A 72,089-nucleotide genomic window follows, 5' to 3' on the forward strand; every position below is an offset into this window, starting at 1 on the left:
GTGGTTTTAATTTCTTCACCTGAAAATTGTCTTTTCATATCCTTTGACAATTTATCAATTGGGGAATGACTCATATTCTTATAAATTCTTTATATATCAGTTCTCCATATATTTTAGAAATGAGACCTTTATCAGAAATGCTGGCTATAAAAATTGTTTCCTAGCTTTCTCCTTCCCTTCTAATCTCTGCTAATTGGTTTTGTTTATACAAAATCTTTTTAGTTTAATGTAATCAAAATTATCAATTTGCATTTCATAATGTTCTCTAGTTCTTCTTTGATCATAAACTCCTCTATTTTCCACAGATCTGATAAGTAGATTATCCCTTGCTCTCTTAATTTGCTTAATTTATTACCCTTTATGTCTAAATCATGAACCCATTTTAACTTTATCTTGGTATAGAGTATTAGATGTTGATCAGTGCCTAGTTTCTACCATATTATTTTCCAGTTTTCCCAAAAATTCTTCTCAAATAGTGAGTTCTTATCCTAGAAGCTGGAGTCTGGGTTTAGCAAATAGTAGATTACTATGATTGACTATTGTGTCTTGTGTAACCAGTCTATTCCATTGATCCTCCTCTTTCTTAGTTAGTACCAAATGGTTTTGATGATTGCTCTCCTTCCAACTTGCTCAAAAGGCTTTTTTAATTCCACTTCACTTTCTGCCATCAGAGTGCTTTCATCTGCATATCTGAGATTGTTGCAATTTCTCCCTGAGATCTTAATTCCTCTAGTATTTGATTCATCAGTTTGGCATTTCTTATGATGTATTTTGAATGTTACATAAGTAAGGTGAAAATACATGGACTTATCATATTCCTTTTTCATTGATAAACCAATCAGTTGTTCCATGTTTGGTTTGAACTGCTGCTTCTTGGCACACATCCAGATTCCTCAACAGACAAATAAGATTGTGATACTCTCTTTTCTTTGCCACATTTTTTTTTTTGGTAATTTATATATTCAAAGGCATTATTGTAGTCAGTGAAACCTTGATATCTCTAATGTTCTTGAAGAGATGTATGATTTTTCCCATTCTTTTTCTTTGTATTGTTCAACTAAGAAAACCATCTTCTCTCTTGTTCTTTTCTGGAATTACATATTCACTTAGGTATATCTTTCCCTTTTTCCTTTCCCTTTTATTTACCTTCATTCCTCAGCTATTTGTAAAATCTCATCAGACTATCATTTTACTTTCTTCTTCTTTTTCTTTGAAAATTTTTTGTTTCTGCCTCCTTATACAATATTACAAATCTCAGCCCATAGTTCTTCAAGCACTCTATTTCCCAGATCTAATTCTTGAAATTTATTCATTACTTCCATTCGATATTCATAAAGGATGTTAATTAGGTCATATTCATATGGTCTGATAGTTTTTCCTATTTTCTTCCATTTAAGTTTGAATATTGCAATACGGATTTCATGTTCTGAGTCTTCTTTTAACTAATTGTATAGAGTTTCTCCCAATTTGTCTACAAAGTATATAATAAATTTCATTTCAATATTGCTCACCTGGTGATCCCTCTCTGTCTCTGAATGTGTATATGTATGTGACTCATTCTGTGTGTGTGTGTGTGTGTGTGTGTGTGTAAGTATTCCTTTTGAGTAGTTGTAAAAAAGTGTTTGTTATAATAACTGAGTTATCTTTATAAAATACATTAGCTTCTGTTTTGTTCATTTTCTACTCCAAGGCCAAAATTACCTGTTATTCCAATTATTTTTTGATTTCCTACTTTAGTATTCTATTGTAAGATGAATGTGATATTGTGTGCATGTGTTTGTGTGTGTGTGTGTATGTATGTGTGTGTGTGTAGTTTTAGAAGATATTGTAGGTCTTTGTAAAACTGATCTATTTTGGCCTTGTGATCAGAGCAGATGAGATATGTATAAACATATGTTTAAGTAGCATTTTGAAAGGTTTATTTGCTATTGATATTATCTTATTATCTATGTGACTGGGATTTAGAGAAACAATCACTGTCTTCCACTATCCTTACACCACTAACATCTCTGGGGCATTCATTCATCTCATATGTAGGAAAAGAGCCAGGATTTTCTAGTGAAACTTGAAGTTTCTGGAGCTTATTTGATGCTATTCTGACTTCATACTGAGCTTCAGTTACTTATTTTCTGTGCAACATTGGGCAAGTATCTTAATTTCTTTATCGAATTATTCCCATTTATAAAATGGGTATAATAATAACAGCTACCTTCCAGAATTGTTGTGAGAATCAAATGAGATGTTTATAAAGTTCTTAACACAGTGCCTAGCATATAAGCACTATATAAATGTTAGTTATTTTTATTGTTATTCTAACCAACAACTACCTGTGAGTTAAACATCCTTTGAAAATCCTAGAGCTAATATGAAGTTGGGAAAGTTAGTTTCTTTTATTCTTCCAGCTACCAAAGAGTACTAATTAAATTCAATATGATTTGAGTTCATCACAGTTGAGACCATCATCTCCTTCCACACAATTCATTTGTAACCTAATCTGGAAAGAACTCTGCATAAGAAATGAGGAGAAAATAATTTAAGCATTGGCTTATTTATTCAGTAGGTGGTTTGATTTAGAGCAAGGTATTTAAATTATGTAAACTTCTGTCTCTTATTCAAAGGAAGACAGGGAAAATATTCTACTTAAATAAAGGTTGATAGTATGTCTTGATGTGTTCATAGTATTGGAGTAAGTTGGAGTAAACAATTGAGGGATTAGTCTTCACTAATGGAAATAAAACAAAAAAGCAAGTAAAACTTAACTCAGTTCAATGAGTCATGGACTGCTTGATTTGAGAGGAATTAACTAAAAGGATTTGGTTCCATGTTTTCTTCTTATGCCTTTAAAAGGAAAGAAAATGCCCAAGGCTGTACTTATGCAGGCCTGTCATAAAATCTCAAAATAAAATCTCAAAATTAGATAGGACCTTAGAAATGATCTAATCTGACCTATATCTGAGCAGCAACTTTCTTTAATATTCTATAGCAAGCTATAGAACAGTCCTTAACAGTCCTAGTAATGGGAAATTCATTACACTAATAGTCTATTCCCTTTTTGGATGGCTTTAATTGTTATGAAAGTTCATTTTTTACATCAATTTTAAGTCCAGATCAGATAGGTGAGATGCAGTGGATATAATACTGAGCCTGAATTTATGAAAATTCATCTTCCTGAGTTCAAATCTGACCTTAAACACTAACTCAATGTGTATTTGGGGAGGTCACTTCACCTTGTTTGCCTCAGTTCTTCTTCTGTAAAATGAGTTGGAGAAGAAAAGTGAGAAAGCACTCCAGTATCTTTGCCAAGAAAACCCCAAATGGGATCAGGAAAAGTTGAGCACAATTGAAACTATTCATCAACAAATCTTAAGTTTATTTCTCTGCAATTCCTACCTTTCACACCCTGACCCACCATTGCTCTTAGTTCTGACTTATGGGTTTAAATAGAATAAAGCCAATTCTTCCCTAGCTTGTAGGCCCTTTAAATACTTGAAGACTAATATCTTAATCTTCTTAAGTTATTTCTTATCCAGAATAATTGAACAAGTGGATCATATAAATAATCAAATGTCTTATTTACCTCAAACTCCTACATTTTTAACCAATAACTTTTTAAACAAAGATTCAAACATCCAGATAATTCTTTCAACTTTCCACTTTATTTTATAGGCTCAAGCATAGACATTGTCTCCAGTATTAATTTGAAACCCTGGAACTTTGCTCTGAGAAACTGTTACTTCTGGAAAAGTTTGAAATGCATTATATATAAACATAAGATGAGCTTTTTAGTGCCTGCATTTGGTAAATATTTTTATTATCAGAACCTCATGAATTTTTTAGGCATATAACAAATAATATAAGTACATGACACTTGAAAAGAACTTTACAATTCATTGAAATCATAATGTGCTATAATTGACAAATCATAATGTTCTCTGTAACCCTCCTTTCCAAATGTAATTATCTCAGAGGGGAATTTAATGAAAAAGCTATAGGTTAGAGACTCTGACTGGATCAGCTTCTCACATAGAAGAGCTGGGCATGTACCTAGAATTCCACCAGATTTCCTACTAGGAAATCCTTCTCTGACTCTATTTTAGAAACATAACAATGGCTCCATCTTTTGTCCTTGTCCTTGGAAATAAATCATTTAGAATAGCAGAAATAGTGAGTATCTTTGGGTAATATCAGGGATTCCTGGGACCTCATTTAGCATATGGGTTAATATAACAGAGGGTGTAGAGGGGTAATGAGAGAGGAAAGGCTCCAATAAAAATGAAATGAGAGGTTCTAGGCAAACCAAGTTTCATCTTAAAAGCACCTTAAAATTATAGGCAAATATGAAAAGATGCTCCAAGTCATTATTAATCAGAGAAATGCAAATTAAAACAATTCTGAGATACCACTACACACCTGTCAGATTGGCTAGAATGACTGGGAAAGATAATGCAGAATGTGGGAGGGGATGTGGGAAAACAGGGACACTAATACATTGTTGGTGGAACTGTGAATACATCCAACCATTCTGGAGAGCAATTTGGAACTATACTCAAAAAGTTATCAAACTGTGCATACCCTTTGATCCAGCTGTGTTACTACTGGGCTTATATCCCAAAGAGATTTTAAAGAAGGAAAAGGGGCCCGTATGTGCAAAAATGTGGCAGCCCTCTTTGTGGTGGCCAGAAACTGGAAAGTGAGTGGATGCCCATCAATTGGAGAATGGCTGAATAAACTGTGGTATATGAATATTATGGAATATTATTGTTCTGTAAGAAATAACCAGCAGGATGATTTCAGAAAGACCTGGAGAGACTTACACGAACTGATGCTGAGTGAAAAGAGCAGGACCAGGGAGATCATTATATACTTCAATAACAATACTATATGATGATCAATTCTGATGGACCTGGCCATCTTCAGCAATGAGATGAACCAAATGGAGCAGTAATGAACTGAACCAGCTACACCCAGCGAAAGAACTCTGGGAGATGACTAAGAACCATTGCATTGAATTCCCAATCCCTATAATTTTGCCCACCTGTATTTTTGATTTTTGTCACAGGCTAATTGTACAATATTTCAGAGTCCTATTCTTTTTGTACAGCAAAATAATGGTTTGGATATGTATACTTATTTTATATTTAATTTATACTTTAACATATTTAACATGTATTGGTCAACCTGACATTTAGGGGAGGGAGTGGGAGGAAGAAGGGGAAAAATTGGAACAAAAGGTTTGGCAATTGTCAATGCTGTAAAATTACCCATGCATATAACTTGTAAATAAAAAGCTATTAAAAAAAAAGAAAAGAAAATTTCCAGTTGTGCACTTAGAACAATGCCTGGCACAAGTAGTGCTTTGAAAATATTTAGTGTTTAAATGATTGAATAAGTCCAAATCTGTCCTAGAAATAAAGGCCTATCTTTTAATAATTAAAAAAAATTATAGGCAACACAACTTTGGCAATAAGAGAAGAAAAAGAAATTAAAGAAAGTAGAGTAGGTCATAAGGAAACCAAATTATCACTCTTTGCAGATGATATGATGGTATACTTAGAGAACTCTAGAGAATCAACTAAAAAAACTATTAGAAATAATCCACAACTTTCCACCTTTGTGCTGGCTGGAGACATTTGGAGGGAGCTAGAGACAGAAGCTGGCAGAGGCAAAGGACTAGTGGCAAGAGCTCAGAACCAAGGAGAGAGATAGGCCTCTAAGAAAGCTAACTGGGCCCAAGGAAGGAGACAATACTTGAAAGAGAAAATAAAGGATTTGGACTTTAACTCCTTCTTGCATTTGGGGTGATCACTCTGAAATGAAATGAAGGCTGCCTCCAGAAGCCCCTCAAGAAACCTGCTCTCAGAGAATATTACAGAGAAGAGAATACTACAATGACTAATATAGGACTATGATTTTTCATGATTGCACATATACTATATATATATATATATATAATTGCTTGCTTTTTAAAATTGGGAATAGAAAAAGGGAAGCAATGACTGTGGAACTCAAAACTAAAAAAAAAGTTAAAATTATTATTATATATATTTGTAAAAAAAATAAAATAAATATTTTCAAACAAAATAAATGCAAGAAGAATAATTTAGTTTCTATTGAAAGAATACCAAAAATACTTTAACAGAGGAACTAGCAGCATTATAACTAAATAACAATGTTGTTCTTACTCATTCTTAAGTGTTAAAATTTGTCATTTTGTAGGGTTTTTTTTGTCTCTTATGTATCAATAATATTATCTCCACATTATAGTTCCCCAAATCTAGAAAAGGTAAAGGTAGATTAGAAAAGGTAAAGTGACTAAAGTGAGTCAGTTACCACCAACCCAGTGGATAAAATGCTAGGCTCAGAAATCAGAAATGGAACAGACTTATCTTGAGTTTAAATTTGACCTCTGACACTTAATAGCTTTGTGATCCTGAAGACATCACTTAACCCTGTTTTTTTTGTTTTGTTTTTTTTTTGTTTGTTTTGTTTTTTCAGTTTGCTCATCTGTAAATGAGTTGGAAAAGGAAATGACAAACCATTCCAGCATCTTTGCCAAGAAAAATCCCATTGGAATCATAAAGTCAGATGTGACTGAAAGTGATTAAACTACAACAAATACTGACTTGGTGTTAAACAGGGAATATTATAGAAACTATACTTCTGATTGAAAATAAATGTAAGACTGCTTAAAGAAGCTCTGAGATGATAGGAAATTTGCTCTTACTCAAAAGACTTTCTGTTGATATTAGATTTCTTTCTATTACTTCCCTAGATAGTATAAAATTATCTGTTAATTATATTTTGGGAAACATATGTGTGTATGTATACATACATACATATGTATGTATGTATGTGTATTTCTCAAACTGTTAACAGATAAATGAGTATGCTCATGTGTATGTGTGCCTACATACACACACACACACACACACACTACACATACCAGGACACACATTTAAAAGCAAAAAAATCTCACATGATAACCAGTCCCATAATCCTTTGTGTCTTAAACTAATTAGATTTGAGAATATCAACTACATATTAGGTGACAATTTCTGCTTAGAATATTAGCTAATAACTTATTTGGAATATGCATAATTCCACTTGGAATAGTAGATATTCTAAACAATCGACTTCTATTGCTAAAGACAAAGTTAAAATTTAATAGAAATAAAACAATCTTATTTTTTCAATGTGCTTCTAGCATAATAAAATTTGTAAGAGACACTATCCACATTTTAGAATCATACTTTAGAATCCTTGAGCTGAAGGATCTCATCTAACTCTCATTTTAAAAATGAGGAAAATAAGGCCAAGGTTAATTGACTTAAATGGCAATTCTGAGAATTTAACCCATGTTCTCTGACATAAATCCAATGTCCTTAAGATTGCATTAAAATTTTTATGATTTTGGACTTGTACTGAACCAGAAATACAAATGAATTAGCATGTGTATTATATTGAATAGTCTTAAATGAATAATTCTTCTTAAAGATTAAAAAAATAGCAACAACAAATTTTGATCCAAAATTTATATTATTTAATATGGCTAAAGCACAAAAATAAATGCATTTTCCTGGTGGCAGAAATAAATAAGGAGATTAGAGATCTGGGTTTGTTTGCCTGCTGAGTTTCACATCAAATCATAATGCTTAGACTTTGTCAAAAGCTCTTTATGTTTTATATGTGTGCTTGATTGTTTATTTTTCTTATGCTATTTCCAAGGCTCCTTAGATTTCCCCAGTCTTATAATATTTGATTGCATTTGAAAAGATGCTACAACTAATTCTTTTTCAATTATACTTATGCATTTGCTAATAACTATTTGTTAAATGTTATTAAAAGGTAAACATCCTATATAGATGTAATTTATAATAGGAAACAGGAAAAGGGCCAAAGGGAATTTTTGGTAGGAAATTTAGTGACTCTTGTGTATTTCTTAGATCCCAAATGTTATTTATTTGCTAGAAGATGATTATCTTATAAAGGTTTGTGGGGGTAAGTGCTAGAGATTCCATTGGATTTCCCATTTCAATCTGTTACTCAGGCGTTGAGAAATCATATATGTGAACTAAGCCCTCTGTTACAGATATCTTCTGCTTATTCCACACAGCTGTGTGACCATGGGCAAGTTATGGGATCTTTGTGTGTGCCTTAGTTACCTTGTTTAATATATAAAGGGGTTGAAGTAGATTTGTACTTCTCAATACTTTTTTCCTCCACCAGAATCAATGTATAGAGTTATAAACATTGACTCTAAAGATTAAAAACTAAATAGGTAATGTCTATTATTAAAATCTGTGGTGCATATGATAAACTTTCTGGTGATTAATCAGCCAATTTGAAAGCATTTATTCTGCTCTTACTAGATGCCAGACACTGAAAGATGCTGAGATGCTAAGACAAAATTGGCACCCTTGACCTCAAAGAGTTTATGATGAATATGGTCTCCTAGCAGTTCTGTGTAGCTACAGGCAAAATCACTCTACTCTAAAGTTCACTCAATCACTCAATAGAACTTATTTTGAAAATGGCTGATGTATGAGATAATTAATGAAGTTTGTTATTAGTTCAACTTCTTTCTAGGATTCATATTTTTGGATTCATAATTTGAGACTTTTATTCTATACAAAAGCAAAGCAAAACAAAATAAAGGACCTTGAACTGGAATTTTCTTCTCAGTTAATGGGATTCAAAGTTATTCTAATGTAACTCACTATCACTTTAGGGGATTATTGAAGAGATATTGTTCACCACTATCACTATTTCAGACATAAAAATTTCACATAGTAATCAACCTGATGAGGCTTCAATCTATCTTACAAATCTGTGCTATTTTTTTTTTTTTGCCTTAGTCATCCTGAACATACACTTTGTCTTCATTGAGACACAAGTTCAAATGTGACCCTAGATACTTAATTAGCAAGTCATTTAACTTCTATTTGCCTCAATTATCCCATCTATAAAATAAAGATAATAATAGTACCTACTTCTCAGGGTTGTTGTGAAAATAAAGTAACATCTTAACTATAAAGCATTATATGAAACTTCCAATCTATTGCATATGACTTGCTATTCCTTTCAATTTTATGCCATTACCCAGCACTGGAAATCAATCAACAGAATTGCCCCAGGGCAAATTAAAGCAGCTGTCTCTCCCTTGCATTGAACGGCCCTCACACCTTAAAAAATGAATAAAAAAAAAACAAAAAAGAACTCTCATCATAGACAGTTTTTATGGAAAGAGAGAACAGACCTCAAATCCTGAGTTTCCTAAAAACAAAGCAACTCCAGATGAAGCCCCAAAGGGAGACATGAGCTGGTCCCCATTTCACAAGGCTTTCTTGGAAGATTGAATAAAGGATATTAAAAGAGAGTTAGAAGAAAAATGGGGAAATCACATGAGATCATTGTAAGAAGGAATGAAAAAAAGCATATAATACCCTAAAAAAGGGATATTAAAAAGATATCAATTAATTGAAAAACAAAATTTGTGAAATGGAAAAAGAATGCAATGAACAAAAAAATTCAATTGACCAATTACAAAAGGAGCTTTAAAAGGTAACTGAAGAAAATAATACACTAAAAATTAGAATTGAACGAAATGAATGGCTCAATAAAAGAGCCAGTCCAAAAAAAGCCACAAAATGAAAATATAGAATAAAATATGAAATACCTCCTAGGAAAAACAACTGACCTGGAAAATATATCTAGGAGAGACAATCTAAGGATTATTGGGCTTCCTGAAAGTCATGATGAAAAAAAAAAAAGGATCGAGCCATTATCTTATAGAAAATCATAAAGAAAAACTGATTTAATGTCTAAGAATCATAAGGTAAAATAGCCATCAAAAGAATACACCAGTCACCTCCTGAAAGAGACCCCAAAATTAAATCCACAAGTAATATTGTGGCTAAATTTCAGAAGTATTGCACCAAGGAAAAGATATTGCAAGCAGGCAGAAAGAAACAATTTAAATATCAAGAGGCACAATAAGGATTACCCAGGGCCTAGCAGCTTCAACCTTAAAAGATCTAAGAGCCTGGAATCTGATATTATGAAAGGCAAACAAACTTGAATTACAGTCAAGAATAAGCTATCCAGTTAAAATGAGCATTATTTTTCAGGGTAAAAGATGGATATTCAATGATATAGGTGAATTTCATTTATTTCTAATGAAAAAACCAGAGCTGAACAAAAAATTTGATCTCCAAGCATAATCCTGATTTCAGATCAAATAAAAGCAAAGACAGATCTAATTAAAAGAGATAAGGAAGAAAACTAATTTTTACTAAAGGATATCATAGACAATGAAGCAATATCAATACTAAACATATACACACCAAATGGTATAGCATCCAAATTCCTAAAGGAGAAATTAAGAGAGATGCAAGAAGAAATAGACAGCAAAACTATACTAGTGAAGAATCTCAAACTTGCTCTCTCAGAATTAGATAAATCAAACCACAAATTAAATAGGAAAGAAGTTAAGGAGGTAAGCAAAATGTTAGGAAAGTTAGGTATGATAGATCTTTGGAGAAAATTGAATGGAGACAGAAAAAAGCTAACTTCTTTTCTTGGTTGTTAATTGGAATTTAAACAAAAATTGACCATGTGTTAGGGTATAAAAACCTAAAAATCAAATGCAGAAAGGCAGATCGTAATGCGATAAAAATTACATGCAATAAAAGGTCAGGAGAAAATAGACCAAGTGTTAATTGGAAATTAAATAATCTTAATCTAAAGAACTAATGGGTAAAACAGCAAATCATAGACTCAATCAATAATTTCATCCAAAAGAATGACAATAATGAGACAACATACCAAAATCTGTGGAATACAGCCATAGCAATAATAAGGGGAAATTTTATATCTCTAAAGGCTTATTTGAATAAAATAGAGAAAGAAAAGATCAATAAATTGGGCTTACAATAAAAAAAAAAACTAGGGAAAAGAACAAATTTAAAACCCTCAATTAAATACCAAATTTGAAATTCTGAAAACAAAAGGGGAGATTAATAAAATTGAAAATAAGAAAATTATTGAATTAATAAATAAAACTAAGAATTGGTTTTATAAAAAAACCCAACAAAATAGATAAAACTTTAGTTAATTTGATTAGAAAAAGAAAAGAAGAAAAGCAAATTGTTAGTCTAAAAAATGAAGATGGAGAACTTTCCACCAATGAAGAGGAAATCAGAGCAATAATTAGGAGTTATTTTGCCCAACTGTATGCCAATAAATTTGATCATCTAAATGAAATGAAGGAATATCTACAAAAATATAGATTGCACAGATTAACAGAAGAGGAAATAAATTATTTGAATAGTCTCATTTTAGAAAAAGAAATAAAATAAACTATTAATCAACTTCCTAAGAAAAAAATCTTCAGAGCCAGATAGATTTACATGTGAAATCTACCAAACATTCAAAGAACAATTAATTCCAAGATTATATAAACTATCTGAAAAAAGAGGTAAGGAGTGCTACCAAGTTCCTTTTATAACACAGATATGGTGCTGATAACTAAACCAGGTAGGGTGAAATCAGAGAAATAAAATTATAAACCAATTTCCCTAATGAATATTGATGCAAAAATCTCAAATAAAATATTGGCAATGAGATTATGGAAAGTCATGCCCAGGATAATACACTATGACCAAGTAGGATTTATACTAGGAATGCAGGTCTGGTTCAATATTAGGAAAACTATCAGCATAGTCAACTATATCAATAACCAAACTAATAAAAATCATATGATTATTTCAATAGATGCAAAAAAAAGCATTTGATAAAATGCAACACCCATTCCTATTAAAAACACTGGAGAGTATAAGAATAAATGGACTTTTCCTTAAAATGATCACTTGCATCTATTTAAAACCATCAGCAAGCATCATATGTAAAGGTGACAAACTAGAACCATTCCCAATAAGATCAGGAGTGAAACAGGCTGCCCACTATCACCATTACTATTCAATATTGTGTTACAAGTATTAGCTTTGGCAATAAGAGAAAGAGATTAAAGGAATGAGAGTAGGTCACAAAGAAATCAAATTATTATTCTTTGCAGATGATATGTTGGTATACTTAGAAAACCCCAGAGAATCAACTAAAAAACTACTAGAAACAATTTACAAGTTTAACAAAGTTGCAGGATACAAAATAAATCCATATAAATCATCAGCATTTTTATATATTATCAACAAAGTCTGGCAGCAAGAGATACAAAAAGAAATTCTATTAAAAAAAACCATGGGAAACCATGGTCCTCCCTTCCCAAGGCAGATATCCCAAAGTTCCAACTGCAACCTTTCCTAAACTCATGACTGACCACAACTTATAAGAGAGCAGTTTGAGAGTATTCTGGACAGGTCAAATAATATTTTTAGAGATGAAAAAATCATCATAAATGATTAATATATTGACAGAGTCCAAAAATATTTGTAGTATATATTACTTATGGATTTTCCATCTCTCCTCCCAAAATCAGTTGGATCTTCTTACATATCTTAAACATGATAAATAGAGCTCATCAAAATCAAAGAGCAAATATTGTCTGTATTGAAGAAAAAGAGGATTTTCTGTTAAGATGGTGGGTAAATACAGGATGGCCCTTATCACTAATAAAACTTAACTAAGTTGTGGAAATGCTAGTTATAACAATTAGAGCAGAAAAAAGAAACTAAAAAAAAGGAGGAAACAAAATTATCAAATTTTGGAGGTACATGAAAAGAAGAAAAGTTTAGAAAATCAACTAACTGCTTAGGGTAATAACTTCAGAAAATTTGCAGGATATAAAATAAATACATATTAAATATAACATTCTAATAAACAATGAAAAAACCCTGCAAGAAAAGTTAGAATGAAAAAAAATATTCAAAATTATTAAAGGAATTGTAAAATGCTTGAGAATGTATCTTCCATTATTCAAAGAGTATATAAACATCTTCTTAAAACTCTCTATATAATATACCATATATTATATAACTATCTATAAAATGTTTTTACCAAAAATATAAACAGAATCAAATGTTGAAAAAATATTCATGGTTACTTCACAGTTCAACTAATAAAAATGAAAATAATACCTAAATTAATTTACCTATTCAATGATCCACTATTAATTAAATCCCCAAATAATATTTTATAAAAAATAGAGAAAAATAAAATTGATGTGGTAGAATGAAAGCTCAAGAGTAATAATGAAAAAAAAAAATAAGAAGTCTCAGAGGGCAATCAGTATCAGATCTCAAACTAAACTACAAAGCAATAATCATTAAGACAATTTGGAGATAAAACAGATATTATAGAACTGCACAGATTGCTGGAGAAGCTATACTTACAATCTATTTTAAAATATATTCTTATTTGCATTCCACATGGGGCTATTACAAAACCTGGCAATATTTTAGGCACAAAAATATTGCAAACAAATTTAAAAGGCAGAAATAATTAATACATCATTACAAGTCATAATTTCAATAAAAATGATAATTTGTTAAGGGACTACAAACCAAAAATACAGACTCAGATGGCGATGTAACAATGAAATTACAGTAATTGGTGGGTCAAGAAACAAATCATAAGAACAATAATTATTTGAAAGAAAATTATACACACAGACACACGTGCACAAACACAATATACCAAAGTTTTGAGGAAACAGCTAACATAGTTCTTAAAGGGAAAATCATTTCTCTAAACACCTACGTTAACCTTTAAAATTATAAAATACTAAAGCTATGAGAAGTCCAAAGAATGATTTTAACACATTTAGAAGAAATAAATCTGCCTGTAAAATAACTACCAAAGACAAAAACAAATGTAATTTTTGATACTGATGGAAATGCAGGAATATTCTATTTCTCATTTGCTTTTTGAAGTCTTTTTGACCACTATAAATTCTTTCTGGAAGGTAACTATTAACATTACACTTTGGGGTAGAAGAGGCTTTAAAAAAAAAGTTTTCCAAATATCTCCTCTAAAGATGAACCCCAGTTTTCACTTTTCTCATGGAAAGTTTCTGTGGTTGGGTCTTTATTTTGTGCCTCTTTAATTTTTTTAAATGAAAATTACTAGCATAATCATGTCTGACCCTGGGATGCAAGGATGGTGTCTCTAGCTTCACTTCAGCTGTCCCCGCTGATCTGGAATTCCAAACTAAAAGCTTCACTCTTCTTCAAATGCCCACAGTCAGCAGCTTCCTTGCTCCACTACTTCTGTACTTATCATGTGTGCTGGTCCTTTCTTGTCTAGGGCAGCACAGCTGGGCCTTTCCTAATCAGCAGAGGTTCTCTGTCTTCTCAGACTCAGATTCCTGACTCCCCAAACTGTCTGGGAGATGAAAGTTCCTGTGATTTGAACTGAAACTCTTTCTATCCCATCCTCTCTCATCATTTCACATATGTGGCCTCTATTTCTATATACTCCTTTTAACTATCCTAATAATAGGAAAGTTTTTATAAGTTATGAGTATCATCTTGCCATGTAGGAATGCAAACAGTTTAACTTCATTATATCCCTTATGATGTGCTTTTTTTGTTTACTTTTTTTATGCTTGTCTTGAGCCTTGTATTTGAAAGTCAATTTTTTTTATTCTATTCTGGTCTTTTCATCAAGAATGCCCTCTAGATTCATTGAAGGTCCATTTCTCCTATCCCAAAGAATTATAGTCAGTTTTACTTGGATGATTTTTGTAATCCTAGATTCATTACACTCTGGAATATCATATTCTAAGCACTCTGATCCTTTAATGCAGAGTACTAAATCTTATGTTATCCAGACTATGGTTCCATGATACTTGAATTCTTTTTGTTTTTGTTTTGTATTATTGTAATATTTTCTCCTTGACCTGGGATTTCTGGAATTGTCTATGATATTTCTGAGAACTTTTATTTTGGGAGCTTTTTTAGGATATGATGTGTAGATTCTTTCAATTTCTACTTTAACCTCTGGTTCTAGAATATAAAGGCAGTTTTCCTTGATAATTTCTCAAAAAATAATGTCTAAGTTCTTTTTTAAATCATGACTTTCAGGATTGTCCAATTATTTTTAAAAATTTTCTCCCGGAACTATATGGCAGATCAGTTGTTTACCCAATGAGATATTTTATATTCTTTTCTTTTCTCTTTTTCATTCTTTTGGTTTTGTTGTATTGTTTTTTGATTTCTCATAAAGTCACTAGCTTACATTTGCTCAATTCTAATTTTTAAGTAATTTTTCCTTCATTGAGCTTTTGCAATTTCTTTTCCATTTATACAATACTATTTCAAAGGAGTTTTTCCTTCACTGGATTTTTGTACCTCTTTTCATTTAATCAATTCTGATTTTTAAGGTATTCTCTTTATTTGTTTTTTTATACCTTTTGGGGTTGTCTGTTTTTTAATTAGAAGCTTTTTATTTTCAAAGTACATGCAAAAATAATTTTCAACATTCATTATTGCAAAACCTTGTATTCCAAATTATTCTCCCTGCCTTTCCCCACTCTTACCCCTAGACAGTAAGTCATATGTTAAACATGTGCAATTTTCCTATACATATTTCCACAATTATGCTTCACAAGAAAAATCAGATCAAAAATGAAAAAAAAAAAAGAAAGAAAAAAAAGCAATCAAATAACAACAAAAAAGGATGAAAATACTATGTGTGATTCACATTTATGTCTCCCAACATGATTCATAAAGCAATATGTATTAAAAATAAATAAACTTGCTACAATAAAAATAAGAAATTAAAAGCATAAAATAGGTAAAAAAGCAATACAACTATTCCTCTTTACTGATGATAATAAAATGATTATCTTGGAAAACCTCAGAGAATCAGAAGAATGCTAATCAAAGCAATTATAATTCCAGAAAAACTGCAGGCTATAGATTAAATTCTCAAAACCAACAACATTTTTATATTTAGAAACAATAAGAAGATCCAAAAAGCAAAAACAGAAGGGAAATAGCATTGCAAATAACTACAAAATGAATAAAGTACCTGAAGAATCAACCTATCAAAGCATAGAATGAGCTTATACAGATTCAGTTACAAAGCATTATTTAAAAAAAAAACAAACAAAATGAACAAATTAAATAGCTGAAGGAATTTATAGTTTAATATTAGGCTATACCAAACTGTTAAAAATAATTATGTTACAAAGTTAATTTACACTTATAATACTATACCAATCAAATTACAAAGAAAGCACTCTATTTGTATATTTTTAATTTTAATTTTTTAAAAATTTGTCCCAGAATCTAGATGTTCCTTCAATAATTGAAAATATGAGAAATATGATACCTATTATAAATGTGTTACTAGGAGTTCATAATTATTTTCTATGGAGATGGACAGCATTTTCCATTATTAAAAATCCTTTGAAATGTTGTGTATCATTGTATTGCTCAGAGTAGCTAAGTCTTTCAAAGTTGATGATAGTTGAAAAAACTGCTGATACTGTATACAGTATTATTCCAGTTCTTATCATGTTACTTCACATATATTTTCCAAGATTTTTCTTAAACTACTCTCTTCCTAATCTCTTACCACACATAATATGACACTACAATCATCATATCTTAATCAGTCATTCCTCAATTGATCAATATCCTCTTAATTTCCAATTCTTTGCTACCACAAAAAGAGCTACTATAAATATTTTGTAGTATTTGGGTGCTTTGCCTTTTCTTTAGATCTTTTTCAGGCATAGATCAATAAAGATAATGTTTGGTCAAAGGGGATGCACAATGTTATAGTTTTTGGGACATAATTCCAAATCATATTCCATAATAGCCCAGTTCACAACTTCATCAACAATGTGTTCCTATTTTTATTTCCTATTTAGCACTTATCATTTTCCTTTTCTATCATGTTGGATATGAGAGGTTTGAGGGGGTATCTCAGAATTTTTTTAATTTACATTTCTTTAATTATTAATGATTTTGAGAACTTTGTCATATGACCATTAATAGCTTTGATATCCTCTGAAAACTTCCTGTTTATATCCTTTGACCATTTATCAATGGGGAATGACTCCAATTTCTTTTAAGTAAATTTGGCTAACCAACCTTGTATTTAAGACATGAGATCTTTGTCAAAAAAAACTTACTGAATCTTCTCTTTCCCTTCCACCAAAAGTTTCCTGCTTTCCTTCTAATTTTGGCTATATTGGTATTGCTTGTGCAAAATCTTTTAAAATTTAATGTAACCAAAGTTATCCATTTTATCTCCTATGATCCTCTCTATCTCTGGTCATAAATTCTCTTATCTTTGGATAAGACAATTTTTCCAAGTATTTTTCCATGTTTTCCTAGTTTGTTCATGATATCACCCTTAATATTTGAATTATGTACCAATTTTGACCTTAGTTTAATATACATATACTACTTTAGATATTGATTTATGCTTAGTTTCTGCCAGAATTCTTTTCAATATTCCTGATGATTACTTTTTTATAATATAATTTGAGATCTTGTAGTGCTGGGCTTCCCCCCTTTTCCCCCTCCACTTCTTGTTTCCTTTAATATTCTTGACCTTTAATTCTATTAGTTCAATTTTATTATTTTTTTCTGGCTCCATAGAGGGGGGGGAAATTTGGTAATTTGATTTATAAAGCACCAAATAAACAAACAAACTTAGTTAATATCATGATTTTTATTATATTGGCTCATTCAGCCTTTGAACAATTAATTTTTCTTCAATTGTTTATATGTATTTTTTGCGTGTGAAATGTGTTTTGAAATTGGCTTCATATGATAACTCTGTGCGTCATGGCAAGTAAACTTAGAAATATTTGAAAATTTCCAGAGTTAGTTTGAATGTAATTTCTCTTTCTATCTCTTTAAAGTTTGGTTGAAAATATATAGAAATGCAGATAATTTATGTGGGCTTATTTTATATCCCAGTTTCCCTAAAGTTGTCATTTGTTTCAATGAGCTTTTTATTTTATTTTCTAGGATTCTCTAAGAATGACATTATATAATCTACCAAAACTAAGTTACATTTTCTCATTGTCTATTTTAACCCTTCATTTTTTTCTTGTCTTATTGCTCTACTATTCGTAGTACAATGTTCAATAATTAATGGACATCCTTTATCTCATTGGGAAAGCTTCTGGTTTATCCCTCTCACATCAAATGCTTATCTTTGGTTTTAGTAGTTATTATTTATCTTTTAAGAAAATCTCCTTTTATTCCTCTGCTTTCTAGTTTTTTGTTTTTTTTTAAAGAAATGGGTGTGAAGTCTGGGCTAGCTCTCTGGAGGCCTCAGGAACAACCAAAATGCTTGGTCTTTAGGGGGAGAAGTGAAGGAGAAGACAAACTGCCACAAGCTTACCACCAACCTCCCTTCTTCTGATCCTGCCACAAAGTGAAGTTTTCTTGCCTCTCTCATCCCACCCCTTAATCCTTATCTACAATTCTCTTAACCCCAAACATTGAGCCAGCATTAACTGTGAGAAGAACAATTCTAAACATATGCTAATAGAGTCATTGTCTTATTTCAAATAGGTAATTAGCCTTAAGTGCTCAGTTATCTGATTGAAGTGCACCTATTCAGAGTTTCAGCCCTTTACCTGTGGGTATTGTATTTTGCAAAAAGTTTTCTGCAATTATTGATATAATCTTATGATCTTGTTTGTTTTTTTCTTAATAGTCAGTTATGCTTACAATTTGTTCACTATTGAAGCAGCTCTCCATTCCTACTATAAATCTAGCTTGGTCATAGTGAGGAGTCTTTGTAATTTACTGCTGTAGTTCACTTGTTACAATTTTATTTTAAATTTTTGCATCAATATTCATTAGAGAGATCAATTTACAGGGTTTTTCCTTCTATTTTTGGTCTACCCAGTTTAAGCATCAAAATCTTATGTTATAGAAGGAATTTGGTAGGGCTTTTTCTTTTTCATAGTATTGGAATAGTATAGTATTGGAATTAATTGTTCTTTTAATCTTTGGTAGAATCTGCTTTTAAATACATCTGTCCTGAAATTATTTTTCTTAGGGAGCTCATGGATTGTTTGTTCATTTACTTTTTTCTGAGATACAATTGTTTAAATGTTCAATTTCCTCTTCTATTGATATGGACAATTTATAATTTTGTAAATATTCATCCATTTCATTTAGTGTCAATTTTATGGGCATGTAATTGGGAAAAGTAACTTCCAAAATTTGTCTAAATTTCATTTTCATTGGTGGCAAATTTACTCTTTTTATTTTTAAAATTTTTATTTTATTTTAATTTAATTTATGGAATTAAATAAGTATTTTATAATAGTGTATAATAAAAAAAAGATGATTGCACATGAAATTGCAAACCTATCACACAAAACTTGCTGTTACTTTTAAATATATAAGAAAGATATCATGGATTATGTTTCCTTTTTTCCTCCCCCTCCCAAGATGACTATCATTAGGCATAGATAGATAAATAGGTAGATAGATAAATGGATAATGTAAAATTATTTATATATACTTCTATTTGTCAGTTCTTGCTCTGGATGCAGGTAGTGTCTTTCTTCATATGTCCTTTATAGTTAATTTGGATATTAATAATAGCCATGACCTAGTCACTCAATCATTTTTAAAAGAATATTGCTGTTACTATAAAGTATTCTCTGCTTCTTCTCACTTAACTCTTCCACATTTTGTGCAAGTCTTTCCATGCTTTTATAAGATCATTGAACTTGTCATTTCTTTTTCTTTCATGGTTTATAATAAAATTTAATTTTTTTGAAACAAAATTAGTACTTTTTCAATGATTGATGTATCTCCCTTCTCTTTTGTTTCCTCTCACCAAACTTCTATCTCATCTCAACTACCCAGTCATTTATAGTAAATCTAAATTCAAGTACAGAAGTCAAAGAAGTTGTAGGTTTAAAAAAAAATGGATACAACTCAGAAGCCATAAATAACTTTTAATTTTGTTTTTTAATGATCTTAATAGCTAAACTTATCTTCCATTACTCAAATACAGTCAGCAATTAATAGACTTTTTTTAAGTACAGTTATTTCTGGCATACTTAATATACTAAATTTTTATGAAATTGGTTTGTAAAAAAAATACACAAATGGCAATTGTGATACATACATTCTCTCTTAGACAAGTTTTGAGAAAACACTCTCCATGGAAACAAATGATGAAGTTGAGCTGTCACCAGAATGATATACACAGATAGAGGGAAACATAGCCTCATGTAGCAGAAGCAGGCATGACTCATTGCTGAGCTCTTGCTATTGCTTTCTGAATTATTAAAAAACAACAACAGCAACAAAAAACAACAACAACAACAAAAAAACAGCAAATGAATGGCCCAAAGGATACGTTCTCTATATACATTGCACAGACTGTGAAGATCATTACTGGTAATCTAGGCTGAGAACCTGCTAATATATCCAGTATGACAATGTTATTGAAATTATCCTTAGAATAGAAGAATGTTTGGTCAAACTAATAATGCATTATGGTCATCTGAGCTGCATTATCTATCAAGGGTTTCCAAATCAATTTTGCTAGTATGGCCTGAATGAACAGACTAAATATCAAAAGAGAAAGATTGGAGGTCTGAGTAACAATGCTACTAGAAGAACTATCTCACTATATATTTCCCACAAACTTTGATTCTTTAAAAAAAAAACAACTTAATTTTGAAAACATATGCATAGTTTTTAAAATTCATCCTTTCAAAACCCTATTTTCCATTTTTTCCCTCCCTTTCTTATCCCCATTTCTTCCTCTAGATGGCAAATAATCCAATATATGCTAAACATGTGCAATTCTTCTATACATGTTTCCACAATTATCATACTGTATAAGAAAAATCAGATCAAAAAGAAAAAAAAAAGATAAAGAAAACAAAAAGCCAAGCAAACAATAACAAAAAAAGTAAAAATATTATGTTGTGATACACATCAGTCCCTACTGTCCTCTTTTTGAATGCAGATGGCTCTTTCTATCATAAGACCATTGGAAATGGCCTGAATCACCTCACTGTTGAAAAGAGCCACATCCATCAGACTTGATCATTATATAATTTTGTTGCTGTGTACAATTTCTCTTGGTTCTACTCACTTCACTTAACATTAGTTCATGTAAGCCTCTCCAAGCCTTTCTGAAATTGTCCTGCTTATTGTTTCTTATAGAACAATAACATTCCATAATATTCATACAAACCTTGATTCTTGATACTGACATCTGCAGAAATGACTTAAAACTTAAATCTTTGGTTCCAATGAAAAGAACACCCAGAACAAAGACATACACAAATTAAAATTCGATAATTATCTCAGAAACATCTTTGTTGTCTCATTACCATGACAAAAATATATTTCCTTAGGCTCCCAAGAGCCCTAGTTATAATGTCTGGGCTAGCTCTCTGCAGGGTCTTAGGATCAATCAGCATCAGGATCAATAAAAGTCTTTGGTCTTCAAGGGGAGAAGTGAAGGAGGCAAGCAAGCTGCCATGTGGCTTGCCAAAGATGAATCCTGGACTCTGGAGCCCCAAGCCTGAAATCTCTCTCCTCCTCATCCTTCGGCAGCGCAACTCTCACACAATGACTTGAACAACAGACAGAATGAGTATCATTAAGTAGAATATCAAAGAAAACAAGGAAGACAACAGTGGAATCACAAACTAAGCTTTCTGACACAAGGATTCTGGAATACAAAAGCAGAATTAGGACTTTCAAGTCTATGACAGTCCCAACCATCATTAAGTACATATAAAAAGCTATTTGTTTGCTCAGTGACATGTTCAAGGTCTTCAAAGCATTTAAATAGTGATTAGGAACTTTTCTGCCAGTGTTGAAAAGGACTTCTGAATTATTTTCCTCCAAGTAGAGCTTAATCCAATTACCATGTAACTTTTCTGATATTGTAAAATGCTGAAATCCAGGATTTTTTCTCATATATCAGCACATTCTCCTGCAACAGTATGCTGAGTTGTACTGAATTTAAGTGCAGAAATGGCAATTACACTCTTATTGTTGCTCCTTCTACAATTAGAAACAACAGGTTCCTCACATAATTTTTTGAAATCAGTCAGTATGGCAGGCAGATCAAGCTGCTGAACATGCTTTGGAAGTTGGAGTTGCTGTTTTTTCTTTGAAATGCAGAGCTGATTAAATTCAAAGATGTGCCCACTTTCTCTACTGAAGATTCACATAACCTCATGTTTTAGACATCCCTATCTTGCAAATTACCAATAAATGGAGTAAAGAAGTCTTTATTTGCTTGGGTAATAATGAAATGGAGATCTTCTTTAAGATGTAATACTTCTTTTTAAGTTTTGGTCTACCATAGGACTATGTGGGTGAGTCAGGAGATCAATATGATCAAATCCTAGATATGAAATTATTAACATCTCCTGGTCTTCCCCTTTTAATACATTAGACAAATGTCTTATAATGGTATCATCAACTTCTCTAAAATCTGACACAAAAAAAGGAGGTTGTTCCGTCATATTTTATAAAATTCTTTGGAAATAACTTAATCCATATAATATTTCCTGTAGAGGGCCAGAACTCTGAAAAGGTATACTTAAGACTCAGTATGATTGATGAGATAATGATTCTCCAGTAATGATGTAATCACTCTAGTTAAGTACATATACTGAATGTGCTCTGGTGATGTAATGCTACTATAGTAAGCATAGGCTCAGTAATGGCTACAGTTGCACATGCTCAGTGTGGTTGCACATGCTCAGTGTGAGGTAGTGACATTATCCTATTGGAGTATTTAAAGGAAGTCTCAGACACAGAAGATGCTCTCTCAGCCACAGACACAAGAGAAGACTCCATCTTTGACCATCCACATGGCCCTCCTGCCTCCTTCACTTCTCCACTAAGACCAAGGACTTGGTTTGATCCTGAGGTCCTTCAGAGAGCTAGTCCAGACATTACAATTTCCATAAAAGATAATTCTTTTTTCAGATGCTTTTGCTTGCCCAAAGTAGTGGTTTTCAACAATATCTATATATGTACATGTTTCCTTCTTTGAACCAATTCATTCACAGGAGAGTGATGTTCAATTGTTTTTGTTTCCCTCTTCCTGATTTCCCTTCATTATAAAAATTCATTCATTTTTTTTTTAAATTTTTTTTATTTAATAGCCTTTTATTTACAGGATATATACATGGGTAACTTTACAGCATTAACAATTGCCAAACCTCTTGTTCCAATTTTTCACCTCTTACCCCCCCCACCCCCTCCCCTAAATGTCAGGATGACCAGTAGATGTTAAATATATTAAAATATAACTTAGATACACAATAAGTATACATGACCAAAACATTATTTTGCTGTACAAAAAGAATCAGACTCTGAATTATTGTACAATTAGCTTGTGAAGGAAATCAAAAATGCATGTATGCATAAATATAGGGATTGGGAATTTAATGTAATGGTTAAAAATTCATTCTTAAGAACCTCTTTTTTGGCTATAATTTTCTCCATTCTTCTTCCCTCTGCTCTCTCTAAATACATCTCTATTCTAAACTTTCCTTTTGAATTTATCCCAACATAATAGATTCACAACCATGTCCTCTATCTAAGTTGATGCCTTCTAACTTCCCTAATGATAAAGTTTTTTCTTGGGAATATAAATAATTTAACCTTATTAAATTATTGATAAGTTCTCTCATGTTTCACTTTGTATGGCTCTTGAATCTTGTCTTTATATATATATAAAATTAAAATTAGCACTTTTGTTTTTAACAAGAACGCCTGGAAATCTCCTATATTACTAAATGTCCATTTACCCCTGTGGGATTATACTCACCTTTGCTGAGTCAGTTATTCTTGGTTGTAATTCTAGGTCTTTTGACTTTAAAATATCATATTCAAAGACCTCTGTTTCTTAATAGTGGTAGCTACTAAATTTTATGGGAGCCTGACTTCAGGATTCAAATACTGTTTGTCTCCAGGATATTTTTTTTTTCCTGGCTGCTTGCAATATTGTCTCATTGAACTGGGAGTTCAATTTGGAATTTGACTATAATATACCTAGAGGTTTTCATTTTGGAATATTGTTTAGCAGATCTTGGTGGGTTCTTTCAGTTTCTGTTTTGACATCTGGGAAATTTTCTTTTCTAATTTTTAGAACAATGATGTCTAAGCTCTTCCACATGACAATTATAATTTTTAAAGAAATATTTTTTCAGGAAGTTGTCGTATCTCTTTTACTACTGGTAAAGAATTAGAACTGAAATAGATTCCCAAAAATTAGTGAGTGGTTAAACACATTATTGAACCTGAATATAATAGAATATTAATGTGCTGTAACTAATGATTATTATATAAAAGCATAGAAAGATTTGCATTAACTGATAGAAAATGAAGCAGAACCAAGAAAACAATATGCATAATAACTATAACAATGTAAATGGAAGAAACAACCAATACATACTCACAAATGAAAAATGAATGTAACAAAATTATAAGATCAAGTATGACTTGAATAAAGAGATAAGGGAAGACAGGTTTCCCCTCACACATCTTTGTAAAGGTAGAATGTAGCACATGTTTTTATACCTGTTCAATTCATTAATCGGTCATGCTGAATTTTTTTCCTCTTTAAACATACTATTAGGTAAATGCATTAGCTTTTCAGAATGGAAAGGGAGAAAAATAATGTGATGATGTTATAAACATAATACCTTAATAAAAACTTATTTTAAAAGGTACCAGTTAAAAAGGAGAGAATGGCTAGTGCATCAGTTTAGATATACAATATACAAAAGCAAAAAATACAGAAACCTAAAGTTTTATAAACATAAAACTTCTGAATAAATTGGATTTCAATCTGGCAGAAATTAGATTTAGACTAACATCTTACACCATATTATAATGTAAACTACAAATATATACATGACCTTGAAATAAAAGGTTATATTGTAAATTAGAGGAGCAAGGAAAAAAATGTCTGTTGTATCTATAGATATGGAAAGAATGTTTGAATAAGTAAGTAATAGAGAGGATCACACAAAATGATATTTTTTGTTAATGATAAAATTTTGTACAAATAAATCTAAAGTAGTAAAATTAGAAAAATTAGAAGTGAAACTGAATTGCATAGTCAAGGTCTTATTTTCATGATAAATAACTGATTAAAACTTAAAAGATTAAATAAAGGCCTATTGAAAGATATATATATATATATATATATATATATATATATATATATATGATATAGGGGAGGAGCCAAGGTGGGAGAGAGGACACATGTTTCTTTCTGAACTCTCCTGCTACATTTACACCAATTATAAAATTCAGCCTCTGAATTAGTGCAGCATATTACCAGCAGTAGATAATTCCAAAGATCACCAAAAAAAGGTTTGCTTTGATTGGCACAGGAGGAGGTGGCTTGGTGCAGGCAGAGAAGCAGAGCATGGAGGTCAGTGCATGCTGAGCAGACAGGGGTGGGGTGGGGTGGGGGTGAGGGTGGTGCTGTCTCTGCCAGGTGGAGAATCTATCGGGAATACTCTACCACTTTTGACTACTCTGCCATCCAACACAAATGCAGAGGGTAAAAAGTATACCCCAAAGTGCTGGAGTCTCACAAGACCTGGCCACACGCACCCATCACTGGGAGTGATTCAGCACTATCCCAGCACAGCTATTGCCGCTTCTGAGAGTCTGTAGAAGAAGTTTGAAACCTCCTTGCCCAAAAAGCAGATCCCAACATTTTAAAAAATGAGTAAAAAGGCAAAGCAAACTCTAACTACAGACAATTTCTACAGTGAAAGAGAACAGATTTCTAACCCGGAGCACACTAAAAGCAGATAGTCTTGAGATGAAGCCCCAAAGGGGGATATCACCAGATCCCTACCACACAAGGCTCTCCTAGGTGAAATTAAAATGATCTTAAAAGAGAGCTACAATAAAAATGGGGAGAGGCAAAAAAAAAACTCTGCAAGAGAGTTTGGAAAAGGTATAAAACTCATTAAAAGAAAGATTTGATAAAGTGGAAAAAGAAAACAACACCCTGAAATGTGAAATGGAAAAAGTAAAGAACTTCCAGGAAACCAGAATTTGTGAAATGGAAAAAGAAAATAACTTCTTAAAAAATTTTTTTGTGAAATGAAAAAAAATTCCATAGAACAAAACAACTCATTTAAAAACTCAATTGGACAAATACAAAAAGAAATAAAAAAAAGTTAGTGAAGAAAATAATTCATTAAAAAATCAGAACTGAACAAATGGAAGTGAATGACTATGACACATCAAGAATCAACCAAGCAAAACCAAAAAAATGAAAAAATAGAAAAAAAATGTTAAATACCTACTTGGGAAAACAAAAGACCTGGAAAATAGATCTAGGAAAGATAATCTAAGGATTATTGGACTCCCTAAAAATCATGATAAAAAAAGAGTTTAGACACTATTTTTCATGAAATCATTAAAAGAACTGATCAGATGTCATAGAATCAGAAGGTAAAATAGCCTTTGAAAGAATTCATCAAATACCTCCTGAAAGAAACCACAAAAATAAAACTCAAGAAATATTGTGGCTAAATTTCAGAACTATTGGACCAAGGAAAAATTATTACAAGCAGGCAGAAAAAAAAAACAATTCAAATACAGAGGAGCCACAATAAGGATTACTCAGGATCTAGTAGCTTCCACATTAAAGGATCGAAGGGCCTGGGATCTAATAATCCAAAAGGCAAAGTGAACTTGGAATATAGCCAAAAATAAATTACCCAGCCAAACTGAGCATTTTCTTCCATAGAAGAAGAAAGGCATTCAGTGAAACAGATGAATTCCATTTATTTCTGATGAAAAAAACAGAGCTTAATAAAAAAAAAAAATGACCTTTAAATATAGGACTCAAGAAATAAAAAAGGTAAAAAGAACTCTTGAGAGTTGTATTTCTGTTATGGGTATACATAGAGAGTGCATGTTTAATTTGATTTTGCTGTTATAATATAAAAAAGAAAGTAGAGTTGGAAAGGGGATTGTACAAGAAAAAGGGAAAAGTGGAGGTAAAAAGAGAAATTACATCTCATGAAAGACAAAAGGCCAATTCCAGGGGTGGGGATGAACACTTGAATCTTATTCCCCACGATTTGGCTCAAAGAGAAAATGGATAATTTGTTTTAAGAGAAACTTCTCTCACCCCCTTGAATAGTGGAGGGGAAAGGGAAGGGGAGCCCAAATAGAAGGGAAAAGAAAAGAAGGGGATATAAGAAAAGGGGAAAGGGGAGGAACCCGGGAGGTCGTTTGAGGCAAGTGGTGCCTTAAGGGCCACTGGGAGGAATAAGGGAAAGGAAAAGAGAAAAGTATATATGGAAAAAAAAATGGCAGGAAAACAGAATTAGTAGTTTTAAATTAAAGTGAATAGGGAACTCCCCAAAAGCAGAGGGATAGCAGACTGGATTAAAAGCCAAATCCATAATATATTTTTTAAAAAGAATTTAAAGAGGGGCATACAGGTAAAGGGACTGAGCACAATCAATTATGTTTCAGTAAAGTAAAAAAAGCAGGAGTAGCCATCCTGATACAGATCACAAAAAGCAAAAGGATCTAATTAAAAGAGATAAGAAAAACTATTTTTGCAAAGGGATAAATGAAGCAAATCTACTAAAATATATGTACCAAGTGTAATGGCATCTAAATTCCATTATTTAGTGGAGAAGTTAAGAGAGTCAAGAAGAAAAACACAAAACCATAATAGTGGGAGATCTAACCTTTGCACCTCAGAACTAAAAATCAAACCACAAAAAAATAAGAAAGAATTAAAGAGTTAAATAGAATACTAGAAAAGTTAAATATGATAGATCTTTGGGAAAACTAACAGAAAGGAGAATTCTTCCCCAGTTCATGGAACCTATACAAAATTGACCAATATTAGGACATAAAACCCCCAAAAAAATCAAAAGGCAGAAATATAAAATTTTTTTCAGATCAATGAAAAAAGCTATATTAAAAAGCCAGGGAAAATAACCAAAAAGTAATTGAAACAAATAATCCCATCCTAAAGAATAAATTAAGAAACAGCAAATTATAGACACAATTAGTAAATCATCCAAGAAATGACAATGATGAAACAAATACCAAAAATTGTGGGATGCAAGCCAAAGTGGTAATAAGGGGGAAACAATCCTAGAGGCTTACACATTAGAAAGAGAAGATCAATGAATTGAGCTTGCAACTACAAAAGCTAGAAAGGTACAAATTAAAACCCCCCACTCAAATATCAGTCTGCAAATTCTAAAAATAAAGAAGAGATCAATAAAATTGAAAGTAAAAAAACCTATTGAGTTAATAAATAAAACTAAGAGGTGGTTTTATGAAAAAAGTCAACAAAACAGATAAATCTTAATTTGATTAGGAAAAGGAAAGAGGTCCTGATGGATCAGGCCATCCTCAGCAACGAGATCAACCAAATCATTTCTAATGGAGCAGTAATGAACTGAACCAATACCCAGAAAAGAACCTGGGAGATGACTAAAACCACACATTGAATTCCCAGTCCCATTTAACACCCATCTTTGATTTTTCCAAGCTAATTGTTTAAAATAATTCAGAGTCTGATTCTTTTGCAGCTAATGTTGTGGTCATGTATACTTTATTGTGTATCTAAGTTATATTTTAAATATTTAACATCTACTGGTCATCCTGCCATTTAGGGAGGGGTGGGGGGGGGTAAGAGGTGAAAAATTGAAAAAGGTTTGGAATTGTTAATGCTGTAAAGTTACCCATGTATATATATCCTGTAAATTAAAGGCTATTAAATAAAAAAATAAATAAATAAATAAATAAATAAATAAATAAAAAAAGGAAAAGGAAAGAGGAAAATCAAATTGTTAGTCTCAAAAATGTAAAGGGAGAACTTTCCACTAATGAAGAGCAATAATTAGGAGTTATTTTGCATTTGATAACCTAAGTAAAATGGAGAAATATCTACAAAAATATAAATTTGCCAGATTAAAAGAAAAGGAAATAAATTACTTAAATATTCCCATTTATGAAAAAGAAATAGAATAAGCTATTGATCAACTCCCTAAGAAAAATCCCTAGGACCAGATGGATTTACATGTGAATTCTACCAAACATTTAAAGAACAATTAACCCCAATAATATAAACTATTAAAAAAAATAGGGCATGAAGGAATCCTACCAAATTCCTTTAATGACACAGACATGTTACTGATACCTAAACCAGGTAGGTTGAAAACAGGAAGAAAATGAAATCTCCCTAATGAATGTTGATGCTAAAATCTTAAATAAAATATTAGCAAAGAGATTTTAGAAAATCATGCCCTAGATAATATACCATGACCAAGTAGGATTTATACCAGGAAAGGGTGGGTTAAATATTAGGAAAACTATTAGCATAATTAACTATATCAATAACCAAATTAACAAAAAACCTTATGATCATCTCAATAGGTGCAGAAAAAGCATTTAATAAAATCCAGCACTCATTCCTATTAAAAATACTAGAAAGTATAGGACTAAATGGACTTTTCCTTAAAATAGTCATTAGCATTTATTTAAAACCATTAGTAAGCATCATATGTAATGGGGATAAAATGGAATCATTCCCAATAAGATCAGGAATGAAATAAGGTTGTTCACTATCATCATTACTATTCAACGTTGTATGAGAAATGTTAACTTTGGCAATAAGAGATGAAAAAGAGATTAAAGGAATTAGAGTAGGTAATGAGGAAACCAAATTATCACTCTTTGCAGATGATATGATGGTATATTTAGAGAAGCCAAGAGAATCAACTAAAATTTTATCAGAAATAATCCACAACTTTAGCAAACTTGCAGGATACAAGATAAATCCACATAAATCATCAGCATTTTTATACATCAGTAACAAAATCCAACAGCAAGAGATACAAAGAAAAATTCTGTTATGGGCCAGAACTCTGAACTTCAAACAAGGATTCTTACAAGGTACTAACTAAGTAGAATTGATGAAATGATGGTTATCTAATTTAGTATGGTGATTAATAGTTCTATAAGTTCAGCATGATTGATTTAATCTTACAACAAAATAACAATTTTCTGGTGATACAATGATTGGTTTATACTCAGTGTAGAGCATATAAGCTAGGAGCCTCAGTCAGATTCATTTGGAGGGCATAGTAGACAGGTGGGAGCTCAAGCTCTCAGAACCAAGGAGAGAGCGATTCAATTTCATCTTCAGTTAGGCTCCTGGTGGCTGGGCTGGCCTCCTGCACTTCTCCACTGAAACCAAGACTCCAGAAGGCCTTTAAGAAAGCTAGCTGATGCCTCAGGCAAGGAGACAAGACTTTGAAGGAGACAATAAAGACTTTTGGACTTTAACACCTGACTGTTCTCATGGTGATTATTGAACTGAAACGAAGCCTGCCCCAAAGACCTCCAGAAAACCAAATGAGAACATTATAAAATTAGATAAAGGGTCAAAGGATATGAATAGACAATTTTCAGATGAAGAAATGGAAACTTCTAGTTATATGAAAAAGTGCTCCAAATCACTGTTGATTAGAGAAATGCAAATTAAGACAACTCTGAGATACCACTACATATCTCTCAGATTGGTAAGATGACAGAAAAAGGCAAAGATGAATGTTGGTGGGGATGTGAGAAAACTGGAGACCAATTCTGGAATTATACTCAAAAAGTTATCAAACTGTGCATACCCTTTGATCCAGCAGTGTTACTACTAGACTTATATCCCAAAAAGATCTTAAAGAAGGGAAAGAGACCTACATGTTCAAAAAATGTTGTTGTAACCCTTTTTATGGTGGCTAGAAACTGGAATGCCCATTGAAGATGCCCATCAATTGGAGAATGGCTGAATAAATTGTGGTGCATGAATGTGATGGAATATTATTGTTTTGTAAGAAATGACCAACAGGATGATTCAGAGAGGCCTGGAGAGACTTACATGAATTGATGCTAAGGGAAATGAGCAGAACCAGAAGATCATTATACATGGCAATAACAAAATTATATGATGATCAATTCTGATAGATGTGGCTCTCTTCAACAATGAAATGATTCAATCCAGTTCCAATTGTTCAGTAATGAAGAGAATCGGCTACACTCAGAGACAGAACTATGGGAAATGCGTGTAAACCACAACATAACATTTCCACTCTTTCTGTTATTGTTTGCTTGCATTTTTGTTTTACTTCTCAGGTTTTTTTCTTTCTTTCTAAATTCAATTTTTTTTTGAGCAGCAAGATAACTGTTTTAATATGTATACATATATTGGATATAACATATAGTTTAACATATTTAACATGTATTGGACTGTCATCTAGGGGAGGGGATTGGGAGAAGGAGGGGAAAAGTTGGAACAGAAGTTTTTGCAAGGGCCATTCTTGAAAAACTACCCAAGCATATGTTTTGTAAGTAAAAAAAAGATATAATAAATAAACAAACAAATGAATAAATAAATAAATAACGGATCAAAAAGAATGAAGACTACACATTCCACATACCTCCAGCCATAGAGATAATGAATCTGTTTCCCATAAATAAATAAACAAACAGTCGTAGAAGACTTGGAGGAATTCATAACCTGGGATCTATGAACTTATATATATATATATATATATATATATATATATATATATACACACATATATATGTATATCTATACACACATATATGTATTAATATACATATATATGTATGTGTGTGCATGTATACATGTATGTGTGTATAGATATAGATAGATAGATATTTTAGTATGGTTGATTTTCTGTATAAACCTATATATTTAAAAACTTGATGTTGAGAAGAATTTACCAAACTTCCAAATGGGTCTATGACATAAAAAAAAGGTTAAAAACATTTGATTTAGAGTTTTAAGAAGTAAATTAAGTTATTAATATGTTAGAGAAATTTAAAGATGCAGGCAGAATCTAAAACCTCAGGTCAACAGCAAAGGTTAATGACAGTTGAATAACAAGTATGTATGAGAAAAGAAATAAAGTTCAAATAAAAATTTTCTCAAAATTTGTCAGATTTGGAATTCTGAGCAATATTAATAGTTTTGAAGTAGGTGTGTAAAGTTTTAGCTCCATCTATATTGTCCTTCTTGAGGAATCACAGATAAGGAGAACTTTCTTTCCTTTTTGATGGCTGCTAAATTAGAGATAACTGTACTAGGATGGTGATGGATGAATTAACAATTTTGATGTCACAAGATGAATTAAAAATAATTAAATTGAATGTTTAATCTTCAATATCCTATACTATCCTGTGTGAAATGAGGTGTAGAGTGACAGTTAATAGAGAAACTTTGTGAGGAAGTCAAACTATTCAAAATGCTTTGTCAAGAATTATCTGTCCATAAAGTATGCCTTTTATAGGGAAGTCATATCATTATTCCAGAAGGAAGTGGTCTTTCTGGCCACATTACATGTTGCACATCTGGGAATTAATTATATGAAAGCATTGGGTAGAAAGCATGTCTAGTGGCCTGGAATTAATTCTGATATTGAAAGGATTGTAAAGGAATGTATTCTGTGCCAGGCTTCTAGGCATAGTTTGCCAAGGGAACTTATTTTTCCATAGTAATGAAAGGTCCAAGAAGCATCTATTTTGATTTTGAAATACCATTCCTAAGAAAGACCTTCATTGAAGTAAAATCCTTCTCCAAATACCTCCAAATGCTCTTAATTCTATCCCAAATCTCTGCTATAGCCATCCTTGCAATGTGTTCCTTATTTGGTATATGGAATTTGCCAGATATTCTTTTTTCTTCATTATATCTGTATTTACCTAAGTTGATTTTTAGGGTATTTGTAATTTGGTGTAATTTCAAGCAAAAGCCAAGATTGAAAAGATGGTGTAAACTACTATGAATGTTATAAAGGTAATAATAAGAGGAGAAAAACAAATATGCTTTGGCTGATTTGTCGTCTTTAGTAGTTACTTTATATTGAACAGCAGGAATCAGACCTAATGAATTAATACTGAGGTATCTAAAATTTTGTCTTGATTACTATCTCTATCCAGACAAGGAAAATGACATACAGAATGAATAAAGTCAGTCTCCTATTTGCTTATTTGTTCTTACCAATCTGTTAATAATTTCATAAAGATAAAAATTGTCTCCTGAAACATGAGACAGAGAGAGACAGAAACAGACAGATAGACAGTTAGAGAGCCAGAGAGAGGTATTCTGAAAGAACTGCACTATTAACCTATTCTCTCCTCTTGAATACCTTTTTTCCTTTTTGCGTTTTTTGAGAATTTCTTTTTTATTTTCTCATTTCCCTGACTGCTCCTTTTTAGCCTCTTTTGCTAATGCATTATTCATTTATACATTCTCATTATGGGTACATCTTAAGGCTCTCTCTTGGGATCCCTTCTCTAAACTTTCTAAACTCATTAAACTTCCCTTAGTGAAGCCCAAGATCATATTTGGGATTTTTGGCCATGATATAGTGATAAGCTTTTAGTCTACTAAAAATACTTAAATTGGTTTCAAATTGTTTTCTAATCATGTCTCTTACAACTTGTATTTGTAGTGCTGATTTCTTGATCCAAGTATAAGATTTTTTTATTTATCACTGTTGAATACCATCACATTAGTTTTGAAGTTTTGAATTTCTATGAATTCAAATTCATATGCTTTCTATAAAGCAAGTCCTGGACATTTTCAATCATCAATTTGTTTATTAAATACTCACACTCAGTTTTTGAATATAAAAAGATTAAAGAGTGATCAGGAATAACTGCCAAGCTGGCTTTGATTCTCCATTAGATCGATGCCTTTCTTGCCTTACATTTGTCACATTTGTGGATGAAAATACATCATATCATTTGAAAAGTTTATATAGAATTATCCAAATAGATTTTCTGGTCCATCCTTGTAGATAAAACTTCTTCCCCTTTTGTATTTCCTATTAAGTTACTCACTCCTATCTGTATGATATACCATAATAATACCTTAATCATGATGAGTTGAGTGCCAAAGGTGAATGAGAAGCTTTGAAAAGAGCTAGACAACGCCTTAAAGAAGTGTTGGACCTTCTTAAAAACCTATAAATCAGTATGTATGGACTATATATACATAGATCAGAGAATCTTTTTTATCATTTTTTAAAGTTTTTTTTTATTATAGCTTTTTATTTACAAGTTATATGCATGGGTAATTTTACAGCATTGACAATTGCCAAACCTTTTATTCCAATTTTTCCCCTCCTTCCCCGCATCCCTTCCCCCAGATGGCAGGTTGACCAATACATGTTAAATATGTGAAAGTATAAATTAAATACAAAATAAGTATGCATGTCCAAACAGTTATTTTGCTGTACAAAAAGAATCAGACTCTGAAATAGTATATAATTAGCCTATTAAGGAAATAAAAAATGTAGGCGGACAAAAATAGAGGGATTGGGAATTCTATGTAATGATTCTTAGTCATCTCCCAGAGTTTTTTCACTGGGTGTAGTTGGTTCAATTCATTACTGCTCTATTGGAACTGATTTGATTCATCTTATTGCTGAAGATGGCTAGGTCCATTAGAATTGATCATCATATAGTATTGTTGTTGAAGTATATAATGATCTCCTGGGTCCTGCTCATTTCACTCAGCATCAGTTCATGTAAATCTCTCCAGGCCTTTCTGAAATCATCTTGTTGGCCATTTCTTACTGAACAATAATATTCCATAATATACATATACCACAATTTATTCAGCCATTCTTCAATTGAGGGGCATCCATTCAGTTTCCAGTTTCTGGCCACTACAAAGAGGGCTGCCACAAACATTGTTGCACATACAGGTCTTTTTTCCCTTCTTTAAAATCTCTTTGGGATATAAGCCCAGTAGTAACACTGCTGGATCAAAGGGTATGCACAGTTTGATAACTTTTTGAGCATAGTTCCAAATTGCTCTCCAGAATAGCTGGATGTGTTCATAATTCCACCAACAATGTATCAGTGTCCCTGTTTTCCCACATCCCCTCCAACATTCTGCATTATTTTTCCCTGTCATTCTAGCCAATCTGACAGACGTGTAGTGATATCTCAGAGTTGTCTTAATTTGCATTTCTCTGTAGATCAGAGAGTCTTAAACTTATTTTATTTCATGGACCCTTTTGACAGTTTGGCAATATCTATAGATCCCTTTTCATAATCATATTTTGAAAAACATAAAATAAAATACACAGAATTATGAAGGAAATCTAATTATATTGCAACTCATTTATCAAAATGCTGTTAAACAATGCTATAGACTCAAGGATAAAATCCTTCCCTTAAAGAACAGTTTGGAACTACACTCAAAGGGCTATAAAACTGTGGATATCCTTTGACCTAGCAATACCATTACTGGGTTTGTTTTCCAAGGAAATCATAAAGGAGAGAAAAGGACCCATATGTGCAAAAATGTTTGTAGCAGCTCTTTTTCTGGTAACAAAGAATTGGAAAATAAGTAGATGCCCATCAATTGGGGAATGGCTAAACAAGCTGCGATGTATGAAGTTAATGAAATATTATTGTTTTACACAAAATGAACAAGCTGATTTTAGAAAGGCCTGGAAAGATTCACTTTTAGGGAGGCTGAGCAAAATAAGTAAAACCAGGAACACATTTTATACTGCAACAGCAAGATTATGTGATGATCAACTATGAAAGACTTGGTTCTTAGTGGTTCTGGCAGTCCCAATAGATTTTGAATAGAAAATATCATCTGCAACCAGAAAAAAGAACTATGGAGATTGAATGTAAATCAACACATGCTATGTTTACTTCTTTTTTCTGTTTTTTTATCTCTCTTGGTTTTTCCTATTTGTTTTGATTTTTCTCTTCCAATATAATTCATAAAGAAATGTGTATTTAAAAAGTTAATATACATGTATAACCAGAAAAATAAGACAATTAATAAATTAAAAAAAATGGATTCCTCCGTTTATATACTTTGACCAAGCTCTTCCCAAGATAGCTAAAAATCTTTTTCCACTCAGTATTGTTTCCCCTTATCAGAACACACACACACACACACACACACACACACACACACACAGAGAGAGAGAGAGAGACAGAGAGAGAGAGAGAGAGAGAGAGACAGACAGAGAGAGAGAGAGAGACAGAGAGAGAGAGAAACAGAGACAGAGAGAGAATAGACAACAAAAGTGAATAGTTAGGAGATGTCATGTTTCATGCAAGGAACAGTAAAGAGGCCAGTAACACTGAATCACAAGGTATCTGGATAGTTTTAAGACACTAAGAGACTGGGAAAATTATCAAATTTAGGACTTTATATTTTATTCTGGAAATATTAGGAAGCTATTGGTATTTATTTCATTGGGTAGAATATGGGAAGACCTGTACTTGAAAAAGATAAATTTGGCAGCTGAATGAAGGATGGACAGAAATGGAGAAAGCACTGAAGCAAGGAAGCCAGCCCGAAAGACATTTTAATAGTTCAAAAATAAGATGATGATGACCATGCTAATAGCATTATCAGATGAGAAAAGGAAAGATGTTATAAAAGTAGAATCAATCATTTCATAGAGTTAGGTCTCAAGAAAGTCATGTGTTTTTTTTAATTGGGTAACTGGAATGATAATATTACATTTGACAGAAATAGGAAATTTAGAAAGGGGGAGATTTGAGAGAAAAGATGGAGATTTCAAGTTGGAACATGTTGAATTTAAGGTAACAATGGGATATCAAGTTTGATATATCTAGTAATCAGTTAAAGCCTGAAGGTCAGGAGAGAGGTTTGGACTGAATACGTAGATCTCAGAATCATCAGCATAGATATGAAAATAGTCAAGTGAAATAGTATAAAAGGAAAAGTCATATTATTGATAAAATACTGAAAACTGTCTTGGCAGTCTCTTTTTATGTGACTTATGTAGCACAGTGACATCAAGCACTGGGCACAAGTCTTTACTCCCTTAGCATTTTTCAGTCTATACTGTGACCCCTTAGTCCTAGAATAAGCTCTTTTAGGCTTATCCAAAAGGAAAGAGAGCTGAAGTCCCTTAAAAAAAAAAAAAAAGCACAGCACACACAGCACTGGAGTCCCTTAAAAAAAGCAAAAGATTGAGGAGTAAGAGAATGGACTGTTAGTCAATCCTACCCTTTTCCCCTATTCTTTTTGAAAAGACTAATGAATTTCATGGATAGGATTATCTTCCCTAGTGTGTACATCCCTGCTGATTATGTAGGCCCAATCCAATTCCCAAGTGCTACATTCATTTTGGTTTATTCCCATTGAGAATTTTTTTGAAGGTTGTCTCTGTCATCCAAAATGTTACCTATCCTTTCCCTCTCATTTTTGTGTCATCTGAAAATTTGATGAGGAGGCAGCTAGTGGATAGCACAGTGGATAGAGCATCAGCCCTGAAGTCAGGAGTACCTGAGTTCAAATGTGGTCTCAGACACTTAACACTTCCTAGCTACAGGACTTTGGAAAGTCACTTAACCTCAATTGCCTCAGAGACACCCCCACCACCCACCCCCCAACCCCCACCCCCACCCCCCACCTTGCGATTGTGCACGTGCACACACACACACACACACACACCTAATGAAAATTTGATGTCTGTCATCTATACTTTTATCAAAATCATTGATAGAAATATTTAAAGAAAAGAAAGCTAGAAACAGATCCCTAATATACTGCAGAGAGAGATCGCTTTCCAAGTTAAGATAAACCCATTATTGTCTACTTTTTGATTAAAATCATATAAATAATTCTCAATTTATCTAATTGTCTTCTAGTTTACATATGTCGAGAGGGTAAAAAAGGGAGAAAGGTGTAGTCAGGTTATATTGACACTATTTAAATGAGGCAGAAAGATGACAGGTGATGGGAATTTGAGAAAACATTAAGAATCAGAAGAAAAGATAATTCAGAAGAGGAAGTAACAGACAAAAAAAAGTAAAGGTAAAGTAAAATGTAAGACATGGGAAAGGGATGATGGATGGGAGAGTGGCTTTTCTCTCCTCTTCACCTTGCCATTTTCTTCACAACTCTGTGAACAAAAGTTTTATTCAAATCCTTTTTTTTTAATTCCACATAATCTGTATCTAGACTGTTTCATCCAATCTACTAGTCTAGTAACTTTATTAAAAAAGGAGCTGAGGGGCAGCTAGATGGCACAGTGGATAGAGACCTGAAGTGAGGAGGACATGAGGTCAAATCTGCCTTCAGACACTTAGCACTCCCTAGCTGTGTGAACCTAGGCAAGTCACAACCCCAATTGCCTCAAAAAAACAAAGGAAATGAAATTATTTTGACATGTTGTCTTCTTGAGGAAACCATTCTAGCTCCCTGTGATTGTTACCTTTTATTGTAGCTGTTCATTATCCATTCTTTTAATAACATGATTTAAGAATTTAGTTTTATTTTAAAAGTTAAATTAAATATTAATTAAATTTAAGTTAAATTAAAATTTAAGAATTTTTCCAGGAATTGAAGTCAATCTTAGGATCAACAAAATAGATTAAACCTTTACTATTCCAGCTAATGTTTCTAGACCTTAAGAAGTATTGCATGGCTAATGACATATTCATAGCGGGTTCGCAGAGGTAAATAAGCAAGACACTATTGTTGAGGATATGTGGATGTTGCTGTGATATTATTGTATCCAGGTGACCATAGAGGGATATCTCTGAACTATCATCATTTTGTGACTGTTTTCAAAGTTTTCAAAATTGATTCTATTCTTTCAGAGATTTTACCAACAAATTCAGCAGAAGTAATCCTATAACAGACTTTGCTAATACTTTCTTCTATTTGTCTCAATCATTCTTTCTTTCTCTCTTCGTACTCTCTCCTACCAGCTTCTTTCCTGTTTCTTCCATTCCTTCCTCTACTATCTCTCTTTCCAAAACCCCCTTAATATTTTTAGGTTTCAGTTGTTTCTTCTGTCAAAAGAGTAGGAGGAACTAGTAACTGTTCAATTTCCCCAGAAGTCTCAGTTGAAAGACCAGAGATCAGATCCTATGTTTTTTCTTTAGCAAAAGGATCCCTATCTTAGTAGCTCTGTGAGTTTGTTGCCATCCTTTTACCAGCTCTCCTACCCACTGGAATAAGTCATGGTTTTCTATATTAGAATGAAAGGGCAAAGGATCAAACCTGTGGTCCCTTAATTACTAACGTATTGCTCTGAATTTATTTTCGATTGTGCTTAGGAAGTAGATTAGGTATCAGAACTAGAATTTGTCAACCTTCTGGAGATGTACTTTACTCTGTAAGGTACCAAGAAATAAATCACTAGGTGATTGTTCAGTTCTTTTTTTGAGCCTTTCAAAAAAAAATTTCATAGAATTGTAATAACCCAAGTCCATTACAAACAAGATTAGAAATAAATGCCATAGATAACTTGTCAAATATTTTCTGGCTATAAATTTCTAGATGCTTAAAGTACAGGTTATATACCTACCTTTTAAATGTCATTTGATTAACTCAAAGTAGTTGCAAAGGACTCAAAAATCAGAATTTAGAGTCAACTTCCTTCTCTTTATGATTAAGACAGATACAATTATCAAGAAACAGAAATAAGACTGGATATGGGCATTTTGGCTTCTAAACTGGTATTCATTCCACTATATTGTTTCATGTCTGGTTTAGAGAACAGTGAGAAATCAGACTAACTTCTCTATAAATAGAGATATAGTTTGATATAACTTATACCTCTAAAACAATGTTTAAACAACTGGGAACAAATAGCCAAACAAAGAAGAGCGAAGGGTATTTGCCCCATCCCATGTCTTACCTTACTATACATTTAGTTGCTTTTTGTCTATTACTTCCTCCTTTGAATTATCTCTTTTCTGATTTTTCTTTTTTTCTCCCATCTCCTACCACCATTCTGCCTCATTTCAATGGTAGAATCTCAGCCTCACTCTCCACACTCCTCTCCCCACAACCTCACAAATAAGAATATCCATTCATCCTTAGACAAAGAAAAGAGGGTTTACATCACCTTGATGTGAGAATGCCCTAAAGCAATTTATGAAGCATGTTTTCAATTGTGCCTGACACAGTCAATCAAGACAACTCATTGATGCATGCAATTTTTTTAGTAAATAAATGTCACTCTTGGCTCAGTTAAACTCTTTTATGAGAGGTCCATAAAATATTTAAAATTTTCTATATGTTTGTATTGATTCTTACTTGTGTACAAAAACAATCTTTAGCAAAAAAAAAAAAAAATCTAAGTTAAGTTTTGCCTCTAATTCTCACTTTGTGCCAGATGGATAAACCAGGACAAGAAGTTCAGCAACATACCTCAGTCCACACATCTTTCTGCTAATTAAACTCCAATTTTATGTACTCCCGATGCAATTTCCAAATCACTGGCTCCTTACCCCATCCCTGCCCCCACCCTACCCCCAAACTCACTTCCACTGGGACTGGGCTATTATAAAACAGCTGCAGAAAGATGTCTTTGAAGCTGTGTCATCACTTAGTAGAGGGATTCCTTTGCAACAAATACTAGCCCAAGTGCAGAGATCCAAACATTACATCCTTGCTAATGTTTGATGCCCTGTTCCAGCTTCCCTTGTGCTGTATCAGTGTATCTTGGGTACAGGAGTGTATACCAGTGAAAAATTTTCAATTAATGAGTAGTTTGTATGCTTCTTGTCATAGAGATTTTCCTGGATCACTAATTTCTTCAATATAGCCTTCCCACTATCATACAAACTTGTTGTTCAGAGGTGCATTCAATTCTGATAATTAAACAATAGGGACTCTGGGTTCTCTCTGTAAATCTTCTATAAATTTAGTTTTTTCAGGAGATAATACCATAATAATCTATTGACTATTGCATTGGTCTCTATCTTTGACCATCTAGTCTTGCTTCCTAAGGTATAAGGGTCCTGCTCTTCTATACATGTACTACTCTAATAATTGTCTTTACTTTACTATAGTCTCATCCTACTATGCTTTTTGGAACTCTTTCTTTACTATCTAGGAAATCCTCTTTGTCTTGAAGTTTCCAACCAAAATACCTACCATTCCCTTCTAACAAAAATTGTATCATTCTTGGGAGAGTATATTCCTTGAAATGGATTCCATGGCTGACCATTACTCTCATTATTCGCCCCCTGCTTTGACTAACTCACAGGCACATGAAGAACAGAACTATTTCTTTCTCCCCGATATAGTTTTCAGTCGTTCCATAGTGGAATTACCATCCCATAGTGATTTTTCTTCTTTTTAACCAATTTATTTAAATTGCCTCCTTCCTCCTTTTGTTGCTATCCTCTAGCAAGATCATTGACAACGTTTTCAGTAAATTTAGAAGCTGGATATGAAGCAAAAGTTTCTTTTCTCTTTTACTCACATTCAGTGTTACTATTTGGGGGGTCTTCAGTTAGCATGTGGTTCATTCTTCTACCATTTTAAACCCTCAACTTCTTACCTCTTTCTCTAATCCACTTTAGCAATAAATCAATATGGTCACATCTTAGACTGCATTCTTTTGTTGAAATGAAATATATGTAAGATTTAGTACTTTGAAATTAAACTCCTGGAAAACATTCTCATATTTTGATAACTTTCCTGCTTTTTTATTCAATAAGCCTTTAGTTTACAATTATTGTAACCTTAGGGTACTTGACTCCGTTTTCCTTTTCTCCATTTTGATTTTTTGTTTACTTCCCTATAATCTTTTTCTTTCATGGTTATTTTATTTATATATTTTTTAATTTAATTTATTATACCTTTTTATTTACAGAAATATGCATGGGTAATTTTTCCACATTGACCCTTGCAGAATCTTCTGTTCCAAATTTTCCCCTCCTTCCTCCCCCCCCCCATACCCTCCCCTAGATGGCAGGTAGAAAAATATGTTAAAATATATGTTAAAAACCAATATATGTATACACATTTATACAGTTATCTTTCTGTACAAGAAAAATCAGATCTAGAAAGAAAGAAAAAACCTGAGAAGGAAAACAAAAATGTAAGCAAACAATAAGAGAAAAAGTGAAAATGTTATATTTTGGTCTACACTCAGTTCTCAAAGTCTTCTCTCTGGATATAGATGGCTCTCTTCATTACTGAACAATTGCAATTGGTTTGAATCATCTCATTGTTGAAGAGAGCCATGTCCATCAGAACTGATCATCGTATAGTCTTGTTGGTGCCATGTATAATGTTCTTCTTGTTCTGCTCATTTCCCTTAGCATCAATTCATGTAAGACTCTCCAGGCCTCTCTGAAATCATCCTGTTGGTCATTTCTTATAGAACAATAATATTCCATAACATTCATATACTATTATTTATTCAGCCATTCTCCAATTGATGGGCATCTATTCAGTTTCCAGTTCCTAGTCACTACAAAAAGTACTGCCACAAACATTTTTGCACATGTGGGTCCTTTTTTCTCCTTTAAGATCTCTTTGGGATATAAGCCCAGTAGTAACACTGCTGGATGAAAGGATATGCACAATTTGATAACTTTTTGAGCATAGTTCCAAACTGCTCTCCAGAATGGTTGGATTCATTGACAATTCCACTAACAATGTATCAGTGTCCCAATCTTCTCATATCCCCTCCAACATTCCTCATTATCTTTTCCTGTCATCTTAGCCAATCTGAGAGGTGTGTGATAGTATCTCAGGATTATCTTAATTTGCATTTCTCTGATCAATAATGATTTAGAGCACCTTTTCACATGACTATAAATAGTCTCAATTTCTTCATCTGAAAATTGTCAGTTCATATCCTTTGACCATTTATCAATTAGAGAGTGGCTTGAACTATTATAAATTTGAGTTAATTCTCTATATATTTTAGAATTGAGGCCTTTATCAGAATCTTTGAATGTAAAAATGTTTTCCCAGTTTATTGCTTCTCTTCTAATCTTGTCTATATTACTTTTGTTTGTACAAAAACTTTTTAACTTAATATAATCAAAATTATCTATTTTGTGATCAATAATGATCTCTATTTCTTCTTTGGTCACAAATGCCTTCCTCCTCCACAGGTCTGAGAAGTAAACTATACCAAGTTTTTCTAATTTGTTTATAACATCATTCTTTATGTCTAGATCATGAACCCATTTTGACCTTATTTTGGTATACGGTGTTAGATGTGGGTCAATGCCTAGTTGCTGCCATACCAGTTTCCAAATTTACCAGCCCTAATATTGAACCAGCCCTGCATTTCTCATATATATCCTACTTGGTCATTGTGTATGATGCTGGGGATGATTTTCTGTAGTCTCTTTGCTAATATTTTATTTAAGATTTTGCATCAATATTCATTAGGTAGATTGGTCTATAATTTTCTTTCTCTATTTTCATCCCACCTGGTTTAGGTAGCAGTATCATGTCTGTGTCATAAAAGGAATTTGGTAGGAGTTCTGCATTGCCTATTTTTTCAAATAGTTTATATGAGAAACATTGTGGTTAATTCTTTAAATATTTGATAGAATTCACATGTTAATCCATCTGGTCCTGGGGATTTTTTCTTAGGTAGTTGAGTAATACCTTGTTCTATTTTTTTTTTCTAAAATGGGACTATTTCAGTAATTTATTTCCTCCTCTGTTAATCTGGGAAATCTATATTTTTGTAGGTATTCTTCCATTTCACTTAGGTTATCAAATTTATTGGCATTAAGTTGGACAAAGTAACTCCTAATTATTGTTCTAATTTCCTCTTCATTGGTGGAAATTTCTCCTTTTTCATTTTTAAGACTAACAATTTGATCTTCTTATTACCTTTTTCTAATCAAATTTACTAAAAGTTTATGTATTTTTTTGTTTTCCCCCCTAAAACCAACTTTTAGTTTTATTTATTAATTCAATAGTTTTTTTTCTTTCAATTTTATTAATCTCTGTTTTTATTTTTAGAATTTCAAATTTGGTATTTGATTGGGGGTTTTAATTTGCTCTTTTTCTATCTTTTTTAGTTGTAAGCCCAATTCATTGATCTTCTCTTTGTCTATTTTATGCAAGTAAGCATCTAGAGATATACAATTTCCCCCTTATTATCTCTTTGGTTACATCCCACAAATTTTGGTAGGTTGTCTCATCATCATTCTCTTGGATGAAATTATTAATTGTGTCTATGATTTGCTGTTTCACTCATTCTTTCTTTAGGATGAAATTATTTAGTTTCCAATTAATTTTTGGTCTATTTTCTCCTGGCTTTTATTGAATTTTTTTGCATCATGATATGAAAAAAAATTTTCTTCACTATTTTTGCCTCTCTGCATCTGATTTTGAGGTCTTTATGTTCTAATATATGGTCAATTTTTGTATAGATTGCATGAACTGCTGAGAAGAGAGTGTACTCCTTTCTGTCTCCATTCAGTTTTCTCCAAAGATCTATCATACCTAATTTTATAATATTCTATTAACTTCTTTTTTATTTATTTTGTGGTTTGATTTATCTAGTTCTGAGAGTGCAAGGTTGAGATCTTCCCCTATTATAATTTTGCTGTCTATTTCTTCTTGAAGGTCTCTTAACTTCTCCTTTAGGAACTTAGTGTAATTTAGTGTAATGCCATTACACCTGGTGTGTGTGTGTACATATATATATATTTAGTATTGTTATTGCTTCATTATCTATGGTACTCTTTAGCAAGATATAGTTTCCTTCCTTATCTCTTTTAATTAGATCAACTTTTGCTTTTGCTTGATCTGAGATCAGGATGGCTATCCCTTCTTTTTTTACTTCACCTGAAGCATAATAGATTCTGCTCCAACCTAATATCTTTACTCTGTATATATCACCTACTTTAAATGTGTTTCTTGTAAATAACATATTGTAGGATTCTGACTTTTAATCTAGTCTGCTATCCACTTCCACTTTATGGGAGAGTTCACTCCATTCACATTACAGTTATAACTACTAATTCTGTATTTCTTGCCATCTTATTATCCCAACATTATACTTTTCTCTTTCCTTTTCCCTTTTCCCTCCTCCTCAGTATTTAACTTATGAGCACCACTTGTCTCAAGCAGTCTTCCTCCTTTGGAGTGCCTCCCCCTTTTTAATATCTTTTCCCTACTCTTTCTGTATTCCCTTTTATTTAGACTACTCCTTCCCTTTTCATTTTTCTCCTCCCACTTTTCAAGAGATGAGAGAAGTTTCTCTGTAAACCAAATAGGTTTAACATTTTATCTTTGAGCTAAATCTGTTGAGAGTAAGAGTCATACAATGTTCATCCCTCCCCTTCTTTCCATCAAATATAATGTTTCCTTTTCCTCTTTGTGAGATGTAATTTCCCTCAGTTTACCTCAACTTTTCTCTTTTTCTGGTATAATCCCCTTTCCAACTCTAATTTCTTTTTCATATTATAACAGTAAAATCAAATTAAACATGCATTCTTCATGTATACCCACAGCAGAAATACAGTTCTCAGGAGTTCTTTAACCTTTTTTGCTTTTCAAGTCCTATATTTGAAGGTCAAATTTTTTGTTTAGCTCTAGTCTTCTCATCAGAAATAAATGGAATTTACCTGTTTCATTGAATGCCTATCTTCTACCTTAGAAGAAAATGTTCAGTTTAGCAGGATAGTTTATTCTTGGTTGCATTCCAAATTCCTTTGCTTTTCAGAATATCAGATTCCAGGTCCTTCAATTTTTAAGGTGGAAGCTGCTAGGTCCTGGGTAATCCTTATTGTGGCTCCTTGGTATTTGAATTGTTTTCTTTCTGGCTGCTTTTAATATTTTTTCCTTGGTCCAATAGTTTTGAAATTTAGCCACAATATTCCTTGGACTTTTAATTTTAGGGTCTTTTTCAGGAGGTGTTTGGTGAATTCTTTTAATGGCTATTTTATCTTCTGATTCTATGACATCAGGGCAGTTCTCTTTAATGATTTGCTGAAAAATAGGGTCTTGGCTGTTTTTTCATCATGGTTTTCAGAGAATCCAATAATCCTTAGATTTTCTCTATTTTCCAGGTCAGTTGTTTTCCCAAGTAAGTATTTTACATTTTTTCCTATTTTGTTGGTTTTTCTTGACTGATTCTTGGTGTCTCATTGAATCATTCATTTTCTTTTGTTCAGTTCTGATTTTTAGTGAATTATTTTCTTTATTCAGTTTTTTAAACTTCTTTATGTATTTGTCCAATTGAGTTTTTAAATAAGTTGTTTTGTTCTATGGATTTTTTTTCCCATTTCATAAATTCTGTTTTTAAGGAGTTATTTTCTTTTTCTATTTCACAAATTCTGTTTTCCTGAGAGTTATTTACCTTTTCCATTTCACAAACTCTGTTTTTCAGGAATCTATACAAAAAATGTTTTCTTTTTCCATTTTGTCAAATCTATCTTTTAATGAGTTATGTGCTTTTTCCAAACCCTCTTTCAAAATTTTCATTTCCTTTTCCCATTTTTTCTAATGCTCTTTTAAGATTCTTTTTAATATCTTCTAGAAGAGCCTTTTGTGGGGACCAATTTATATCACCCTTTGGATCTTCATCTGGAGACAACCTGCTTTTAGTCTCCTCAGGGTTTGAAATCTATTCTTCTCTTTCACCATAAACACTGTTTATGGTAAAAGTTCTCTTTCCCTTTTTACTAATTTTTTTTAAGTTGAGATCTGTTTTAGGGCAATGGAGGTTTTCCAAGCTTCCTTTACAAGAGGCATTGGTTGTGGTGGGTTTGTGCTGATTCAATCCTGGTGTTGGGTGGGCATGGACAGTTCCCATGAGATTCCCATGCTTTGGGGTTCACTATTTACCTTTTGTGTTTCTGTTGCATGTTTTTTAACTTCTCTGCTGATCTACTGGCTTGCAACCAGGGTGGAATAGCCAACACTATGGTAGAATCCTCTCTCTATATTCTCTGCCACACAGAGTCTGTACCACCCCATCGAGTCCACTCTCCACCCCAGGTCTGCACAGCCTGAGCTGGCATCCATGCTCAGCCTGCTTATGGCTGGCCATCTTCCTCCATGCCTGACTGAAACAGACCTCTTTTGTCAATCTTAGAAATTATCTTCCACTAGTAATTTGTTGCACTCGGAATATTCATAGATTCTGCCAGTCCAGAACTAATTCAGAGGCTGGATTTGTAATTAGATGAGGGTCATGGGAAAAGATAAAAAAGAAGCAGTTGTCTTCTCCTCCATCTTGGTTCCACTCTCCCTCCTTATACAGTCTTCAGGCTAAAGGTTTGCTGCTTTACTGTTTCACTAGCTACTGTCTTAGAATGTTTTGTTATTCTGACCATCTTCTATTCTTTACCTGTGAATCTTTATCTATGGAGGATATAATCTTCCTGCAATACTAGATTTCTGTGCTTCTCTAGGACTTCTAATTATTACCAAATAATATAAAATTAAACTTGTTTCCTTCCCAATAAATTTACAATACACAATTACATTGGAGCTCCCATAATGTTTCTCTTTTTTAAAAGTTTTTATTTCATTTCTCATGGAGATTCTTTTAAACTTTTAATGATTTTTATTTTCTCTATCTCCAAATTCTATTCTTCTCTCACAATAGTTAACTCCTACTTTACTGAAAAGGTTGTGGCCATACAATGTCATTTTCCTTAGCCTCTATCTTCTATTCCTCAAATCTTTTTAGTATCACTGACCACTCTCTCCTCCTTCCCTCTGGTTATATTTTTAAAAATCTATTCCTTAGATATTTTTTGTTAATACACCTGTGACATTGATCCCATTCATTCTCCATCACATTTCCTTGACATTAATCCCTTCTCTTTCCTACATCTTCTTTCTTGGCACTGGCTCCTCTTATTCCACTAATATAGTTCAGTCTCCCTAAATCTAAAAAAAATACCTTCCTATTTTCTTTCTAGACCATCTAGTTACCAAGCCAACTCTCTCTCTTTTCCTCTTTAATCCTGGACATTTTGAAATAATGTTTTTTTTTTCTATTTGATATCTTCATTTTATTTCTATCTAGTACTCACAAAAAAGGGACACTAAGGTATATGAAACTTTACTCACAACTCTTACCAATGAATGCTCCACTGCTGAATACAATAGTCCCTTTATATTATTCATCTTTCTTTAATTCTGTTTACCATCCCTTCCCATTGGATATGCTTTCTGCCTTTGGTTTTAGAGATACCATAATCTTTTTTTGTTTTATGCTTATCTCTAAAATTATAGTAATTTGATACATGGAAAAGAAAATGGACTTGACACCAGAGACCCTGATTTTGAATCCTGGTTCTGCACTTACTACTTTTTTTTTTGGCTTTAGATAAGTAATTGCACCTTTCTCTAGATAAATTTTCTTACTTGCAAAATTATAGAATTGAACTAGATCATCATTGAGGTATCTTCTACTTTTGAACTCACAACTGCTTATTTTCTTTATTGTCTTTCTTGTATCTTTCTTTTATTGGCTATTCACCATTTTTTCTTGACCTTTTAATGTAGATACTAATCAAGGATCTATATTTTTTTCTTTTTCTTCTTTTCATATAATCTCTCTTTTGTTAAGTAAGTCCCACTTCCATTCTATCATCACTTTTACTTATGTGATCTATCATCACTTTACTTATGATTTCAAAATGTATTAAGCCCTTACCTCCATTGGTAATTCCAGTTCTACATCTTTTTCTTTAGAATATCTTCAGCTTAATAGTCCATTAACATATCAAATTCCACATACTCTGGAATGAGGTTATTGCCTCCCACAAATCTATTTGCCCCTCTGATATCAAAAATGTCTTTAATTATTCACTTTAAATGCCATTATTTTATTTCTATAATTTTGAATCAGTTCCCAGAATGGTACTATCAAATCACAGTTCCCTCCCCCAAAATGCAACTATATACCTATCTTTCCAGAATCCCTCCAACACTGACTATTTCCATCCTTTGTCATATTTGACAGTTTGGTAGAGGTGGTTTTTATTTTGCATTTTTCATGTTTTTTTTTATTTGGAACATTCTTTCGTCTACTTGTAATTTATAACTTTTCTTTTGAAAATTGTTTATTTGTAATTTTTGACTATGTCTCTCTATTGAAGCAAAATTTTTGGCCTAATATATATCTCTTAGGTGTCAATATATGTAGAATGTCAAACTCTTATCACATATATCTGATACAAAGACTTTATTCTAGTTAATTTTTCCCATTCTCTTTTACACATCTCACTTCTATCTTCTATATTTCTAATTCCATCATTCTTGTCAAGGACTTTATTTCATCATACTTAGCCCACTTTAATGAGCTTTTTACAGATATTTCTATCTCCTCTTTTTTCCTCCTGCATATTTTCTATAGTCTTATTTATAGAATATTTCACATAGATATTATCACATGTCTTTCTTTTCCAAAATACCTGGTGGCTCTGTTTTCTCATAAATTTCAGTTTTCTTTATCTAGCATTCAGGTTTCTTCATTATCTAAACCTATTCTCATATTTCCAACCTATCATTTATGAATCAACCAAAGATGATACTCCTTTCTCCCACTAAACAAAATAATTTCATAGCTACATCTTACTGTTTCCTATATTTTGAATAACTTCACTCCTTGTAGCCTCTCCATGACCTTCAGTGATTATTTCATTAAAAAAATTTGTTTTGAATGAATGTTTTTATTTTCTCCAGTAAAAAATATATATTTGTCTTTAAAACTTTGAATTCCAGATTCTCACCCTTATTCCCCACTCCCATCCCTATTGAGAAGGCACATGTTCCATAAAAATCATGTTATGAAAGAAAACAGATGTCTATTCCCCCCCCCCAAAAAAAAAACTCAAGAAAGATAAAGTAGAAACAACAACAACAATAACAATATGCTTCAATCTGTATTCAGACACAATCAGTTCTTTCTCTGGGTATGGAAAGTGTTTTTCATCATAAATCCTTCAAAATAATTTTGATTATTTGTATTGATGAGAATAGCAAAGTCATTCACAGTTCATCATCCCACAATATTGCTTTTCCTTTGTGCATAGTCATTTTGCTTTGCTTTAATTCATGGAGGACTTTCTAGATTTTTCTGAGAGAATCCTGCTCATCATTTTATATAGATCAATAATATTCCTTCATAATCACATACCATAGTTTATTCAATCATCCCCCAATTGATGAGCATACCCTCAATTTCCAATTCTTTGTGTGTAAAAATGAGCTGCTATAAATATTTTGTACATATAGGTCCTTTTCCTTTTTATTTTAAATCTTTTTGGGATTCTTGCCTACTAGTGATATTGTTAAGGGTGAATATGTGTGATTTTCTCTTTTATAGCAGATAATTTGCACAATTTCACCTCTCCCTTTTCTATTTTCTCAGTACATTCTCTCTCACTCCTTAATTTTATTTTTTAGATAATTATCCTTTCATATTCACTTCATATCTGTTCCCTTTGTCTGTATATATACCTTCTAACTGCTATAATAATGAGAAAGTTTTTGTGAGTTACATGTATATGATCTTCCAAAGCAGTAATGTAAACAGAGGATTATCCTTTCCTGATTACCTCCTTATGCTTCTCTTGAATATTGTATTTGAAAATCAAATTTTCTATTTCTTTTCATCAAAAATGCTTGATAATGGTGATAAACTGAAACTATTCCCAATAAAATCAGAAGTGAAACAAGGTTGCCCATTATCATCATTACTATCCAATATTGTATTAGAAATGCTAGCTTTGGCAATAAGAGATGAAAAAGAGATTAAAGGAATTAGAGTAAGTAATGAGGAAACCAAATTATCATTCTGTGCAGAGAGAACCCCAGAGATTCTACTAAAAAGCTATTAGAAATAATCCACAACTTTGGCAAAGTTGCAGGATATAAAATAAATCTATGTAAATCATCAGCATTTTTATACATCACTAACAAAATCCAACAGCAAGAGATACAAAGAAAAATTCCATTTAAAATAACTGTCAATGATATAAAATATTTGGGAATCTATCTGCCAAAGGAAAGTCAGGAATTATTTGAGCAAAACTAAAAAAAAAAAAAACAAAAAAACCAAAACACTTTCTACACAAATAAAGTTAGATCTAAACAATTGGAAAAATATTAAGTACTCTTGGATAGATCCAGTGAATATTATAAAGATGACAATACTACCAAACTAGTCTATTTATTTAGTGCTATACCTATCAGACTCCCAAGAAACTATTTTAATGACCTAGAAAAAATGACAAGAAAATTCATCTGGAAGAACAAAAGGTCAAGAATATCAAGGGAACTAATAAAAAAAATCAAATAAAAGTGACCTAGCTGTACCTTACCTAAACTATATTATAAAAGCAGCAGGCATCAAAACCATTTGGTACTGGCTAAAAAATAGACTAGCTGATCAGTGGAATAAGTTAGGTTCACAAGACAAAATAGTCAATAACTATAATAATCTATGTTTGACATACTCAAAGACCCCAACTTTTGGAATAAGAATTCACTATTTGACAAAAACTGCTGGGAAAATTGGAAATTACTATGGCAGAAACTAGGCATGGACCCACACTTAACACTGTACACCAAGATAAGATCAAAATGGGTTCATGATTTATGCATAAAGAATGAGATTATAAATAAATTAGAAGAACATAGGATAGTTTCTCTCTCAGACTTGTGGAGGAGGAAGGAATTTGTGACCAAAGAATTAAAGATCATTATTGACCACAAAATAAAAACTTTTGATTATATCAAGTTAAAAAGCTTTTTTACAAACAAAACTAATGCAGACAAGATTAGAATGGAAGCAATAAACTAGGAATACATTTTTACAGTTAAAGGTTCTGATCAGGACCTAATTTTTAAAATATACAGAGAATTGACTCTAAGGTATAAGAAATCAAGCCAATTGATAAATGCTCAAAGGGCATGAAAAGATATTTTTAGATGATGAACTTGAAACTATTTTACTCACATGAAAAGGTGTTCCAAATCATTATTGATCAGAGAAATGCAAATTAAGACAACTCTGAGACATCACTACACACCTGTCAGATTGGTTAAGATGACAGGAAGATAATGATAAATGTTGGAGGAGATGTGGAAAAGCTGGGACACTCATGCATTGTTGTTGGAGTTGTGAACAGATCCAACCATTCTGGAGCGCAATTTGAAACTATACTGAAAAAGTTATCAAACTGTGCATATCCTTTGATCCAGAAATGTTACTACTGGGATTATGTATTAAAGAAGGAAAAGGGACCCATATGTGCAAAAAATGTTTGTGGTAGTCCTTTTCATAGTGGCTAGAAATTAGCAACTATATGGATGCCCATCAATTGGAGAATGACTGAGTAAATTATGGTATATGAATGTTATGGAATATTATTGTTCTGTAAGAAATGACCAACAGGATGACTACAGAGAGGCTTAAAGAGACTTATATGAACTGATGCTAAGTGAAATGAGCAGAATCAGGAGATCATTATACACTTCAACAATAACAATATATGAGGATCAATTCTGATGGTAGTGGTTATCTTCGGCAATGAGAGAATCCAAATCACTTCCAATTGATCAGTGATGAACAGAATCAGCTACACCCAGCGTCAGAAGACTGGGAAATGAGTGTGGACCACAACATAGCATTTGCACTCTTCCTGTTGTTGTTTGCTTGCATTTTTATTTTTCTTCCCAGGTTATTTTTACCTTCATTCTAAATCTATTTTTCTCGTGCAAAGAGATAACTGTATAAATATGTACATATATTGTATTTAACATATACTCTAACATGTTTAACATGCATGAAACTTCCTGCCATCTGGGGAGGGGGTGAAGGGAAGGAAGGGAAAAGTTGGAACAGAAGTGTTTGCAAGAGTCAATAGTGAAAAATTACCCATACATATATTTTGTCAATAAAATGCTATAATAATAATAATAATAATAATAATAAAAACTGCTTGAAAAGTCTTGTATTTCACTGAACATCTACCTTTGCATTCTTGGTTGCAATCCTAGCTTCACTGTTCTCCAAAATATCATATTTCAAGCACTCCAGTCCTTTAATGTAGAAGCTGCTAAAGCTTGTGTTATCCTGAATATGGCTTCATTATACTTGAATTTTTTTTTTTCTGGATTCCCTTACCATCTATAGACTGAGATCTTCAGAAGCTGTTGCAACTGCTGCTGCTGCTTGGTACTTTTGAGGAATGGAAGTATTTAAGGTTAGTGATATTTGTTTTAAATGACTTTTTATTGACAGAACCCATGCCAGGGTATTTTTTACATTATCCCTTGCACTCATTTCTGTTCCAGTTTTTCCCCTCCCTCCCTCCACCCCTTCCCCTAGATAGCAAGCAGTACTATATATGTTAAATATGTCACAGTATATCCTAGATACAATATATGTGTGCAGAACCGAACAGTTCACTTGTTGCCCAAGGAGAATTGGATTCAGAAGGTAAAAATAACCCAGGAAGAAAAACAAAAATGCCAACAGTTTACATTCATTTCCCAGTGTTCTTTCTTTGGGTGTAGCTGCTTCTGTCCATCATTGATCAGTTGGAAGTGAGTTAGATCTCTTTGTCAAAGAAATCCACTTCCATCAGAATACATCCTCATACAGCATCATTGTTGAAGTATATAATGATCTCCTGGTTCTGCTCATTTCACTTACCATCAGTTCATGTAAGTCTCTCCAAGCCACTCTGTATTTATCCTGCTGGTCATTTCTTACAGAACAATAATATTCCATAACATTCATATACCACAATTTACCCAACCATTCTTCAATTGATGGGAATCCATTCATTTTCCAGTTTCTAGCCACTACAAACAGGGCTGCCACAAACATTTTGGCACATACAGGTCCCTTTCCCTTCTTTAGTATCTCCTTGGGGTATAAGCCCAATAGTAGTACTGCTGGATCAAAGGGTATGCACAGTTTGGTAACTTTTGGGGCATAATTCCAGATTGCTCTCCAGAATGGTTGGATTCATTCACAGCTCCATGAACAATGCATCAGTGTCCCAGTTTTCCCACATCCCCTCCAACATTCATCTTTATTTTTTCCTGTCATTTTAGCCAATCTGACAGGTGTGTAGTGGTATCTCAGAGTTGTTTTAATTTGCATTTCTCTGATCAATAGTGATTTGGAACACTCTTTCATATGAGTGGAAATAGTTTCAATTTCATCTTCTGAAAATTGTTTGTTCATATCCTTTGACCATTTGTCAATTGGAGAATGGCTTGGTTTCTTATAAATTAGAGTCAGTTCTCTATATATTTTGGAAATGAGGCCTTTATCAGAACCTTTAACTGTGAAGATGTTTTCCCAGTTTGTTGCTGCTTCCCTTCTAATCTTGTCTGCATTAGTTATGTTTGTACCAAGGCTTTTTAATTTGATGTAATCAAAATTTTCTATTTTGTGATCAATAATGGTCTCTAGTTCATCTCTGGTCACAAATCTCTTCCTTCTCCACAAGTCTGAGAGATAAACTATCCTATGTTCCTCTAATTTATTTATCATCTCATTCTTTATGCCTAAATCATGGACCCATTTTGATTATATCTTGGTGTACAGTGTTAAGTGTGGATCCATGCCTAGTTTCTGCCATAGTAATTTCCAAATTTCCCAGGAGTTTTTGTCAAATAGTGAATTCTTATTCCAAAAGTTGGGGTCTTTGAGTATGTCAAACATAGATTACTATAGTTATTGACTATTTTGTCCTGTGAACCTAACTTATTCCACTGATCGGCTAGTCTATTTCTTAGCCAGTACCAAATGGTTTTGATGAATGCTGCTTTTATAATATAGTTTTAGATCAAATCCAGCTAGGACACCTTCATTTGATTTTTTTTTAATCAAGGATTAATTCCCTTGAGATTCTCGATTTTTTATTCTTCCATATGAATTTTGTTGTTAATTTTTCTAGATCATTAAAATATTTTCTTGGAAGTCTGATTAGCATAGCACTAAATAAATAGATTAGTTTAGGGAGTATTGTCATCTTTATTATATTTGCTCTGCCTATCCAGGAGCACTTAATATTTTTCCAATTATTTAAGTCTGATTTTATTTGTGTGGAAAGTTTTTTGTAATTTTGCTCATATAATTCCTGACTTTTCTTTGGTAGTTAGATTCCCAAATATTTTATGCTGTCGACAGTTATTTTGAATGGAATTTCTCTTTGTATCAATTCTTATTATTAAGATACTGTATGCTGTAAAAATGCAGCAGTAAAAAATGCTGAAGATTTGTGGGGATTCATTTTGTATCCTGCAACTTTGCTAAAGTTATGAATTATTTCTAATAGCTTTTTAGTAGAATATCTGGGATTCTCTAAGTATACCATCATATCATCTGCAAAGAGTGATAGTTTGGTTTCCTCATTGCCTACTCTAATTCCTTTAATTTCTTTCTCGACTTTTATTGCCGAGGCTAGCATTTCTAATACAATATTCAATAGCCATGGTGATAGTGGGCAACCTTGCTTCACTCCAGATCTTACTGGGAAAGATTCCAGTTTTTCCCCATTGCATATGATGCTTACTGATGGTTTTAAATATATGTTCCTGACTATTTTAAGGAAAAGTCCATTTATTCCTGTACTCTCAAGTGTTTTTATTAGGAATGGATGTTGGATTTTATCAAATGCTTTTTCTGCATCTATTGAGATGATCATATGGTTTTTGTTAGTTTGGTTATTGATATAGTCAATTATACTAATAGTTTTCCCAATATTGAATCAGCCCTGCATTCCTAGTATAAATCCTACTTGGTCATAGTATATTATCCTAGGGATGATTTTCTGTAATCTTTTTGCTAATATTTTGTTTAAGATTTTAGCATCAATATTCATTAGGGAGATTGGTCTATAATTTTCTTTCTCTGTTTTCAGCCTTCCTGGTTTAGATATCAGTACCATGTCTGTGTCGTAAAAGGAGTTTGGTAGGACTCCTTCAATCTCTATTTTTTCAAATAGTTTATATAGCATTTCTTTAAATGCTTGATAGAATTCACATATAAATCCATCTGGTGCTGGGGATTTTTTCTTAGGGAGTTGGTTAATAGCTTGTTCTATTTCTTTTTGTAAGATGGGACTGTTTAGGATATTTACTTCTTCCTCTGTTAATCTGGGCAAGCTATATTTTTGAAGGTATTCTTCCATTTCATTTAAGTTGTCAAATTTATTGGCATAAAGTTGGGCAAAGTAACTCTTAATTATTGCTCTAATTTCCTCTTCGTTAGTGGCGAGTTCTCCCTTTTCATTTTTAAGACTAACAATTTGATTTTCCTCTTTCCTTTTTTTAATCAGATTTAGTAAGGGTTTGTCTGTTTTGTTGGTTTTTTCATAGAACCAACTCTTAGTTTTATTAAATAATTCAATAGTTTTTTTTTACTTTCAATTTTATTGATCCCTCCTTTTATTTTTAGAATTTCAAATTTAGTGTTTGACTGGGGGTTTTTAATTTGTTCCTTTTCTAGCATTTTTAGTTGCAAGCCCAATTCATTGACCTTCTCTTTCTCTATTTTATGCAAGTAGGCTTCCAGAGATATGCAATTTCCCCTTATTACTGCTTTGGCTGCATCCCACACATTTTGGTATGACGTCTCATTATTGTCGTTTTCTTGGGAGAAGTTATTAATTATGTCTATGATTTGCTGTTTCACCCAATCATTCTTTGGTGTGAGATTATTTAGTTTTCAATTATTTTTTTGTCACTTCCCCCTGGCTTTTTGTTAAATGTAATTTTCATTGCATTGTGGTCTGAAAAGGATGCATTTACTATTTCTGTCTTACTGCATTTGAGTTTGAAGTTTTTATGTCCTAGTATATGGTCAATTTTTGTATAGGTTACATGAACTGCTGAAAAGAAAGTGTACTCCTTTCTGTCTCCATTTCATTTTCTCCAGATGTCTATCGTATCTAACTTTTCTAGTATTCTATTTACCTCTTTGACTTCTTTCTTATTTATTTTGTGGTTTGATTTATCTAATTCTAAGAGTGCAAAGTTGAGATATCCTATTATTATAGTTTTTCTTTCTATTTCTTCTTGCAACTCTCTTAATTTCTCTTTTAAGAATTTAAATGCTACATCACTTGGTGCATATATGTTTAATATTGATATTGCTTCATTACCTATGCTACCCTTTAGCAAGATATAGTGTCCTTCCTTATCTCTTTTAATTAGATCAATTTTTGCTTTTGTTTGATCTGAGATAAGGATGGACTCAAAGGTGGAAACAAATTGGTGTACAGAGGCCAGGACATTGCCTGAGCTTCCTAGCTTTCCTCAGAATCTTTACTAAATCAATCCTTTGAATGGATTTTGGAGGGATCAAACCCAGAAACATTCACAGTATAATAATTTTCCAGCTTAACATATCATGGAAAGACTTTAGGAGTGATGTGTCTCTATTGGTCAGGGGGGAACATAGCCCAGTGCAGGTGTGGCCCAGGAAGGCCAAGTGTGAAGAGAAGCTAGTGGGGTAGGTGGCAATCTAGTAGAAAGATTCTTAACCAAAGTACAGAAATATTGGCTATTCTGCCCTGATTCAAAAGACTAGTGCATCAGGACTAGCCATCACAGGACTGCTGTATGAACCCCAAACATGGCATAACAAGTGGGGCTTGGCCAGGCCAACCCAGTGCAGCAGGAAAGCCCCAGTGTGGCTCCTGTGTTTCTGGAAAAGGAGCTTGGGTTTGTCTTCCCTGTGCCATAGAAGCAGAGCTCAAATTTTTAAAATGAGAAAAAATACCAACAAGAACTCTGACCATTAAAAGCTACCATGAAGATAGGGAAGATCAGAATACAAACCTAGAAGAGGAGAGCAATGAGAAATTCACATATAGATGAAACCTCAAAGGGAGATATGAACTAGCCTCAAGCTCAAAAGGCTCTCTTAGAAGAGCTCAAAAAGAATATTAAAGGAATGATAAAAGAAAATGAGGGAAAGAATTATGAAAGTTTGGAGAAAAAACCAACAGCTTGGAAAAGGAAGCATATAAAGTGACTAAAGAAAACTACTTAAAAACAGAATTTGTGAAATTGAAAAAGAAAAAAACTCCTTAAAAATAAATTTGGTGAAGTGGGAGAAAATCCACTAAAAAACCCAACTCCTTTAAAAATATATTTGGCCAAATGCAAAAGGAGGTAAAAAAGCTGACTGAATAAAATTACTAAAAATAGAATTGGATAAAAGTAAATGAATGACTGAATAAGACATCAATAATCAGTTAAATATTTTTTAAATGAAAATATAGAAGAAAATGTAAAATATCTCAATGGAAAATCAACTGACCTGGGGAATAGATCCAGAAGAGATAATCTAAGATTTATTGGATTAGCTGAAAACCAAGTTCAAAAAAGAGCCTGGACAATATCTTTCAAGAACTCATTAAGGAAAACTGTCCTGATATCTTATAACCAGAGGGTAAAATAGTCACTGAAAAGTCTGCTGATCACTATGTAAAGAAACACCAAAATGAATGCTCTAGGGAATATTGTAGCTAAATTTTAGAATTATTGGATCATGTAGAAAATATTGCAAGCAGCCAGAAAAAAATTCTTTCAAATACCAAGGAGTTACAATCAAGATTACCTAGGACTAGCAGCTTCCACATTAAAAGATTGCAGGATCTGGAATATGATATTCCCAAAGGCAAAAGAGCTTGTACTACAACAAATAATCAACTATACAGCAAGATTGAACATTATTTTTCAGGGGAAAAGATGGATATTTAATGAAATAGAGGATTTTCAATCATTTTTGATGAAAAGACATAAGCTGAACAGAAAATTTGATCTTCAAATATAAGACTCAAGAGAAGCATAAAAAGATAAACAGGAAAAAAGTTATATTTTTAAAGGTTAAAATCATTACATGGGAAGATGAAATGTGTAATTCTTGAGAATATTATCTTTGTTAGAGAAGTTAGAAGGGGTAAATATAAAAAGAGAGAATTTAAGTTGACTTTAATGTGATGATATTAAAAAAAGAAATTAAGTAGTGTAAAAGGACTGTACTGGGAGAAGCAAGGGGGAATTTAAAATGGAGTAAATTATATCACATGAAAAGAAACAAAACACCTTTTACAATACAGGGTAAAAAAGGAAGGAAATGAGCATTGTTGAACCTTCATCTAATCAGATTTGGCTTAGAGAGGGAATAATATTTTTTCTCAGTAGTACATAGCATCTACACAATTATTGGCCATTAAATCATAAAATACAATCAAATACAGAAAGGCAAAAATATTAAATGCATCATTTTCAGATCATGACACACTAAAAATTAGGTGTAGTAAAATTCCAATAATTAATTGGAAACTAAATAATTTATTCCTTTAAAAAAGTGAATGAGGAAAGGGGTGGCTAATTGGAGTAATGGATAAAGCATCAGTCCTAAAGTCAGGAAGACCTAAGTTCAAATCTGGCCTCAGATACTTAACACTTCCTGACTGTGTGACGCTGGGCAAGTCACTTAACCCTAATTGCCTCAGAAAAAAAATGAGATCAAACAAATCATAGAAACCACCAATAATTTCTTCTAAGTGAATGATAATAATGAGACAACATACCAAAACTTATGGGATGTAGCCAAAGCAGTTCTTAAGGGAAATTTTATATCTCTAGATGTTTACATGAATAAAATAGAGAAAGAGATCAATCAATTGAGCATAGAACTAAAAAAATAGAAAAAGAACAAATTAAAACCCCAAATTAAATATCAAATTGGGCAGTCTGAAAATCAAAGGTGAGATTAATAAAATTAAAAGTAAAATTAAAACTGTTTAACAAATAAGTAAAACTAAGCAGAGTTCACTGTTATGGGATACTATTTTTAAAAGATGAGGGGGTACTCCCTAAACTAATCTATGTATTTAGTGCTATACCAATCAGACTTCCAAGAAAATATTTTAATGATCTAGAAAAAATAACAACAAAATTCATATGGAATAATAAAAGGTCATTAATCTCAAAAGAATTAATGAAAAAAAAATCAAATGAAGGTGGCGTTTGTACCTGATCTAAAACTACATTATAAAGTAGCAGTCACCAAAACCATTTGGTATTGGCTAAGAAATAAATTAGTTGATCAGTGGAACAGGTTAGGTTCACAAGACAGAATAATCAACTATAGCAATCTAGTATTTGACAAACCCAAAGATCCTAACTTTTGGGATAAGAATTCATTATTTGACAAAAACTGCTGGGATAACTGGAAATTAGTATGGCAGAAATTAGGCATGGACTCATACTTAAAACTGTATACCAAGATAAGATCAAAATGGGTCCATGATTTAGACATAAAGAACGAGATTATAAATAAATAAATTGGAGGAACATAGGATAGTTTATCTCTCAGACTTGTGGAGGAGGAAGAAATTTGTGACTAAAGACAAATTAGAGACCATTATTGATCACAAAATAGAAAATTTTGATTACATCAAATTACAAAGCTTTTGTACAAACAAAACTAATGCAAACAAGATTAGAAGGGAAGCAACAAACTGGGAAAACATCTTCACAATTAAAGGTTCTGATAAAGGCTTCATTTCCAAAATATATAGAGAACTGACTGTAATTTATAAGAAACCAAGCCATTCTCCAATTGACAAATGGTCAAAGGATATGAACAGACAATTTTCAGATGATGAAATTGAAATTATTACCACTCATATGAAAGAGTGTTCCAAATCATTATTAATCAGAGAAATGCAAATTAAGACAGCTCTGAGATACCACTACACACCTGTCAGATTGGCTAAGATGACAGGAAAAAATAATAATGATTGTTAGAGGGGATGCGGGAAAACTGGGACACTGATACATTGTTGGTGGAGTTGTGAACGAATCCAACCATTCTGGAGAGCAATCTGGAGATGCCCAAAAAGTTATCAAACTGTGCATACCCTTTGATCCAGAAGTATTTCTACTGGGTTTATACTCCAAGGAGATACTAAAGAAGGGAAAGGGACCTGTATGTGCCAAAATGTGTGTGCACCCCTGTTTGTAGTGACTAGAAACTGGAAAATGAATGGATGCCCATCAATTGGAGAATGGTTGGGTAAATTGTGGTATATGGATGTTATGGAATATTATTGTTCTGTAAGAAATAACCATCAGGATGAATACAGAGAGGCTTGGAGAGAATTACATGAACTGATGCAAGTGAAATAAGCAGAACCAAGAGATCATTATATACATCAACAACGATACTGTATGAAGATGTAATCTTATGGAAGTGGATTTCTTTGACAAAGAGACCTAATTCAGTTTCAGTTGATCAATGATGGACAGAAGCAGCTACACCCAAAGGAAAAAGCACTGGGAAATGAATGTAAATTGTTCGCATTTTTGTTTTTCTTCTCGGGTTATTTTTACCTTCTGAATCCAATTCTCCCTGTGCAACAAGAAAACTGTTTGGATCTGCACACATACATTGTATCTAGGATATACTATGACATATTCAACATATATAGGACTGCTTGCCATCTAGGGGAGGGGGTGCAGGGTGGGAGGGAAAAATCGGAACAGAAGTGAGTGCAAGGGATAATGTAAAAAAATTACCCTGGCATGGGTTCTGTCAATAAAATGTTACTATAAAAAAATAGAAAAAGAAAAAAAAAAGATGAGGGGGGAGAAAGAATAATGCCCTGGGAGAAGGTGGAAGGATCAGGTAGATTATGGTAAATTAGCTCACATAAAAAGACTTCAAAAGAGCTTTTATAGTCTATGGAAATATGGGAAAAATTGGTGAGGGATTCTTGAACCTTAATTTCATCAGAATTCACTCAAAATTGGGTATAGAAATTTATCTCATTCTACATGAAAATAGGAGGGAAATGAAATATGAGAAGGGTGAGGGATGCCAACAAAAGGAAGGGAAGATTGGGAAGGTGGTAGTCAAAAGTACAAACACTTTTGAGGAGGGACAGGGTGAAGGTAAAGAGAGAATAGAATAAATTGGAAGAAAATAGGATGGAGCAAAATATACAGTAAATAACTGTGAAAAATCTTTACAACAATGCCTCATTTCTCAAATATGTATAAAACTGACTTAAATATATAAAAATACAAGTCATTTCCTAGTTGATAGTCAAATGATACAAGTTGTATCATTAATAAAAGTTGAAGTAATAAAAGCTATCTATACTCATATGGGGAAAAAATGTTCTAAATAGTTTATTCAACAGTGGAAATGCAAATTAAACAACACTGAGGTTCCATCCTACACCTATCAGTTTGATTAATATGACAAAAATAGAAAATGAAAATGGAGGGGAATGTAAGAAAATTGAGACACATATATTGTTGGTGATTCAATCATTTTGGAGAACAATTTGGAACTGTACCCCACAAACAAAATATATAAAATCATGCATAACCTTTGACTCATTAATACCACTTTTAGATATTAATCTAAATGAGATTTTTAAGAAAACAAAAGGACCTATAGTGCAAAAGTGCTTATATTAGCTCTTTTTTGATGACAAAGAATTGAAAGATTAAGGAGATTCACATTAATCGGGGAATGAGTGAACAAGTTGAAGCATATGCTTGTAAGGAAATAATACTATGCTAAAAGAAACAAGAAGCAGAATGTTCTCAGAAAAAAAAAAAAAGAAAAACTTACATAAATTGATGCAAAGTGAAATGAGTAGAACCAAAAGAACACTGTATAGAGTATTAACAAGAATATGATGATCAACTGTGAAACACTTAAGTGTTCTCAGCAATATAATGATCCAAGAAAATAACATCAAAAATGTTATCAACTACCAAAGAAAGAACTGACAGTCTGAATGAAGATTGAAGTTTTTTTTTTTCTTTACTGTATCTTTATTTTGGGGGGTTGTTATTTTCTTTTTAACTTAACATGGAATTGTGTTTTACATTACTGCACTTGTGCAACTTCTCAAATTGCTTGCTTTTTCAAGGAACAAGGAGGAAACGGAGGGAGAAAAAGAATTTGGGATTCAAAAGAACTCATTTTTTTTTAAACATAACATTAAAAATAGTTTTTACATGTAATTGGGAAAAATTAAATATTAAATTGCAAAGAATTAGTCAAGTCAATCACTATGATATAGTTATTAAGGCAAATTTAAAAATATAACTTTGACTTACTAATTATATGTTCTTTTTAATCAGTTACTTTTACTGGTGTCTTTTATGTTTTCATTATCAGGTCTGTATCAGAGATAAATGATTCAAAGACTTTTTTTTTCTAATAGATAGTTTCCCTTCTTACTTTAGTTACATTAATTTTCACACAATTTTCAATTTCATGGTTTCAAAATTATCTTTTTATGTGAGATAACTTTTGTCCCTTCTTTACTTAAGAACTTAACCCCTAATCCTAACTGTCAAAGATACATGATCTGATTCTTTTATTTTTATTTTTATAGTGGGAATCATTAGTATTTAGACTGCTTATATTTAGCTTATATATAATATATGATATAAGATTTTGGTATAACTTAATTTCTGGCAAATTTATTTCTATTTTTCAGATGATTTTATCAAATAAAAAAGTCCTTTTCCATGTATTTTAATATCATGGGTTTATTGAATAGAGGCTTTTTGAATTTGTTTTTTTTTCTTTTTCCTTATCCACTCAATCTTATTAAGTTTTATGGTAGAAGGTTTTAAAGTATAAAGATTTAAAGTCAAAGGACCTAGGTTGAAATCCTTGCTTTGTGATTTATAACTTATGTGATTTTGATTATTATTTAATTTTTCTGAGCCTTCCATTATCTAATTTCTAAAGTGTTTTCTAGTTTTAAATTTGTAATTTTATGAACTTTGTTGTTTTTAATTAGCACAAAAGAGTTTTGATGTTTATTGCTTTATAGAATAGTTTGAGGTATGGTAATGCTATTCACCTTCACTCCTAATTTAAATGATTATTTTCTTTACAATCTTGAACATTTTTTACCTTTAAAAGGATATTTTTGTCTAATTCTTTACAATATTCCTTCTTTTGAAGTTTACTAAAACATTAAATCAGAGCAAATTAACATTTTAATATGTGTGCAAATCTCCCAAATTAATTAAATTAATTAAATTAGTCCTCTAATTATGTCATTTAAAAACTGTGTACAATTCCAAAATTGTCTATGTACTTTGTAATTATTTAGAATGAGATTTCCTTTTCTATTTTTAACTCTTCTATTTTTTGTTGCTTTGTCAAAATCTGTTTTTATTGATTTATTTTCTGTTCTGCTATTTTACTGAAACTATTTTCTCAATTAGTTTCTTTACTGATTCTATGTTGGTTTTTTAAGTAATCCATAAGATTGTCAGCAAACAGATGATTTTTGTCCCTTTCCTTATGCTTGTGTTTGATTTATTTCTCTTTTTTATCTTCTACATTATTTTTTATTCTAATGCTAGTATTAATAATTCTGGAACTTTATCAAGAGTAATGAGGCTTCCTTGTTTGCTTCAAATAAAATTAGCATTTGATTTTAATTACATAATTTCATCATAACAAAAATAATAAAATTACATAATTTTATCATAATAAAAAACTTTATATATCTACATTTTAAAGGTAATTTTTAAATAAATAAGTTGTATATTTTGTGAAAGGCCATTCTGTGTCTATAGATATAATTATGGGCTTTGGGAGGTTTTTTTTAGTTTGTTTTTAATATAATTCATGTTCAATTTTTTTTCTACTTTTGAATCATTACTGATTTAATCCAATTTGGTTAGAGTAATTTTGATTAGTACATTGCTATTATATATATATGTATATATATATATATATATACATATATATAGATCCTTACTAAATTTGCATTTAAAATATTTCATACCAATATTTATTTAGTTCTCTTTGTCTTATCTTTCCTTTATTTAGATATTGGGGCTCTATTTGTTGACCAAAAAGAGACATTTATTAAGTTCTTATGAGATTCTAGTCTCTGAACTTGGACAATATATAGACACAAGTTAAACAGGCTATACCCTCCAGTAGCATATGTTCTACTGAAAGACTCATACATAAAGTACAAAGCACTTTTGGAATGGAGGAAAGGTACTATCAACTACAAGATAAGAGTATCTGAACTGTCTTTAAGGAAACCAGGATTTAAAAGATGCAAAGAATGAGGGAAGGAAGAGCATTCTAGATATTGGGGACAGATGGGATGCAGAATTTCATGAGAAATAGCAAGAAGATGGAGCAGCTAGGTGGCGCAGTGGATAGAGCACCAGCCCTGAAGTTAGAAGGACCTTAGTTCAAATATGTACTCAGACTCAACACTTCCTAGCTGTGTGCCCCTGGACAAGTCACTTAATCCCAATTGCCTCAGCAGAAAGAAAGAAAGAAAGAAAGAAAGAAAGAAAGAAAGAAAGAAAGAAAGAAAGAAAGAAAGAAAGAAAGAAAGAAAAAGAAAGGAAGAAAAGAAAAGAAAAAAAGAGAAATATCAAGAAGAAAAAATTGGTATATACTATAAGGTATGTGGAAAAATAGTTACTGTTATAAAGAAAGAGATGTAGGATGTTGCCATAAAATCTATAAATGTCAGTTTATATTTCACTAAAAAGATAATAAGAAACCCTTAAGGTTTAGTGAGTAAGGGGTGACATACCTATGCTTTAGAAAAAAATTACTTTGGTAACTGTTAGGAGGATAGGTTAGAATATGGGAAAGACAAAGTTGGCATTAAATCAAGAGATTTTTGCAATTGTCAATTGAGAGAATATGTGCTTGAACAATTTAATCAAGAGTGGTGACTGTGGGAGTGGAAAAAGGGGATGTGTACAAAAGCCACTGTGGAGTTAAAAATGAAAATATTTAACAATTGAATTTATATGTGGAGTTATTAAACTCAGTTTGAGACCTTGTCATGTATTGCTGATATTTTTGCATGCTGTTTTCAAGGTCAATCTCTTTGGCTTCTATAGAACTCATTTGTTCTTTTAATTTTTTTTTTCCTTTTTCTTCTTTTCTGCCAAATTTCCTTCTTCTTCAATATCCTTGAATTCCAAATCTGTCATTCTTTCATACATTTTATTCTTCTTTAGACCAATTCATCATGTATTCAATTTTCTTTATTTTGTCATTTATTCTTTATTATTCTGTGTTGATAGCCCTACTTCTCTTAATTCAGAACTTTTAAAAAGGAGTTTTATTTTTCTTTTGAATCATTTTGAGATTTTTCTGTTATCCCACAATCTCTATGGAGTCCATAAGATTGTTCTTTGATTAATTTCATTTTCCTTCATAGTATAAATATTCAGAATGCTATTTTTGCTTTTTTGAAGCTCATATTTCCTTTTATTAAAAATCTACTTGGTTGTTTTATCTCCTTATAGACAAGATATTTAAGTAATCACTTCTGATTTTCCCTTGGTCTTTATACTTTTCTCTCTCTTTTTTTCCTTCTTTGGGAATCTTCTTCATTTTTTTTTTTTAGCTTTTTTTTCCCTTTACCATACTACAAAAATTTATCCTACCTCCCACCTCCCCACCCCCCAGCATTAGTCTGGTCCTATCCTGAGACTAACCCAATCAATTTTTCTATTTCTCTTTCCATCAAATCCAACATCAGATCCATAAAAGCAAATTAATTTTAAGATAAAATTATTGCAAAATTTGGCACAAATGTATTTTATATATCCTTATTTCTGAAAGAGAATATAAAACCAAATTTAACCTTTTCTTGATGAGTCAGTACAATCATTATGAAGAGTCAATATTATACTGCATGATAATATAGATCTATATTCAGTTCTTAGTTTTCCTTCTTTTCCTACCAGCAATTACTTCTATGAATGGCAGACCATTTGGTCCTTTCTCATCCTAGCATTTTACCTATGTTTAAAGATCCTTTCATTCAATTGTTGCTTCTGATCTTCTCTTGATTAGCAAATTGATAACAATACACAAAAGCAATTATATGTTCATTCAAAGTAAGTCTGAAGAGTAAAATAAACATAGCCTATTTCACATTTTCAGAGTTTTTTTTTTCCTCTTACTTCTAGTTTGGAACAATGTTCCAAAAGGTAGAAGTTTGCCAGAAGACCAATTTTGATCTAGTTAAGTGGAGGGATATTGTCTTACTTTTTGTTCTTACAACAAGCTCTATGGTTTTACCTAGTCAAATGGACCAGAATTCATCCATTATATGCCAGTATTTCATGTTTCTTTTCTTCCAGTATGCAACTAGGCTTTTGGCTATTTATAAGGTGGTATCAAGCCAAAAATATCTAGTGTTTTTTTTTTTTTTTAATCTTCAGAAAAGGAAGGTTCCACAGATTTCCTCACCCATTTTCTTTTGCTTTGCAGAAATAGAGAACAGCTGGTCATTATCCTCTGTATTATAACCCTTCAAATAAATACTTGAGGATAACAATTGAATTATTTTTAAGTCTCTTTTTTCTTTCCCTAGGCTAAACACATTGAAACACTAGTGAGCTATTTGTTTATTCAAGGTACAAAGAAGCCCAAGAGACTACCTGTATTCAAAAAACTACATGTTATACCCATAGCTTTTTATTTTGGTAACATTTTAAATAGAATCCTTTAACATATAGACTAAATGAAAGTTGCTAAAATTGTTTTATGGCAAGAGTGAGTTTCATCTGATTTGTAATATGGACATCCCACTCTGTAACTTAAAATCCCTTGGGCTACAAAGTCATAGGAATTTGTTTATTTCAGTGTGAGGCAATCATCTGTGTCAGATTCTGGTTACTTGTCAATAGGAGAGAAGAAAGGAGGAAGTTTGTAAACAAAGTTATGTTCCTCTTTTCACTCTCCTTTCCTTCTTCATAATTAATCAGTTAGGAATTAAGTAGGTATTTATGTACAGTCTTGGGAAAATCCCTTTCTCTTATTTATGTGTATATATGTGTATACACACATATGTATGTATGTTTGTGTATATGTATATATACACATAGATATATACTCATACATACACATATGTATATACTCACATATATTACCTTTTATCTTTTTAAGAGTATCTAAATTTTGAAAATTAACATTTTTATTTTTATATCATTTTTGTCTAAGTATATCTTTCTTCTCTCCTGTACCCAGAAAACTATCCCTTACCACAAAGAATGAAAAAGAGAAAAAGAGGGGTACAATAAAACCAATCAAAATGTTAACCAAGGCTGAAAACATACACAATGCTCCCTACCCATAGCTTTCTAGAAAAGGGAAAGGGAATTTTTTTCATTTTTTCATTGTCATAATAAACATTCCATTTCAATATTGTGGTGTTATTCTTTTCATTTACATTGTAAATATTCTTTTCCTGTTTCTGCTTATTTCCCTTTCCATTAATTTGCATAATTCTTTGAATCATTGGTTAAAATTTGGAACTGAACTTACAAATCATTGAATTCAAATTTCTCCCATTGTGGAAACTGAGGACCAGACAGAGGAAATTGCCCATGACTATGATTATTGCATCTCATTCACTCTATTAACACTGCCTCTTGTGATTTTTGATTCTTATTTCATTTTTATATTCATTATTTTTTACAATGCAGTAATATTTGAGGTATGTTCAGATGCAAAATTAGAGACAGAAAAAATTCCTCTTCATGTTATTAGTCTGAATAGTTCAAATGTTCATCATTGAGTAACTTATTCTTACATAATACTTAATTATGATATAAGAAATAAAGAAACTCATTTTGGAAAAGGATAATACAAAGGATAACACAAAATTCAGAACTGGCTTATTCTGAACTTCTGAGTTCAATATATTGTGTTTTTGTGAATTGTCAAAAAGGAAATATTACTAAGGAAAAAATAGATGACTTTATTGAAATAAAGTTATTTAAAAAGTATGTGAGAATGAAGTGCTATATAGGATATTGAATTTGGAATCAGAAATCCCTGGATTGAAATCTTTTCCAGATTTTTAATAGCTATTTGAACTTGATCAAATCACTGGATTTATCTAAATCTCAGGTTCCTCCTCAGAAAAATAGGGATTAATAAAATTTCTACTTTCTGGATTCATATGGTGATCAAGTAAGATAGTGTTTGAAGAGTGCTTCATAGGCATTTAAGTTTTTTATGTTATTGTTATTGTTTCTATTATTAACCCTTTGATACATTCTTGTAGGAAAGAGTTTCCTTTTTGTGATTATGTGAATTCAGCTCTAGTAATAGCAAAATAGATTTCATAATTCTTTTTCTGGGCAGTAGAAATATGGAATATGTAATAAAAGACTAAAGCACGAATCTTATAGAGATCAGGCAAAGAACCTTTATTAAAGAATCACTCAAATCCCAGTAGAGTATGGAGAGAGGCCATTAGGTTCCTCAAGATTGTGTCAGAGAAATATAAATTCTGGTAGGTCAATGCAAGCTGGACCAATAACATTGCTTATATGTCTTCTGAGTATCAGGTTAGAGAAATTCAGTATAGCTTCTTGTGAGAGTTCATCGCTAGGTGTTTTTTTTTTTTTTCTTCCATAGCAACTCATGAAGATCTCTATTGAGATAGGGAAAGGGTCAGAATCTGCATCTGTAGAAGGAGTACCAGCAATGATGAAATCATGGGTCCTCAAAGCATCAAAGTCAGGAACTCTCAATAATCTATTCCCTTAGGATGAAAATGATAAAAACCTGAAGTTGAGTTATGCACCTCAAATGGAATATGTCTCTGCCTGTCCATTGCTATTACTACAAAGGATTAGGGATGGGTGAACCCAGCCGTGTTTTGGGTTCGTCAAACATCTTGAACTACTTTTCCAATGTTCTGGGTTAGGCAAAACCCCAAATGTGTTTTGCCAAGCACATTTTCTCTTAATTCTTAAACCCAGGAGTATTTTAAGGTAAATTTAATCCATATGCTTCTGATTCATTTACACTAAACTCATCAGAATGTTCTGTCTTAAGTGCTATTTGATGTGCAAGAAGCTCTTTGAATCTTTTTTTATAAGCCTTTTAAATTCCTGTTCTTTGGAGTTTTACATTCATCTGGGCCAAAAGCAAATGAATTCGGACCCTAAAATGTTCAAATTTGGTTCCAAAGTTTGAAACATCAAGGTTTGAGAGGGTTCTAAACTTGGCTGCATATGTTCTTCCATCTCTAGTAAGAGTATATATTAATACAATTTTTTTCAACAGAATGTAGATTGTGTAACACTATGAGTAGTAAGCAAAATGCAAAATAAGACATGGAAATATAAAGGAGCCAAGTGACAAATAATTCAAAGCAGATTGAATGTCTGTTCTTTAGCAAGACCCATGCACGAGCTAACATAATGTAGGATGACACTGCATCTGTTTTCATTTTGCTTTCTTCTGGGAGAACTTTCTTCTTTTTGGACTCTATTTGGTCTTTTTTATGCTTACAGTCCTCTCTCTGATTCTTTTTCTCTGTCTCTTTCTATCTCTCTCTCTATCTCTGATTCTGTCTGTCTGTCTCTGTCTGTTTGTCTGTCCTTCTGCTGTCTGTTTCTCTGTCTTTGTCCCTCTGTCTCTCACTTTCTGTCTTTGTTTTGCTGTCTCTATTTCTGTCTCTCTCTTTCTTCCTTTCTCTCTCTCTTTTCATTTTCCCTCTTCCCATTTTAGAAGTTATGGGGGAAATTTTAGGATTTAAAGAATAAAATAGTTAAGTAAACCAATTATGTTGAATTATTATCTTAACCCTATAAGATAAATCTTCAGGATGGAAAAGATAAGAGTGAAATCATTTATCCTTTTGTCCTACTTTAATAATTTAAGACTTCAATCTATGATATAATTTTGGGGTTTTTTTTATGTCATCCTTGTATTATGAACAGACAATCAACTAATCAGTCAATAAGCATTTAAATACTTACTATGTGCCAGCAAATTGATACAGACTAATGAAGAAAGGGAAAACAAAACAAAATAGAACATTTGAACAAGTCCTTAAGAATACTCATAGAGGACAGTTTTTTGTTAGCTTATATATAAGACAATATAACTTTGAGATATCTCATTCTAATTCTTTCTTTTTCTAAACTGTATCTGGAACCCTTAGATTTGATCCTTATGTATAAATATATTGTAATTAGGATTTTTGTCATATACACATACATAGAATTGTGTTAGGACATGGAATGCATAAGAAAACAAAAGAAAGAAATTGATAGAAAAATCATTTATCTTCGATAAAATAGTTGAAAATTTCATATTGTCAATTACAGAATTTTCTGGAAAGCCAAAAAATGAACCAAAGATAAATAACAGTCAATAATAATTTAAGCATAAATTTTGGCAGTTATACACCATGAAAAAGTTGTGTTTTTCCTACTGTTGTTGGCTTAAAGTAGCATCTTAATGGTCTAAAGAATGTCTTGTTGAAACAAGATACAAATGATAATAAACAGCTTTATTAACTGTTGTCTCAAATTTCATCTGAAATTCTTTTTAGGCATTTTTCTAGGTATATCGAAGAAAGATGATGATTCACATATAAATGGAAAAATTGGAATGATCTGGGATTTTTGATCTACTTGTCATTACCATGACATCACCATGATACAATCATGTCATCACCAAATTCCATGGCTTTTTTTCTTTCTCCTTAGATCTGGGCTATAGAAACAGGTCATATTCAGAGGAGAGATGATAACTCTAGCAAATCTACAAATGAATTTTGTAAAGAGGTTCAATTAATGTAGTATATCTATCTTTGTATATTTCATCAGGTGCTAATTGAAAACAACTTTGGATTATGTCATCTAAATAATTCATTTTTTAGAGGGAACACTTTTTTTAGTTGCTCACTTTTTTCATACTACTGATAACTATTCAAAAAGAATGATGCAGAATGACCAAGCCCACTATATGTAAAAGAAAATATTGTTGTATCCTAATACAATATAACACCTCCTTTAGCCCAAAATTCAAGAAAGAAATTATTTGTAATGGAGAGAAACATGGCCTGCGACTATAAAATAGGAAGTTTCTCCCTAGATGACTTATGTGACTACTTCAGTCTATACACTTAATTTTAACTCAAAATTAAAAGTAGAAGTTTTGATCTTCATGATATTTAGGAACTCCCCTAGGGTGCCTAAATAAAAAAAGATAGAAAACAAAGCAAATTTCCCACTAGACTTCTTTCAATATCAAACTTCCTTAAGTGTTCCTTAATGGAAGTGTATTTTCCCCTTTAAAATCCTTTGTTGTTATGAGATTGCTCAATGATTTTCCTAACCACAATTTAGTGTGCTGTTTTTTTTATGGTCAAAGCAAACAAAACAAAGCAAATTTCCCACTAGACTTATTTCAGTATCAAATTTCCTTAGGTGTTCCTTAATGGAAGTGTATTTTCCCCTTTAAAATCCTT

The 72,089-nt window shown here is 32.1% G+C and overlaps 1 pseudogene; it reads right to left on the reverse strand.

The window, feature by feature from the left end:
* Positions 1 to 15,995: 15,995 nt before the first annotated feature.
* Positions 15,996 to 46,816, reverse strand: LOC100924013 (annotated as a pseudogene).
* Positions 46,817 to 72,089: the final 25,273 nt, after the last annotated feature.

Source organism: Sarcophilus harrisii, chromosome 1 (assembly GCF_902635505.1).
Source record: "Sarcophilus harrisii chromosome 1, mSarHar1.11, whole genome shotgun sequence".
Lineage (NCBI taxonomy): Eukaryota > Metazoa > Chordata > Mammalia > Dasyuromorphia > Dasyuridae > Sarcophilus > Sarcophilus harrisii.